Source organism: Hipposideros armiger, unplaced genomic scaffold, assembly GCF_001890085.2.
Source record: "Hipposideros armiger isolate ML-2016 unplaced genomic scaffold, ASM189008v1 scaffold_568, whole genome shotgun sequence".
Taxonomy (NCBI): Eukaryota; Metazoa; Chordata; class Mammalia; order Chiroptera; family Hipposideridae; genus Hipposideros; species Hipposideros armiger.
In genome coordinates this window covers 1,167,653-1,232,070 of record NW_017731918.1, presented here as the reverse complement: position 1 = coordinate 1,232,070, position 64,418 = coordinate 1,167,653, and the positions used below count along the sequence as shown (strand labels likewise).

The 64,418-nt window shown below is 35.3% G+C and overlaps 1 long non-coding RNA gene and 1 pseudogene across 1 annotated transcript; one reads left to right on the top strand and one right to left on the bottom strand.

Annotated features, from left to right (window-relative positions):
* The first annotated feature begins 12,138 nt into the window (after positions 1–12,138).
* On the top strand, positions 12,139–50,913 carry LOC109371389 (uncharacterized). The gene is made up of 3 exons (XR_002121866.1): positions 12,139–12,255; positions 14,665–14,725; positions 46,597–50,913. It is a non-coding gene; the product is annotated as an uncharacterized LOC109371389 (long non-coding RNA).
* LOC109371388 (60S ribosomal protein L32 pseudogene) lies at positions 26,720–27,167 on the bottom strand (annotated as a pseudogene).
* Positions 50,914–64,418: the final 13,505 nt, after the last annotated feature.

Genomic DNA, 64,418 nt, shown 5'->3' with positions numbered 1-64,418 from the left:
AATGGAGACTGTTTAACTCTATGAATGGTGGTTGGGAGTGGGGAATGTTGAGATGGGAGAAGTTTAGGGAAAGTCTTTCTGTAACTGATGATATTATATTAGCATTAATTAAACTATATTACTTTTTTTTTAACCTGTCAGTTCTCTTAAGAATACTAACCTCTTTGAAGTTAGAAACTGTAACTCCATTCATTTCCTCTCACTCACCTTCCACAGTACCTGACATATATAGTTGGCCCTCTATATCTGAGGGCTTCATATCCATGGATTCAACCAACCATTAATCAGAAATATTCAAAAAATAAAATTCCAGAAAAATGATCCCTAAGCAATACAGTATAGCAACTATGTACATAGCATTTACATCGTATTAGGTATTATAAGTAATCTAGAGGTGATTTAAAGTATACAGGAGTATATGTGCAGGTTATATGCAAATACTATGCCATTTTATACAAGGAACTTGGGTGTATATAAATTTTGTTATCCAAGGGGGTCCTGGAACTAGTGCCCAGTGGATACTGAGGGACCACTGAATTGGTCTACTGAGCATCTGGATAAATGAACAAATGAATGTTAAGTACTATCCTGAAACAATATGTATGACATAGCAAGATAAATACAGAGATCAAATTTAAACTAGGAAAATAGAAATTCTAGCCAAATTCCTAATCAAGATCGAACAAAATGAGATAATCAGAACTTCATAATAGGCATGTCAAAACTGGGACTACTTTTGTCAGTAATGTAGGGGACAAATCAGAGTTGGACTAAAATGTTGATCATAATTATACTCAACAGTAAAGAGCCCTCAGATGGCCCATTAGGCAATGAGATAACCAAAGTACAAAGAGTTATGTGTCATTTTTTAACTGCTGGGTTTAGCATTCTGGGGACCATGCTATGTGAATCTTTGATTCTGTGACTGTCGCCTCATAGGGTAGGTTCAGGGCCAAAGGAGTCATAAAGATACTGTGTTTTTATAAGCTAACGTTTATTAGAAAGCATTACAGAAGAGATGTTATTAAACTAAGCCTGAAAGGACTAACAGAGTTTACATAGGAAAAGAGGGAAAAGCTTTCAAATTATCGGTGAGCATAGTGGTGGCAATGAGGCCGAATTAGGGAATGAAAAATAGTAGTTTAGGCAAAATGTAAAAATTTACATAGAGGAATATTGGAAATAGAATTAAGATTATAGATAGCTGAATGTCAAGGTTCTTACTCATTAAGAATGCAAATCAGTTAAAGATGTCAGGGAAGGGGAATGACACCACCAAAGCATAATGAGCACGATGCAGGAAGAACCAGAAGTCATGCCACTCGGGGTGTCATTTATTTATGAGTGAAAGAAACCCATTCAACTGGCTAAACAAACTAGGCCATTTTTTATTTTTCATATTTAAATTTTAAATGATTTTAAAAGATCCAAAACAGATGTATTTGCTTATATATCTGAAAAACCCATGACTAGTTTCTGGAATAGCTGAATCCAAGTGCTCAAACCATTCAGTGACCAAAATGGCTGCTCCCGAGCAATGGCAAAATGCCCTCCAGTAGCTCAATTTATGTCCAGTTCTGAACCTAATATAATCTTAGTGATTTGTTAAGTGACTGTTTATGTGTTGCTGACCATTATATACTCAGCACCTAGCCTGACAACTGATACATGTGATATTAATATTTTGCTTTGATTTTTGTTTTGACACTTTTTTTGTAATTTCTGAGATTATAATGAGCATATGGTAAATAACACATATCTTGTTTTGTAATACTGCTATCCAGAAATCTAAGAAATTGTACATTTTGCCATCACTATTACTTTTATATCCAAAATCATTAAGTAATAATAGTAAACTAATTGTACTAATTTAACAACCTAGTAAATATTGTCATTACAGTGGGCTGCCACCAGCCCTCTTATTGTTTTGTTCTATTTACCAATTCAATCACTGAACTTTTGGTTCCTCTGTGCCTTGTGCCGAGAACACCTGGGCATCGTATCTTCATCCTTATTCCTGGTGGAAATAAGACCATTCTGGGTCTTATTTCTGTCTCTAGGTTCACAGTGCTGTCCCAAGAAGTCTGCAGAATGCTGCCCTAGTTACTCTATCTCCCTTTTATTTCACTGTGGAAATGCTCTTTGCTTCACTCTATGGAAATTGAGGCTTGGTGGACTGACATAATTGCTGCAGGTAATAAAATCTTGGATCTCTGACTCCAGAGACTCCTGTCTTCTGCTAACCTCCCCAAAACTGTGGAAGGCTAACATGGTAGCTTTCAAAAAAGGTAAAATCTCAGATGCCTCACTTCTTGACAATGATATACATTTCCATAATCTCTTCTCACCTAGGTTCTCCCAAAACCCCCGCTTTCTGATTCATTCTCACTACTCTCATTCTCTGGCTTCAAAATTATTTTTTTCCTTTAATTAATAATCCATGCAGAACAGATTTTTTTTTTTAACTTGCAACTCAAATTAGCATTCCTTTATAAATCTGTTTGGTCCCAGTCATTTTAATCAGTTGTTGAGGAAAAAGGAAAGCACTGAATGGATGTGGGATACAACTCTAAAACTCTGCAGAATAACTCAGCTCTTTGGCCTATCACCACACACTTCAAACTCAAAGGTATGAATTTATCAGTGTGTTTCTCAAGTAGCAGTTGCATAGCTGAGATGCACATTTCAAAGGATATGTAGGGACCAAAATGAGTCCCTGGACTCATTTTCTTTGGGCACATCAGTCTATTTCACACCTGATAACCTTAGTTATGTGGCCTACATCAGAGAGAAGCAGTTTCATTTGCAGCATTTGTTCAATAATCCCCCCTTTTCACTGGATGATATGTACCTGTGAACATGTCAAACAAACCACTGGTAGGTACTCTTTGAAATGCTTTATCTCAGTTATACAAATGCTATTGAAGAAATAGACCTCTCTAATAATATTTTTCTAATGAAATTGATATTCTGCATTTTTACCTACGAGAGAAAAAAAATAATAGAAAGGCTCTGCTCGGGAGCTTTAAACTATCTGGTAACAGTGGCGATCAGTCCAAACACATTAAAATTCTATTTTCCTTTACAAGTGTTTGCTGCAGATGACCCCCACTGATCTTAAATATATTTCTGTATCTGTAACTGAATAGAGGTTTTCCGTACAGCGTGTTCTAATGGCACTCTGGCCTTTAGCCAACAAGGCACTGAATAAGGCTATTTTTAAAATACAGAAACTGGGAACAGCTGCAGCAATCAAATTTGATAAAAACAGAGAGGAACTTTGCTTTTTTTTACGGTTTGTCCAAGTTTAGACTTCTTTCATAGAACTGCTTTTGTTCTGTTGTATGAAGGGCTACAAGAGCAATACAGTGAAGCCCTTTTAAACAAATAAGTTTTAAAAGAATACGACTAAATAGAATAATTTTTCTTTGTACCAAGAGTATCAATACAGAAGTATTTTAAACTGTTTTAAAAAGTAGTTTATCTCTTATAAACAGAGGTAGGAGGAGAATGAGTTATATTAGTAAAATGTATGCTATAAACGAGGTTTTGCCTTCCCCCACCCCCAAAGCAACTTCTTGAAAGGGGAGGTAAGGTCCTTAGTTTCTCAGTGTTGGAAATCTGAAAGTTTGCATTCGAACATCTCTTATGTTCTCAAATGTTGCTAAGGATGATGGTACTTTCAATGTTCCATTTCTACTTTCACATTATTATTAGTTGTGAATGTTTCTGCATTTTCTAAAAGCTGGATTAATATCACTGCAGTTCTTTTATAAAGATTAAATGACATGCTTTTTTAAAATGTAAAGGAAAACTTTTTCACAGAGATCTTTTGTATTTATCTGAATCCCTCATCATGTCTATATACAAGGGCTTATTCTTTATTTTTTTAAAATTCAAGCTCTTTGGAAACTTGTCACTACATGATTAATGTGTCGTGAGGTGAATAGACACTGAAAATCTCCTATACTTAGTAGGTTGCAAGTTCTCTCTTCTAAGTGATTTCATGTGTTGAATGGATTTCTCTGCTAACTTTGTAATTGACCTGACAAAGAATATTGTATTTCTTATATTTACAAATGGGATTAATTTAAAATCCCATCCAAATAAAACCACTTATGTCAACATTAATTCAATTTAGTAATCCAAAATGTAATATAATCCTTTTTCTGTAGCCATAAAGTCATACAATTATCTTACTACAGAAGAAAAAAAACAGGGAGGATATATATATATATATATATATATATATATATATATATATATATATATANATAGAAAGAATATATATATATACAAAATAGAAGAATATATACAATATATATATATATATATATATATATATATATATATACACAAAATAGAAGAATTCAAGTGTATCCCAAGCTGTACTAACTTGTTAGCAGGTAGCCTATTCTGTATGATGGTCCATCTGTCTACAATGTATAATAAGCTGAAGAAAAAGAAAAAAAAAACAAATTAAGCGAAGTCATCTTTGCCTCAAGTAATTTTTTTTTCCTAAAGTCATTGATGATTCAAGAACCACTCATCTTTAAACAGTGAGGCAATGATGATATTAAGTATGTTGTTAGTGCTTGAGACAATAACAGTTCCTGTCTCAGTTCTGTTCTCATATCCTGTCTCCATTGACATGGGGGTCCTTGGTCCTACATTACAGCAAAACTACTTAAATGCACACACTGTTCTAACCAGAAACATCGGTGTTCCTGTTGTACAGAGCCTTGAACTCAGCAGGTTTTCAAGGGTTATCTGGCAGGATGCCAGATTTTAGGATATAATCTTATACCGATATCAAAAAATGTCTAAATGAAGTTACCAGGATTTCATTCTATTTAGGCATGTAACCTCTTTTTCTGAAGACATATTGCCAGGACAGTAAGATGGACTTCTGACCAGCAGAGCTTTTATGCAAATGATCTGTGAAAGCACAATAACCCCAGTATAACAGAATCTTCTAGTCTCTTGGTAGGAGTACAATATTTATATGTTACCAGGATAAACTGGATGTAAAAACTAGATCTGTTATACAGGAAAATTTCATCACTATTCTTCATCATTTATGTTGTCCTTATTTTAATTTTCAGCATTAAGTTTATAAGTGAGTTTAAATGCATTACCGTGTGTGGTTTTTTTTAATTTTGTTGTTTTCACAAGTGTTTTTCATATTTCATTGAAATTAAAATAAGGGGATGATAAAACATGCCTTTATATTCTATATATTATATTTCAAGAAGATAATTTTCACAGTGCTTCTAGAAATTAAATGTAAAGACTACATAGCCATATGTAAAGTAATGTGACATTGCCCGGTAATAAACTGGATTTTAGTTTTTATTTTATTTTATTTTTTACTTGCCAGGACTTCTCTTTTTCGTTTGTTTGGTTTTTTTTTTTTTCAGCTAAGCCATCCTGCCACCTGTTAGCAGCTCAGCAGCAGCTCAGCTCTGACCAGGACTCAAACCGCTGTTGCTCAGAGCTTGCACTCTTGATCGAGCTCTTAACCAACTGTGCCACTCAGCCAGCCCTAGAACTTCTTAACTCTTTGGAGAATAAGGGCAGGTGATCTTCACCCCCTTAGCAAGTATCAGCGTTAGAGTGCAGGACGCCCCTCTAGAAGCTATTCAGGATTTGCTACCATCAGCCATCATTCACGAACACTTGCTTTGTTTAATGATGGAGCTGATATGAGGAGACAAGTGAAGTAGCTCGCTTTATGGAAGAGGGCAGGAGAGGCATGGTGGTGTGGAAACATTTCTACACACACTAATGGCTCTTTCACACAGAAAAGGAGACACAGCCTATAGTCCCTCCACAAAGCTTTATAAGAACAAACGAACTTAAGAATCCAGAAGCAGCAGTGTTGAGATTCGCTGAGAGCCTGGGCTTGTATGCTCTCTACTTTCATCTGCTTAATATGCATTGTCAGTTTCAGGAATACATTGCTGTGGGAATTCCTTAAGCTGGTTTTCAATGAGCCTTGTGAATGAAGCGCTTATGATTTCTTGTGTGTCCTGGGATGAAGATCACTTTTCAAATACACCTTCTAATCACAAAGTGATTTGAAGGCCCTGAACCACTTTGGTCACAATAAGGGTGGGTGCTGACAATATGCCACACTGTGATTTCTGGTCTTTCTTTTTTTGGATTCATTTAGGGAAGTTCAGAATTTTAGAATGAAAATACAGTTATAGTCAGCTTTAGCTGCTTGTTTTCAAAAAACAGATGGCTTTAAAGGAGATGATCAAATCCATTCTTTAAAAGTCATTTTTAAAGGCAGGCTTGTGATTCCACTTTATATATCTGTATCTATATCTATATCTATATCTATATATCGATATATATATATATATATACACATATATATATTTTTTTCTGTATGTGTACCTTAACCCCTTGTTTTTTTTTAAATTTTATTTCAGCAGAAAATGGGATGTTTTCACACTGCTAGATTTTTCCAAATAACTCTAGTTAATCCATTTACATATGAGACTAGCCTTTCTAGTTTTTACATTTTAATCATTTTGGATGGAAATCATTCCAAAAAGTATTCGACATTTCTTAGCCTTCTTATAGAGATTCTTCAGTCTAACTCATGTGACCCTAGTATTTATTGTAAATGAGAGTTTTATACTGTATTTTTATTTGGTGATAATATCTGAAACTATTTAGTGGTAGGATTACTAGTGGTACTGTTTCAAGATCTTATATATCTATATTTCTTTGTAGATTTTTTTTCTCTTCCATTACTGATAACATTTAATTGATTAGTTCTTACTGTTGTCCATATATACCATTGCATGTAATTTGGAGTCAAGCCTACCTAGTTGGGAAACCAGATTTTTCAACTATATATGAAAACTTGGACAAGCAACATAGTTTTTCATCAATAAAATGAGGAGAATAATACAAGCCTCAAGTGACTTTTATGAGTCTTAAATGGAAAAATACCTGTAAGTCTCTGAACAGAGAGCTGCCTGTAGAAGACATTCATTTTCTTGATAGACCTATAATTAGGTACTATGTTCCCTGAGATGCTAAAAGTCTGCTTTAATGTGTACATACTTATACTGTGAAACACAGAGTCCATATTAATAATTTTTTGCTTCAGCTCTCTTCACACACCCCCTTTTCTAACTTGCATTTTTTAATTTATAGTGGTCCAGAAAAACAGCTCTTTATGCTTGTGAAAAGTCATCCAAGTTAAGAATCAATGGACAATAGAGGGACATGTGGAGGAAGAATCCTCAAAGCATTTTCTTTTGCAGATGAATTTCATATATACCTTGGCTTTTAAAAAATTTATCTGGGTCCTTAGGCATGTTTCCAATAGTTGCTAGATAAATGAACCATCACTGGTAGACATAGAATCTACCCACACTCACAAGGTGAGTAGCTAGCCTCCACTCCATAGCTAGCCTGGCCTCACCCTAGCCTTATAAGGACTTACTTGATAGTGATATAATTAGCAATTTACGGTGATCTGATTACAAAATGTCTATGCTGAGTCAATGAATGTACCGCAGGACATGGCCTCCCGCTGTGTTGCAGCATGTTTGTGGGCACCATGCGTAAAGAGCATGCCCTGCCCTGCCCGCTTCATCTCACTTCAGTTCACACTATATTCTATGAAGCCCTGAAATGCTGCAGCCCACATTCAGTCTGTGTTTGTAATGCATCCTCTTCTGTTCCCTCACATATGGCAGTCTGAAACAATTACATAATGAGACACATTAACAGGGCATAACTGTCAAAAATGATGAAACTATGCTATGAATAAATATTACCCACTTATTAGCTGTGCTGTTTCTGTGCTCTCGAATCTGTACTTTACCCCTGACTTTCAGATTTTACATTCACATCCCCTGATTACCTGTGTAACAAAGTAATGCAGCACCAGCAGCACTCAGGAAAAGATGTACAAAGTCAAAGGCAAACTAAACTCTAAAGTAGGGTTTCTTACCATTGTTGTGCTACAGTCATTTTTGCAAGTCTAGCGAAATCCTCAGACTCCTCTCAGAGCAATGTTTTAAAATTTATAAAAAATATGTATACAGGCTAACAATGGAAACCAATTATATTGAAATACTGTTAAAATTTTGATTTAGTAATATATGTGCTCCTTTATTAATAAATTCACTTTAAAATCTAACAGGATCAATAAGTGTTAAGATTTTAAAGTAATAATTAGTACAAATAGCATTATGAAACACTGCAACAATATAGTCATAAGGAAATATGTGATAGTTGTCAGTGACAAATCATAGGTATTTTTACACAACTATGGCTTCTTAACTAAATTTATACTTGAAAAAAGTACTTAAATTCAATTACATGTTAGTTAAATAAAGTTGGATCTTTTCACATTCAGAATCACTGACCCTGTGTTGAGAATCTTGCTCTAATATGACCCAATTTGGGTTATTTAATTGTTTCTTCCTTTGGAAGCACCTCTTCTAGACTTTTTTATTTTAAATATGAAAATATTAAATTTGCCCAATTCTCTTGCCTCTGTTACCACCATGGAGCCATTTGGAAAGACATATTCTCTCTCTCAGAAATGTACTGTTATCCCCCTGAATAAATGCAACATCTTCCTCAGCATAGACAAACACTTCCAAATATCAGGATGTCAAGATTCCTCAATAGTCGGAAGGTGACTCTCACAGGTGGAACTGACTCTCACCTGGGTCTCCAGGTCTGGATGCAACTTCCGCCTTCCTATCTGTGACTCGACTTACTTTCCTCAATCTCAAGAAAATCAAATGGCATGCAGTGACCAAATATAATGTTGGACGTTAAACTGCTCTAGTTTCTTTTGCAGTAAAGTTATTTGGAAAGTTGGGTATTTCGTGATAAATAACAAATTATGAGGAAACTCACAGTACAGTGTGGTGAGACTCCATGGTTGAGAACAGCCTTTCTGCACAGAGGTGCACACGCTTAGGAATGAGTGTTCGGACATTATGTCTTCCGGGCTCTGTGATGCCATTTCGCAGTTATAGTGGCAGTGCTAACGTGAAAACCACAGTGACCTGAAAGAGTTCATGGTTTCTTAAGGAGAGATTGGCACTTTTTCTCTAAAGGTCCAAATAGTCAGTGTTTTAGGCTTTATGGGCCACATGGTCTCTGTTTCAGCTACTCTGCTCTTATAATATGAAAGCAGACATAGACAAAACCTAAACGGATGAACAGTGAAATTTGAATTTTATATAATCTTAAAATGTCACAATGTATTATTCTTTTTTATTTATTTTTTCCATTTTGTAAACATATAAAACCCATTTTTAACTCACAAGCCACAGAAAAACAAGCAGTGGGCCAGATTTAGCCTATTGGCTATAGTTCACTACTCCTACTCTTAAGTATGAAATCAATAGCCGGGTAGCAAACCAATTAAGTAGGTTCATCTGGTTGGTTATGACATCCCAAGGGGGCCTGCACTTAAAATAAATTTTAGCTAGAATGTGAAGGAGAAAGTCTTTGATATTTTTAGGTGATACCACATATAGAAACAGAGTTCAAAGTTTTATAGATAGAAACTATCTTTGTCTGAAATCAATCAGGACCTTGATCTCAAAGACAATATGAAAGAAGCATCCGTTGTACACAGACATCGCAGATTGTTGTATCAAAAATGTGCAAGTTTTATGGGAGCAAAAAACTATAGCACAAATTTAGAGTTTTGTTTTTTTATTTTTCTTTTCTAAACACCTAATTAGAAGGAATATGGCATTTTTGTACTTTTATCATAGTTAGTAAATAGTCCACTCTTTCTATATAGTTCTTTGTATTAGCAAGAACATGAAAGTTTGAAAGCCTGGGTGTTCTAAATCCATAAGAAATATCTTCATTACTGATTATTAATGATAGACTTGAGTTTCAGGGCATTTTTGCCAGGAAGAAAACAAAAACAAATGAAAAGACAGAAAAAAGAAAAAAAATGGAGGGTGATAGACAGTAGCAATATGGTGTGGATGTAGACAATCCCTGTGATTCATGGAAAAGTTAGGGCTCACAGATTAACTCTGTTGTGAGAAAGTGTTTAATTTCTTGTGGAATAGTTCCTATCAACTGGATCATTGCAAAAATTAGTATAAAATTTCACCTATTTAAGAATCAGACAATGCAAAATATATAATACTACATATGAACTTCAACCTTGTTGTTTAATGAACACCACCAGACACACATCTGGGGTTTTAGTGCTTGCCACAGTATAGTTTTCTGGTTGACATATATCTAAGAAATGCGTATATTAACACCCAGGCTAGCGAGCCAAGCAAATTTTAGTGCTGGCTACAGCTGAAAGAATATGTTTCCACTCCTTGTCCATCTGTTCTTGGCAACATGAATTTAAACTAGAAACACAGAGTAAGTTTCATGAGAAATAAGTCTAAATAGGGTTTAGAACAGCAAGGTGAATGCCCTAACTTATTATGACTTGTTAACAATTGATTTTCTAGCTAGAAGATAATGTTTACTTGGAAAAATTTCATGCTGCCACTATAGCTTAAAGTTTAAAAAATAATTTCTTTTTAATCAGTTTACTTAAAAAAATACAGTGGCTTGGTCACACTTTCTATTAAAGGACTTTCTAAGGGTTTTTTATTAAATTTGCTAGTGATCATGAGCCTAACAAACTTTGGGATTTCCAAGTGCTATTTGCCACACACTTGAACTACACAGAAACTGTATCATTTACATCTCTGAACTCCATGCTAAGATGGATTTATTAGCGGGGAGTGAAGGATTTCTGTACAAAATGGAGACCATGCAAAACATACAAGTAGAACCTCAGCTATGACCAGCAATTACATGATTACCTCCCACTCTGTGCCACAACCTCCAGCTTTTTCTGCTACTAAAACAATGTTAAACTACTTATTTACATTTGACAATTCACGAGAATATTAAAATAGAAAAGGACCATATGTGTGCGGCTAGAGTTTTGTCTCCAAATCAAGGATCCAGGCACTCTTAGCTCAATAGGTAAGTGGATGGGCTATGTGTCAGGGCTAGGCTGTATGGGATTCGACTGACGTGCGTGCAACCTTTGCTTTCTGGCTGTGTGAAAATCTTCAGGTTGGCAAGGGACCTTGAAGCTTACACAGTGCAACCACTCCTCCTCTGTAAGAAATGTTTCTATCATTTTTTAAAGTCTCTCTTTTTGATATGGCTGATGTATCAAATATTGCATAGTAGTTGTGCATCAAAGTGGTTGCGTTTACATGTTGTCACTGTCACTACCTAACTATGAAAGTATAAATAAATTAGTTAACTTCTTTGATTTTCAACTTTTCTATCTACAAGTGGGAATCATTATATTTTTCTTAATATGGTTCTTAGGGGGAGCAAATGTGATGATGGAAGCAAATGAGGGGAAGTGATTAGTCCATTGACAAGCACTTAGTAAACACTCAACAAACAATGCCTATTACTAGTAGCCTCTTTCTACTGTCCTCTGTTAAAAAATAAGTAATGATTGTACTGTGGTAATTATCTAGTCTATTCCAAATAGCATTTTGATGGTAGGTTCCTTATCATCAGAAAAACATTTCAATAAATTAATATTGTTTCTTTAACTTTTGCATGAAGTTACTCTGGACAAGCCACTCACTCAGTGATTTAGAGACTCTGTCTTCTTATCTCCAAAATGAGAAACTTTAATTCATTATCTCTTAGGTCTTTTATTTGAGTAATGTAATAAAATCATGTTTGACAGCATATCCTCATACTTTATTTATAGTGCTGAAATGTCTATTTGCTGCCAAATGTCTGATGTGGGATGTATAAATGTTCCATATATACATGTGGAATAACATTAAGTTTGTTGATGTTAAAAACTACTGGTATATTTTTTTGGCATTATTTGGCTCAGAATCTTTTGTTTTAGAATAAGCTGACAGCAAATCTTTTCCCACAGCACCTCAAGGTTTAGTTAAACTGAGAGTTTCATAAGTAGGCCATCTTTTCATTACTTTCTGTATCCAAGACGGAGAAGCTTTCTTCATGAAGTAGCCTTCATTTGTCATCTCCATAATATCTAAAGACACTAAATTGTACACATATGCGTATGTACTATAACTTACAATGCTTTTTTTTTTTTCTTTCAGATCTGAGTGATCAGCTGCTAGAGGTGGTTGGATTAGAAGGAGCCATGGAGATGGGGCAAATATACACAGGACTGAAAAGTGCTGGGAGGCGGCTAGCTCAATGCTCCTCGGTGGTCATCAGGTAACTCGTTCTCTATAATGGACAAAGGGGGTTGACATGGCATCACTACACACTAATTAAAAGTATGCATGACCTTGATAACATGTGTCTTATTTGTGTGTCAATTTATCAATGATTAATACTGACATATCTCAAAATAATGAAGATTTTACGAAGTTTTGGTTAACTAGTACCTATCAGGTTCATTAGAATTAGATTCTCTCCAACTGTACATAAGCCCAAGCCAGGAACCAGGCAATTCCTGCATATTCCTCTAGCCCCCGTCAGAGAGCCAGCCATGGGCCCTGGTAAGCCTGGTCCTCCTTGGCCCCAGGGAGGTGGATTTCACTTTCTAACCAGGGCCTCCAGGATACCCAGCCAACAAACCCATAAAACACCATCTCTGAGATGTTTGGGCCACCAAGATCCTCCCTCAACCTTTAGTCAGGGCACATTTATTTCGACTTGGTTTTCCCAGGAAGGTTTAGCCCTTTGAGAACCTATATACGCATATAGGGGATAGATATACATTGATGCTCATTGTTATTGGTGAGCTTCAGGAGGGTATTGTCCCAAGAGGTGTAAATAGTTCATAGTAGTAATTATATTGGGCATTCTATAACCCATATGACATTTTACGTGAGTCTCAGAACCACTTTGTGGATTAATAGTTACTTTATTTTTAAACAGGCAGAAACTGTGCCTAAGAAAGGCCATGTAATTTGTCCACATTCATCATGCCAACATGGAATACTACTCTTAGATAGAACTGGATGGTTCAAACTCCCACTTCAGTGCTTTTCCAACCCACGTCTATCACCTTGACATCTCATACACTATGAGATGGCAGAGCTGTGGGAGCTAATGGTTAATGAGGAGTGTACATTTAACCAGCAAGGAGTCTCAGGGGAAGACAGAGTGTGAGGGCTCTGCTATACTGAAGTGTTTTTAGGATCCTTTGCTAGGCCAGCTGGATGCACATTGGCTTTTCCTAAGGGAAAGACACTCATTTGGATGAATTATTACCCCTGTTGAACAAGTAGTTCTAAGCTGTGTCTCATGCCAAGGAGGACAGGCTCTGCAGTGTCTCTTATGTGCCCTCTGATGGCCACAGAAAAGGTGACTCTCTGCGGGAAGACCAGTGCATTTCCAGACCTAGGGCATTCACCAGAAAAGGCTCCTTCCTGCAGCTTCATGTCTGTGTCTCCCACTATCTCCTCCATGTTTTCCACCTACATTCAGTTTTCCACCATTAAATTTGATGATCACTGCAGGATTTTGTAGAGGCCCCTTTATCAGATTGAGGAAGTTCCCTTCATCTGCTAGTGAGCTTGGGCTTTTACTGGATTTTGCCGAATACTTTTTCTGTATCTAGTGATAGGATCATGTGGTTTTAGTTCTTTGGACTGTCAATATGGTTGTTTGGTTTTGGAATGTCAAACCAGCCTTGCATTCCTGGGATAAGACCCACTTGGTTGTGGTGTTGTATTTAAAAAATACACTAGTGACTTTGTTTTGCTAATATTCTGTTGTAGATGTCTATGTCTATATTCAGGAGGGATTCTGGCCTGCAATTGTTTGTTTTGCTCTGTGTTTTTGTTGTGGTTGATGTTTTTCTGACTTTGTTTACTTTTAGTATTAGAGTTTGTCTGGACTCATTAATAACAAGCATTGCCTTCTCAAACAAAAAAAAAGATTAGATTCTCTCTTATTGAGACCAATGATACAATTCTAACATATAGATTTTATCCTCTCTCATCGGCTTCACACTCAATTTAGTTTACTGAAGCCTTGAGGTATCTACTGGGCAAATTACCCAATGAAAACACCATTGAAACATTATTAATTTTTTTCATGGACTAAAGTGCATCAGTGTTTCTATAAAATTAAATAATGAATTACTGTGAATTAAGTTTTTATATGTATTAAACTTGAACCTTGTCAAGAAACATTTTCCAAAAAATTTACCTGTTAAAAAGAAAAGGTGTATTTGACCCTAATGTGCAAACATGGATTATAGCATGCATATAATTGCTTTTATTTATATGAAAGTGTTGATACTGGAATGTCTGAGACACCAAACACATTTTTTTCCAGGTTTGTGGTTTACAACATGGGTTTGTATGAAAACAAGGCATCTCTTTTGGCTGTAAGAAAATTGATTTTTATCATTAAACATGAACCCTACATTTTTCATTTGGCATCACAAGTTTTGTTTATATCACCACATTTATCAGGGAGCTCTTAACATTCCTGTGACCAAGGTACCTTTTAGGGTATTTATTTATTAATAATCAAGAGTTGAAGTCCTTCTCAGGAAAGATAACTTCTAAGCCCAGCTATTACCATATTTGCATTCCCTGTACCCATCATCTTATACTTTACATATAGTCTGTTGTGTTATATTTAAAATGAAATATTTTCTTCCAGGACTAGCAAGTCTCTACCAATGCAGATTGATGGGGAACCATGGATGCAGACCCCATGTACAGTGAGTACAGAGTAGTTGATATGCTATATCAGTTTCATTTTTTCTTTCCGGATATTATATGTTCCTATAACTAACCAATCACATATTTCTATAACTATGCACCATTTTTTGCTTTGTTTCATTTTGTTTTTGTTTTTGTTTTGTTTTGCTTTTTCTTATTTTTGTGGCATAGACTTTGTATTCAGGATTTAGGCATTATATGCCCTGGCCAATGATTTAGCTTTGGAATGTTTGTGTTAGCCTAAATGTAACCTTTAAATACCATAGATTGCTTATAAACTCTGAAACTGAACAAACTTGATAAAGTTTCTCTTAACCTTTCCTGTACTTATTTCAGAACCGCTTATGAGAAAATTATTTAGGGGACCTTCAGAAAAAAGTCTCCCTGAATTTATTACCCATCTATTATTTTACCTCCATTTGGAGCTTTAAGGGCTTCTTTCTCTATAGAAAAGCTCCTCCTATAATTGTTTTCTCCATAATGAGGTATTATTTGTGTCAAACATTTATACCTCCAAAATTTCTTTTTCCATTTGTATAGTGAATATTTTATTACATTTCAAAAATATGCTATGCTCTGCTCTTGGCACTAAGAATAGAAATATAGTTCTTAATGTAGCTCGTGATCAATAATAGAACATTGAAATAACAGAATACAGAATACACCATGGTCAATAATGTAACTGTCTTCAAGGAACTTACATCCTGATAATAGGAGTTTTAATTAATTAATTAAATAATTAATTAAATAGTAAATATAACTGCAGGTTACAAGAGTCATGAAAAAATAAGGCAAAACAATGAAGAGGAACTAGGTAGTGTATGGAGGATACTACTTTAGATAAGTGAATCTGCGAGACTGCTTTGAAAGAAGAGTAAAAACCTCAGTGTGTTAAAAAAAACTGTAAGGAGAATAGTGTAACCACAGTTTCTAGAGGTGGGGTGGGGGGAGGTAAAAGATAAAACAGGAAAAATGAACAGGGATCAGATCATGTATTTAAAATGATGGTAAAGACTTAGCATCTGATTCTAAGTATAATAGGAAGCTACTGAAGGCTTTAAGCATCATCTGATTTACATGTTTAAAGTTCACCTTGGCTGCTATAGGGAGAATGGATTGTACTGACTGGCAGCTGGGAGACAGGATCTATCAGAGTAGGCTGGGCCTGGGCAAGGAGAGTGACAGGGAAATGGATGGATCTGAGCTATATTCTGGAGCTCGAACAGAAAGAATTTGTTAATGAGTTCCCTTGGGGTGGGGGGTGCGGGGGTGAGAGAAAGAGAGGAATCAATGTTAGCTCTTACCTATGACTGATGGTGCCATTTACTGTGTAGTTAAGATTGGGTGGGAAACTGGTTAGGGGGTGACAAGGAGGTCTTAATCTTAAATTAAGTATAAGCATTGTGCTAATTATTACATGTATTTTTTAAATTGGGGTATAATTGACATGGTGTATCATATTAGTATTTATAAAATATTCACACAAACTCTAAATAATGGTTATCACCAGTTTTCAGGTGAAGAAAACTAAGGCTTTGGAAGGTTAAATAACTTACTCAAGGTTAGATATGGAACTCAAACCCAGGACTTTTGATTAAAGCCTATTCTCTTAACTATTAGTTTAAACAACTTTAGCTACAGATTCCAGACAGCACAGCTGAGCCTATAAGAAGGAGCTTTAATTATGCCTTTCCAGTGATTTTATGTTGAAGCTATTGGCTCAGTCTTTGTATATAGCACATACATATGACTTTTGGTTCATTCCTGATATCCATTAATTCTATAATAATAATGTAAAACAAATTGGTCTAAAAATTACTTTAGACTGGCTACTTCTTTTGCTTTTTGTTATTTCTATACATGCTTCAAAATACCCTTTAAAATTTTTCCTGTTCCTCTTTTTACCAGACACATCTTATCTGTTATCAGTCACTCTCCCAATGACACCTCAAAGTTCACATTTATGTTCTTATGGAGGTTCAAGGTGTTGTTGCTATTGTGAGTGGTGGTGGTGGTGATGATGGTGGTGTTTAAGATTATGGTGCTGAGAGCAACAGTGGTTATGATCATTAAGGTAAAAATAGTGGTGAATTGTGTTTATGGTGATGATGGTGGTTGTGATGATGATGGTGGCGGTGGTGATGGGCGTAATGGTGGTCATGATGAACTGGTGGAGGTGCTATCAGTGATGATATAATAGTTATGGTAGTTGCAATGCTGGTGGTGGTGGTGGTTGTGATGGTTGTGATGGTGGTGGTAGTAGCATTATTCTTGTCTTTTATAAAGGTCACGTTTCATCAGCAAGGGTCACAAGAAAATACATTAAAGACAATGAAACTAAGCACCTTCCATTAATACTTTATATTCTTTTGCATTCTTCTCAGGGAAAAGGCAAATTTAGTTTCTGTGCCATGGTTTAAATCAAGAAGGATCAATGGCAATAATAATATCTAACATTTATTAAGCTTTTAGTCTGTGCCACGTACAGTTTGAGACACTTGACCTATACTGACACAATTCTCACTGAAAAACCCTATAATTACTTTTATTTTACAGATAAAACAACTGAGGCAGACAAAGATTAAATAATTTGCCTGATTCCACACAGATAATAAGTGACAGGGTAGAAACAAATCAGGTGTCTTGACTCCACTGTTTGCAGTCTTCATGGCTACTCCCTACTGTAGATCTCAACATGAAAAGGCCCCAGGCCATCCTTGTAACACAATGTGTGTGGCCTTTGATAAATTGCATATTGCCTTTCTCCAGCATTTAAAAGTATACATCTATTAAAATCTCATGCTTTAGAGTAATTTTAACTTATTTCATACAGGACTTGTAATGATACATTTATTGTTTTCTTTCAATTAGTAATTGGACATTCATTTCACCTATTAATTATCATGATCTATACAATTGTTAAATTAATAATACATTTTATATCTCATATTTAATTTTCTATCCTTGTAAACTCTCTTATTCATTTAAAACATTTATTACTGTCTACTGTGGGCCAAGAACTGTACTAGACTATAGCTCATTATTGTTATTTCACATTTGGCATGCTCCACTTTTCCTAGAACCACATGGAGTTATGAACTTTAAATTTCACTTCAACTGAAGAGAATGTTTAGTATTCATAGCATTGGTATGGTTTTACTAAAAAGTGCTCTTTGCTTCAATTGAATAACAAAATGTTTTTTCTTACAGAACATAAGAATTGGTAGAATGTTAAAATTCTTTGCTGGATTTAAATATCCATAAGCTGATCTTCAATTTATGCAGGAATTGCTCTAGATATAATTTTAGAGCACAGCAGAAGTTCTGTTTTTCTCTAAGTGGAATATATAAAATGGGAAGGCAGGTAATAAGTGGGTCTTGATTCTTACATCAATTAGTACTTTAAAAAAATCAAAGCAATATAAGTTTTGGAAATATTAATAGATGGTAGTGATGTTTGCACAACAGTGTGAATGTACTTAATGCTGTTGAACTGCATACTTAAAAATAAATAAAATGATAAATTTTGATACATATATTTTACCGTAATAAAAAAATAGGATAATATTTATTTATAAATTTCAGCAATCCTGAGTTCAAATATAATGAAAAGCAAAAACCAAACAGTTTAAAATTAACTTGTCAGATATATACTTTGTAATTAGTTTTATGACCTTTTAAATGATCTCACACTAAAGTAGTTAACAGACATTTATTAAGTACACTTGTGTTTACAGTTTTGTAATAGTCACTGAGTTAACAGATAATGGATTATTTAGCTATTAGCCATCTTAATAAACATATCAAACTAAAAAGACAATTCTAGAAGACTTCATATTGAAATAGTTCACAAACAGCCTTTCTTTAGGCCGGACTTCAGAGCCTGCTTTCCCCTCTCTATCTTTTTTCTCCTCAATCCTTCCTCTGAGCATGTCAAGCATACTGACTCTCTTGTCAATATGTTCCTATCACAGAGAGAAAAAAAAGAGCAACGTTGAGAGGAGAAAGGGAAAACAGTAAGACACAGCAGATCATAGACTAGGTCAGATTTTATTTTGTATCTGCACATGCACCCCTCCCACACCTAATTATTACAAGCAATGGGTGCCCAGTAAAGTTTTGTTAAGTGAGGAGTGACCATACTGAACCTGAAATTTAATATAACCAAAATGAACTCATCATCTGCCTCCCTCCTTCTCCTTCCCACCCACCAAATACTGACTTCTTGTTATATTCCAAAACTCCTGCTCCTCCCTTTACAATATTGAGTTAGTTACCGTTATGCATCCAGTGTTTTCTAAGCTAGACATCTGAGAGCCATCTTATACATCTCCATATCTTCACATTCAATTACCATGCCCATCTAATGATATGACATATTTCTGAAATATTTTCTTTTCTTTCCATCCCTACTACCAGTGTCCTAGATTTGGCCATTTTCTTTTTCTCCCATTCCCAGCAATAACCACATCAATCTATCCCAATGACCATTTTTTCTATTTAAATCCATTCTTCACTTATCTACTAGAATGACCACTATAAAGCATTAATCTCATCATGCCACTCTTCTACTTACAATGATTTAATTACATTCTATCTGATAAAAATACAATGAGGTCTGTTTGAAAAATACGATGAATGTTTAAATTTAAAAAAATCATTACAGTAAAAGACACATTGCCATTAATCCCCCTCAAAAAACTCCATCTCACTTCAAACACTTATCTCATCGTTCTTGCCACTTTCTGAAGCCGTTATGGAAGTTCTCTTCCATGAGTATCTTTATTTCATCCTCCATCATGACAATGCTCCATGTCACACATCATTTCCAATATGGCAATTTCTGTCAAATAAAAACGTTATGGTGTGTCCTCATTCACCTTATTCAACGGATCTGGCACCATGTGACTTCTGGCTCTTCCCCAAAGTCAAAATGACCATGAAAGGTAAACGTTTTGAATCAATTCAGGACATTGAGGCAGCCACAACAGCACAACTAAAGACACTCATGAAAGAGGACTTCCAGAACTGCTTTAGAAAGTGGCAAGAACAATGGGATAAGTGTGTTCAAAGTGATGGGGAATATTTTGAGGGATTAATGGCAATCTGTCTTTTACTATAATATTTTTTTATTCAAACATTCACCATATGTGTTGATCACACTACATATAATTCTAATCAAGCTTCCTGTATCACCAATATCATCTCTTCTTTTTTCATCACTTCATACACTTCCCTCTTGTCCAAATAAACTTTTCTTTTTCTTTAGATGAGTAACATAACTGATCTTTTGAGACTCGTTTCATACTGCCCTTTCTCCATAAAGCCTTTTCGGAATGGCACCGTTTTCTCCACTCCTCCACACTATCCCTGATCTCAACTAATCCAATAGTTCAGCCTCAGTGCTTCATAGCTTTATATAATATATTACATTGAAATTAACAGCTTATTGGGGCCCAACATGGTGGAATGGGAAGACCTTGAACTCACCTCCTCCCATAGACACACGAAATATATACCTAAATATAGAGCAATTCCTCCTGAAGAATCACTGAGGACAGAATGAACAACTGCTGCAAAAAAAATGAGAGAGAGGCCACATAGAGAAGGATAGGAAGCGTGGTAATCAAGGGAACATTACTCTGAAAAGGTAACCTGCAGTAGGGAGGAATATCACTGAGGGGCCTGTGCACACTCACCTGCCATGGGACAAAGCGATAAAATAGCAATCTAAAGGCCACTTAGGGCTGGCCGAGTGGAGCATTGGTTAAGAGTTGGCTTGGGATGCCAGCTCTGAGCAGCAGGGCCCCGGTTTGGATCCCACATGAGGGCCAGTGATGCCGCACCCTCTACCACTAAGATGGTGAATAACAGCTCAACCTGGAGCTGGGCTTCTGTGAGTTGCAGGCGATGGCGTAGGCTGCAGTGAAGCTGCAGTGGGATGCCATAAGCTACCGTGAGTGGCTGACAGCCAGCGTGAGCTGCCAAGAGCTACCATGAGAGACTGTCCAGTGGCCAGCAACCGATCTGCCTCACCCGGTAAAAGCACAATGATAATACCAACATGGGCCAGTGAAATGACGTCCTCCACAACTAGACTGAAGAACAAAAGGACAGCAGCTTGTCTGTTCCCCTTCCCCAATTCCCCAATGCTGCTGCCCTCCCCCAATTCCCCAATAAAATATTTTAAAAGAAAAATAAAAAATAAAAAATAAAGACTACCTAGACTATAAATGAAAAAAATCAATTACTAACCACAAGTCACTGCCAAACAGGTGGGCAACTGCAGGAACTCTCCAAGATCTGAGGTGCCAAGTAGTACCATTGTTAACATCCCCCCTCCATCTAGGTAGCACAGGTGGGAGCTCAATCCAGACACTCTAGGCACCCTGCAAAGCTGCCACAGCAAGCTCCTGGACACCTCACCCTGAACCTGCTCCAGACATGGCAAGCCAGTCTGCCAGGGTGTTCGCCCACTAGGATCACATGAGCTCACTTCAGCTCTAGCCAGCTTTCCAAAGCTGTTAGCACACACATCTATACAGAAGTTTCTCCAAAACCAGTCCACTACTTCAAGATTGGGGAAGGTAGGGGATTTATCTAATTCACTAAAAGTCAAACAGTATGAGGAGGTGGAGAAATATGTTCCAAATAAAAGAGAAAAAGAAGAAAAAAAGGTAATGAATCAGAGATAAATAATTTACCTGCATAAGAATTCAAAGTAATGGTTGTAAGTAAGCTCACCAAACTTGGGAGAAGAATAGAAAACACAGTGAGAACATTAACTAACAGTTAGAAAATATAAAAAAAGATCTTACCAAAGCTGAAGAATACAATAACTGAAATGAAAATTACACTAGAAGGAATCAATAATAGATTAGGTAATACAGAAGAACAGATTAGTGACCTGGAAAACAGAACAGTGGAAATCACCCAATCAGAACAGCAAAAAGAAAGAAAAAATAATAATTTTAAAAAATGATAGTTTAGGGGTCCATGAGACAACATCATGCATCCTAACATTTGCATTATATAGATTTTAGAAGGAGAAGAAAGAGAAAGGAGCAGAAAACTCATTTGAAGAAATAATGGCTGAAAAGTTTTCTAACCTAGGGAAGGAAGGAAACAGACATCCAGGTCCAGGAAGCACAGAAATTCCCAAACAAGATGAACCCAAAGAGATCCACACCAAGACATATTATAATTAAAATGACAAAATTTAAAAATAAAGAGAATCTTGAAGGCATCAAGAGGAAAATACATAGTCATATATAAGGGAAACCCTATAAGTCTATCAGCAGATTTCTCAGCAGAAACTTTGCAGGCAAGATAGGAGTGGCAGGATATATTTAAAGTGCTGAAAGGAAAGAATCTAAAGCCTAGAACACTCTACCCAATAAAGTTACTCAGAATTGAAGGAATGATAGTTGCCTAGAGAAGCAAAAACTAGAGAAGTTCATTACCACTAAACCAGCTTTAATTGATATGTTAAAGAGTTTTCTTTAAGCCAAAGAAAACACCATAACCATAAGTAAGAAAACATGTGGAAGAAAAAAAGCCTCACTGGTAAAAGCAAATATATAATAAAGGCAGTGTGGATCAGCCAATTAAAAAGCTCGCATGAAGGTTAAAAGACAAAAATAGCAAAATCAACTATAACTACAATAAGTAATTAGGGGGTACATAAAACAAAAAGATCTAAAATATGGCATCAAAACATAAGTCTTGGGGGAGGCAGTAAAAATAACACTTTTAGAATGCTAGAACTTAAACACCTATGTCTTAAATATATATATATATATATATATATATATATATATATATATATATAGAGAGAGAGAGAGAGAGAGAGAGAGAGAGATGATATAGATATAGATATAGATATATAGTAAAACCTTGGATTGCAAGTAACATGGTTTGTGAGTGTTCCTCAAGATGAACAAACATTTCTAATACATTTTAATGTGGTAAATGAACAATGTCTTGCAATACAAGTAGTTGTTTGTTTCTGGAACAAATTATGCTTGCAAACCAAGGTATAATGTGAACCTCATGGTAACCAAAAACCTAGGAAAGATACATAAGAAATAGAGAAATGAACCTAAATATAACATTAAAGAAAAACAGCAAACCACAAGGAAAGAGAACAAGAGAAGATGAAACAGAGAACTAAAAAAACAACCAAAAAACATTAACAAAATGGCAATAAGTACATACCTGTTTATAATGACGTTAAATGTAAATGTACCAAATATTCCAATCAAAAGCATAGGGTGGCTGAATGAATAAAAATGCAAGACCTATCTACATACTGCCTACAAGAGACTCACTTCAGATCAAAAGACTCACAAAGGCTGAACGTGAAGGGATGGGAAAATAATTTTGGGCAAATAGAAATGAAAAAGTAATCTACAGATTCAATGCAATTCCTATCAAAATACTAATGGCATGTTTTACCAAGCTAGAACAAATAATCCTAAAATATATATGGAACCACAAAAGACTCTGAGTAGCCAAAGCAATCTTGAGAAAGATCAAAGTTGAAGACATTGTGCTGCCTGATTTTAACTCTACTCTAACACAAGAGTTATCATGGTGATTACATCATAAGGTATATAAATGTCAAATTACTATATTTTGCACCTGAAACTAATATAATATTGTGTGTCAACTATACTTTAATAAAAATAAATTTAAAGAAAATAAATGATCAACTTATCTGCCTAGCTTCTTGGTAGACATAAAGTCATTGAGGTCTGCCACCATGATTTCGTTACCTTTCTGTGAGTTTCTTAAATATTGGGCTGTTGGAAAAGTCATGATGTATTTTTTCTATGTTTTTTGTTGCAAAAATGTATCATGACTTTTCCGACAACCCAATATTTTTGAGATAGTGTAACAATTTTAAGAAATGCTTTCTACTAATTCTCCTTTTTCTGAACATAATGTACGTTGGCTAGCAATTCGTTCTCTTATTTTTATATATATAAATACATGTAAAAGTTATTTTCAGTTATCTTATTACATTCTCAAAGCAAGGAATCTGAATGTATCAGAGAAGAAATACTTTCTCAACCTTAAAAGATTTAATCTGTATGTTTCCTGATATAATAGGATTAAACTTCTTCAGGCCACTTTCCTCTGCCTTAGCGATTATGTGTTCATTTTACACATTATACAGGCTACATTCTATTAGTACTTTGAAGTATTAATAGTCATATATTAGTTATTACTTGTGATTGTTTTATGAAAAGCGATGCCAAAGAGATTGTAATGCAATATCACTCTGGGTGCTTCATCTACAATTAAGACAGATAATTCCTGAACTTCCTTTTGTGGGGTAGATAATGGGAAGGAAGTCATGAACAGATCATAAGCTAAATGGTGAAATGACTACTGATAAAGTAGGAAAACTCATCGAAGGTATAGCTGAAGTCAAGGCAACTTCTGGGAAGCATTTACATGTGTTTTGCCTTTTTTATACCTCTGTTGGTATAATACCTGTCAAGATCCTGAACCTACTTACCCTATCTTAACTTCCAGTGTTAAATACCTTCAACATGCAACTCAGGCCTGACCTGGTACTAAGCTAATCCTTGCCAAGCCTGGTTGTCTTGTTGCCTTAGGCTTGATCCCTGGAATTCCTGGAGCAGACACTTGGTCATTTCAGTCATAAGAGGACCTGCTTCCTGCTATACCCATTTCCATGGTGTAGGACATTCTATGTTATTTTCTGACTTCAATGCCAGTTTCCTTCCTTGGCACTATCATCTACTTGACTCAGACACTGACTACGTGCTTAGCTTCTGCTTCTTAGGAAGACTAGATCTTTTTCCCTTTGTCCTAAAATGCCGTTATCTGAAGTTAATCTTCATTTTGACACTTGTTTTCACAGAGAGAATATTTCCCACGCAGTACAAAAATGCAAACATCAAAAAGAGGAATAGTGTTCTGGGACCTATTAAAATTTTTATTTCTGCATTTGTTGTAAATATTGGGGAAAAAACATAATTTTAAAGTGTTAATCTTGAATAATTGGCTAAGTACAAATTAATCCCAGGTCATTAAGATAGAAAATGAAAAAAAATATATATATATATACACATTTTTCTAGTCTCAGAAATATAGTGTTATCTAGATGAAGACTGAGTGAATTTTCAAGACATTTGTATATGCTGGAGATTTTTGGAGGAAACCATGGTAACAAGGTCTAATATTTATTGAGCGTTTCCCACGTACCAGTCTCTGTTGTGTGTGTTCATGTTCATTATTTATTATCCTCACAACAACCCTAAGAGATCAGTCAAGTTATTATGGTTTCCACATCATAAATTAAAAAATAAATAAACAGATAAAGTTTGAAGCCAGGTAAGTCAAGCAACCTCCCCGCGGCCACTCAGTAAGAGGTGGAGTAGGCAGCGGCTCCAATTTCTTTCATCTTAATTACGACGTTTTGCTGCCAGTCACTTCTCGGGGCCTTAATGTAGCTCTAATATTATCAATCAATTATAACTCTTTTATTTATAGCAGAATTCTTTTTCGGCTTATTTACGTATTTTTCCCTTTAATACAGTATTGTTTGCATGCAAATATACCCACAGCCGTCCATAGCGTCACTGCCAGAATCACGACTGAACGACACAACTGTAATCATCACTCCCTGATCTCAAAATTCAGCATCTCATTTCACACAGAATAAAGCTCAGAATCTTTGTCATGGCATGGCAGTATTCTCCCGAGGCACACGTCAGCCTGCCATGGTATAGAGTGACCACGTTCCAGAGGCGTTCTCTCACGCTGCTTAACCTGGTGCCTAAAATGCCCATTCCCTATTTTGTGTTTTAGAGATAGACTCGCTCTTTTGGCCTCCAAGCAGGCTCCCAACAAATCTCTAGCTCCTTCCAGCATTTCTCCAGTAACCATGGCTTTCATTTCTTTCATCTAGTCTTACCTGTAGTTTATTTATTTATTTTTTTCCTGTTACTTCGATTGCCTGAATTAATTATCATATCCTGTTGGGATATATGTATTTTTATAAGTTACATCAAAATCTTTCTGAAAGGCGATGGGATATAAATACATGTACACTAAAAATAAAATTAAATCCCTCTTTCAATGCCAAGCTTAGCAGCAATTTCCTCCTGAAGCCTTTTTAACTCCCCATCTGTCTGAAATATTTGCCTGATCCTTTGTACTCCTGTGACTGTCTGTTGATATCTTTCTAATGGCATCCCAATGCGAGGTCCTGTATTTTGACTATGCATGTATGCGTCCGGCTCTTCTGACTTAATTGTAAGCATTTTAAGATCCATCCTTAATTCCACTTCATACCTTGCCTAGTGGCCTTTACATAATATGGTTTCTGGTGAGAAGTCCAGTCATTTGAATCATTGCTCCATAATGTGTAATGCATCATTTTTCTCAGGCTGCTTTCGAGATTTTTATATTTGTCTTTAATTTTCAGTCATTTGGTTTTGATGAGCCTGGGCATGGATTTCTTTGAGCTTATTCTGTTTTAGTTTCTCTGAGCTTCATGAATCTGTTGGTTTGTCTTTTGCCAAATTGTGAAAATTCCAGCCATTATGTCTTCAAATATTTATTTAAGCACCACACTCTTTTTCCTTTCCTTCTGTAACTCCTGTAATACCTTTTGGATTCTTTGTGTATTATCTCATCAATCTCTGAGTCTGTTAATGTAATTTTTTTTTGGAGGGGGGAGTTGTTTTTCATTTTTTATTTTTTATTTTTGTTCTTTCTTTTTTCCTCGTATTAGATAATATCTTCATCTATATTCAAGCTCACTGGCTTTTTCCTCTCTTATCTACATTCTGTTCTTGAACCCATTCAGTCATTTTTTTTTATTTCAGTCATTGTATTTTTTCAGCTGTAAAATTTCCAATTGATTCCATTTAAAAAAATATCCTCTGTTTCTCAGCCCATAGTCTCTATCTTTCCTTTTATTTCAAGGCCTGCCATTACTTTTTTTTGAAGAGTTTTATGGTTTTATTAAAACACAATTTGCACACAAGCTGTCTATTCATTTTCTTCACTGCGCAGCCTGGCATTGGGATTGGTGACTCTGACGGCCAGCTGGGCAGCTCTTTCCACAATGGCTTTGCGGTTCTTGGAGGAGACGTTGTGAGCAATCTCAGCACAGTAAGATGTGTTGCACATCAGCAGCACTTCAAGCTCCTTGATGCTGTAGACCAGGAACTTCCGAAAGCCACTGGGCAGCATGTGCTTTGTTTTCTTGTTACTCCCATAACCAATGCTGGGCATCAAGATCTGGCCCTTGAATCTCCTGCGCACCCTATGGTCAATGCCTCTGGGTTTCCGCCAGTTACGCTTAATTTTGACATATCGGTCTGACTGGTGCTGGATAAACTTCTTGGTCCTCTTTTTGACGATCTTGGGCTTCACGAATGGTCTGAAGGCAGCCATGATACTGAGTAAAAGATGAGCGCCACCTCCGTAGGCAGCTCAGAGGAAGAGACCTGCCATTACTTCTTGAAACATGGTTATAGTAGCTGCTGTAAAGTTCTTGTCTGATAATTTCAACACTTGTATTATTTCAGGGGTTACATCATTGGCTATCCTTCTCCTTAGGAGCTTTTGAGATTTTTCTGGATCGCCATTTGTTGAGAAATTTTTGTTGTATCCTGAACATTTTAAGTATCATGTTAACTCTGGGTGCTGTTCAATTCTTGTTGGGAATGTTGATTTGTTGTTGTTATTTCAGTCAGTACCTGACTCAGTTAGGCTCGGATCACAAATTTTTACCTGCTTCCTGAGAGTTGTGGTTCCCATGTCAGTTCAATTTTCAAAATCTTTGTAATTTTATTCTGATTTATCCTACATTTACAAGATCCATAGGCCTGTCTGGAACCTGGGTGGTGGGCTACCCCATAATTCAGTTCTCTAAATTGTCAGTATGGTTCTCAAGGTCAAATCTATGCATAAATAGCTTAGGGGTATAATGAGGCCATATACAATTTCAAGGAATAGCTTTCTTGTGCCCACATCTATTCCAGGATCTCCCTGAAGTTTTTTGCCTCCCAGGGCTCTCATATTGTTCTTCTGCTAGAAATCTATAAAGGCTTAGTTTCCCTGCTCTGCCATGTACTTCCTGATATAGCATCTGCCTCCAGGACCATCTAGTAAGGGGGATAGAGAGAAAAAAAATCAGGTGTTCACCCACACTTTTAGGTCCATGGTCAGAGAAGGGCTTTCTTCATTGAGGTTGTTGATACTGATCACTGCTATGGAATTGCCAGGGGACTAGAATGGGAGAGACTGAGGGGTTAAATAGGACAAAACATTTTCCCCACTCTCTCTGGCCTGTGGGGCCCTAATTTTGTACCTCTTGAAACAGAAAGACAGGGCTTTTGTTAGTGCTTTCTATCTGTACTTGGAGTACATTTTGAGGTTTGGGGCTGTTTAAGCCCAGGCTTGGAAATGCGAGAAGGGAAGAAAACCAGGAAACTCGTCACTGGTTCAGTGGCAATTCCTGCTCTGGTTTTGTTCCCCAGTCATCCGCTATCATTTGCTTTTCGGCATCCTCAGGTAGCTGTTCCATGTGTTCTGTGCAGGGTTTGGAGTTGTCTTCAGTGGGGAAGACAAGGTGGAAAAGGTAGAGCTGAAAACGCCGCCACTTTCCTTAGATTTTATTGTGTATGGTCATTTTGATATCTGCCAAATTGTCCCCATTGGTTTGGCATATTATTTAGCCAGAATTGCTTGTCTGCCAACTTTGAGATTTCTTGGTATAATCCCCATTTTCATATATCTTACAAAAATGCTAAATAAGACTGAGAAATGCCCTAACCCTTGAGTCTTCAATCTTCTCCATTTTGAGAAAACGTCATTGTTTTCCATTCTTTCGTCCTGCATTTAATCAGCTGAATCAGCATTTACCTTTTTTGTTTGAGTGAAAATAATTGACCAGAAAGACATAGCTTTTCTACTTACCTGTAAGGATAAAGTTAAGTTTTAGTTACTTCTTTAAACCAGTAATGGTATGGATTACCACATGAGTCTATGTTTTTTAGGTTAATTTGTCTGTAGACAAACATGTTTTCAGACTTTGCAAATAAGTTCTGCGATCATATGGGAGGCTTTTAGACTGTGGAAATGAGATTAAATGAATGTCCAAGGCCATGAAGCAAAGAGTTACACGACTGGGACTGTTCCTAACTTGTTTTTCTACGCCCAAACATGCCATCACTTCATTAAGCTTATTTGCCTAAGGATAAAAAAGTTTAGAGAAGGAAATACAAAGACTCTAAAGTTTTCTGTAATGCATAGTAAAGGAACACAAGGGTAAAACGGGCGTTCAGAGCAGTGAGACTCCTTGACACTCTAACCACAGCACACCTAACAAAGGATAAGACACTCACAGTTGAGAAGAAAAATAAACCAAGATTGTTTAAATGGCCCTTTCAAACTACTTGTAAAGTTGAATACCATGAATTTTTTTTCTATTTGGGAATACCGTTTAAACGAGCATTTTATGTAACTTTAGAAAATATAATAGTATTGGATGGATAGCTCTTTTTTTTTCAGTTTATGTGCTTATATCTCTTGATTGCTAAAGATACAATAAGTATTTTTTTTAAGGGCAAGTTGTGCATAGAACTGTTTACTGACAAGAAGCCGCTAAAGCCTAAATACATACAGTGCATGGGAATATTTATGGGGAGAATGGGGTGAATTTGAGAAGTAGGAAAATAGCTGGAATGTGCTTATCTTTATGGTAAGTGTGTCTCCTACCTACTACCTAAATGAACAGATCACAGACCTAAGAACTAAAACAGATTAGAAATTTTACAGCCTTACCACTGTTTTATTATAGAATCTCAACCAATTTATTAAAACTTCTGTATATCAGCTTTTTTATTTGAAATCCATTCTAGGTTTTAATATTTTAAATGTTATTTTAAGCAAGCTGACATCTACAACTTGAAATAGTCAACTTTCCTAGCACTTTCACAGAAATTCAATATAGTCTGAAGTTAAAAATATGTTTCACTCCTTGAAAACAATGTTTTATGGGATGTTCATAAGGAGGGAGAGAAAAATACTTCTTAGGAAAATTGCTATGCAAACTAAGTATATCTCAATAGGTAGAAAACAGAAGTAAAGGCCAGGGACCAGGGTTTCATATTCATGTCAGTGACCTGTGGTCTTCAGAGAATTACTGAATCTTTTTGAAACTATTTCTTTATTCCTAAAACTGGCTATCTAAAAATCACAAAGGAGCTTTGAAGGGTTGTTGAAAATTACTATACATCACATTATAACAGCACTAAGAAAATATCAATTATTTTATGGTGTATAGTAAGTATTGTTCTATTTATTAATGCACTTGAATTTTCTCTTTTTCCATTGTTTAGATTAACTTCCATGTTATCCTGAATCATAAAGAAAAAAAAAGTTAAATCCATGTTATTTTATTGTGGGACAAAAACTGACATCTTTTTGAGATTTAGCCCAAGTGCTACAGAAAACGTAGCAATGACTTGTATTGTTTTCCCATGATGGTTTACAGATAAGCTCATATTGAAGAAGGGCATCATTATACCATTATATTTATTAATTATCTAAATAGAAAATTATATTAAAACTCATCCAGAATAGTATAGTGCTGTGAAAGTTATCTAAGGTTTACCTAACTCTTGAATCTCCCAGGACACTTTCATTAAATTGATTAACTTTAAATAGCATGAAATAATATTAAATGAACCAGATTGATATCCTGGAAATTAGCCTTGTTTTGAAAGTATGATAAGAATATTATTTTCTCATTAAAAGTTACACAGCTGTTGTAACTTGACACTTGCTGACTTTTAGACACACCATTATCAAGGAATCTTAAGCTGCTCTAATCACTTACTTTAGGAGAGGGGAAAAAAAACAACCAGTACGGAACATTTGTATTTTTAGTGATGAAAGAAAAAGAATAACCCATAAACTAACAGTTGGAAAATGTTTAACATAGGTAAAGGTAATATTTTTCTGATGTGCATAGAAATTATATTTTGTCTAATATTTAAATACAGAATAAACATAAGTCCTAAAGAAGGAAATACCACTATTTTTTATTTAATGATTCTAAATCTTGATATTTAGAGGAATAGAAATTAACTAACAGACTTCTGCCATCTTGACATATAGTTGAATAAACTAACTGCTGTTCTGATGGGTGTGTTTTTTTAAGGTGTGAGTGGTAGTGAGACTCCAAAAACAGTTTAAATAAAACATAAACTAAAAGCATCCTTTTACTTAAGACTTCATTGGTAAATGCTTTTGAATAAATTTGCATTTCTAAAGACTTTATTTTCTTTCAAAGACTGGCACTTTAGTGTTTAGTTGGGTGTTATTTTGTGTGTTCCCTTGTTACTTACGCATTAATTAGTTTTGTTTACCTGTGCATAATTTTTCCTAATTTCACAACAGTTGTTGTTTTTGTAATTGACAATGCAATTTACTGCATGTGTGCTTTCTGGCCTCCAAACAAGAATGCTAAGTTGTAAAGCACCAATCTCTTCATTTCAGATTGTTAAAAAAGGGATTGGTTGTGACTAATTTCCAATTAATTTGCTGTGGTTACGGGGAACCAAACAATTGCACCTACTAATTAAAATTTAAAATATTCCAAAGTGTCATCTTTAGGCGTCTGTGGAATATATAATTTCCATTTTGGTTCATGGCTGGATCTGTAATACCCGTGAGCTTGACAGCTCTATTAATTTAAAGGCTCAGTAATACCTATTAGTACAAAACATGAAAAAAAATACCATTAATCATTTATTTTAATTTTGCAGCTCTGTCATTTTCTCAGTATGTTTTAAAATTATGATGACACCATAATGTGCACAAATCGACCTAGATGAAGGGGAAACAGATCACACTACTTAGGAGAGATACTGAACTACATTATTAGAGCTTAATTAATGCCAAACTGATTAGATTTGATTGCATGTTGCACAAAAATATTTTAAAGATTTTTTTTTACCATATTATATTTTAAAACTTATTTCAAACATGTTATGTTTATAATTAGACCTCCTTTTTATAGTTTTTCTCTTTAATGGAGACTATTGTAATATTGTGGAATTAACCTAAATTGTTCTTTTATTCTTCATTTTTAAACCTGAATTAATTTAGTCATTAGTTTCAATTTAGGAAAGTTCATTTCATTTAAGATATCATAGGGTCTCTCATCTTCATATTCTTTGATAAGAATTTCTAACCCAAATTGGATGCAATGTCCAAAAACACAAAAGGGCAAAAATTGAAATGAGATGTATACCAAGTATGTAACACTTTATGCATTTATGTTAATCTGACCCAGGCCTGTTAAACATTTTAATAGCGGTAAAATTGTATGCACTTAACAGAATTTTGTCATTAGCTTTCAAGAGGACAATTTCTTTTTTTCTATCTACATCTAGTTTATAAATGAATGTATTCTTCTAGAATAAGTAGTCCCCTAGCCAATGAGCATCATCAGACTAATAATGATAGAATTTATTCCTTTCCTTTCAGAGCAGTTATAGGTCCCTCTTCTGAGGATACAAACTGTAGAGTCACAAGTCTTGAGCCTGACATTCCTTCCACATTTGCCCTGTGGTCATAACATGTCTAGCTCTTCATTTCCTATGATTTTGTGTATTCAGATTAAAAAATTTGGCTATCACATTCTAAGCTTTTCCTCAAAGAGCAGCAAGCTGTATTGTTGGAAGTTTTAAAGAATAAGCCATCTTATGCACTAACAGGGAACTGGGTCCAGTGTTTCACAGTGATATATTCCCGGGGTGAGTTACAATTTTCAAATACAAACTCAAATTTAAAAAGTGTTAATAAAAATACACTGAATAGAATTTAATACTTTATTGTTTTCATTTTTATTTTTTGTTGTTATTATAATTAGTTTCAGGTGTACAGAACAATGTAATAGTTATCTTTGTCACCCCTCACAAAGTGACATACACCCTCCCCCATCCGCTGTCCCAAACCCCGACATCATACATATCTATTAGAATTCCATTTACTCCATTCCCACATTATGTTCCACATCCCATGACTATATATGTATTAAATTATAGTTGACATATAATATTATTCAACAGCAGCTTCAGATGTGCAATGCGGTGGTCAGGCCTCTACATCGTCCATGCAGTGTTCTCCCTAACAAGACATGAGTCCATCTGCCCCCCTAAAAAATACTTACAACATTATTGATTATATTCCCCAAACTGTCTTTTATATCCCTGAGGCCATATTGTAGTTACCAATTTACCCCCATCCCATCTAGCAATCATCAGATTTTCCTCTGTGTCTCTGAAACGATTTCTGTTAATACTTTATTGTTTTTATTTCATTGAATAGTCAGAACATGGTTGCACATGTTTTATTTGAGGAGACACATTTTTTTAATTTACATATTGCATTGTTTTATTCACATGATTCTGTGGGATGAACAAATTGATATTATTAGATATGATTTTCAAATCAATCAATAAAAATTAAGACAGGAATACAGCTATTTCATCGAAGCTAAGTCAAGAATGCCAATGATTCATCTTTTTAATTCCTTCAACAAATGTTTATGGAATTCCTTCTTGATAAAGGTCTCTGACAGTGACCTTTATCAAGAAGGAATTCCATAAACATTTGTCCTAGAGTGTTATAAAGAAGGTAAAACAAAACAAAACAAAAACAAAAAAAAAAGACATTACATGGAATATCTTTCTATTTCTTTATGTCTTCAATTCATTTTAATAATGTCATAGTTTTCAATGTATAAGTTTTTCACATCTTTTGTTATGTTTATCTCTAGGTATTTTATTCTTTTTGTTGCACTTGCAAAAGACATTTTTTTTTTCATTTCTTTTTCTAAAATTTCATTTTTAGTATATAGGAATGCATTGGATTTTTGTACATAGGTTTTGTGTCCTGAAACTTTAGTATATTTGTTTATTGTTGCTAATAGCTTTTTTGGTGGAGTCTTTAGGGTTTTCTATTGGGTCATCGGAAAAGTCATGACTCATCTTTGCAACAGATGGCACTAGTTCATTTTTGGAAGTACTAGAGTCATTTGCATCTATATTATTGCTATGTCATTTGACAACTGGCAGTTCTAGCTTCATCCTAAAAAAAAACAAAAACGAGCGATTTGGTTGAGGTTTGGAGAGTTTACAACAGGTTGAAGATGAAAGACCAAACTGTGTATTTTTGCCATATTTTACTGTTTTACTTCCATAAAGGGAAGAACACGCGTCAAACTTGTGAAAAGTTGAATAAAGTTTACGGTGACAATGTTTTACAAGAACATCAGTGCAAAAAATGGTTCACAAAATTCCGTGCTGGTGATTTTGATCTTAAAGATGCTCCTCGGTCAGGGAGGCCCACTGAGGTTGATGATGACAAAATAAAGGCATTGATCAAGTCAAACCCACATTACACGGCACGAGAGATTGCAGAAACATTGAACACCCATCATTCAAGCATTCACGACCACCTGAAGAAGCTGGGATACGTAAGCAAGCTCTATATTTGGTTTCCACATGAACTCAAAGAAGCTCATTTGACGGCACGTATAAACATCTGCAATATGCTCGTTAAACATGAGGAAAACAATCCTTTTTTAAAGCGACTGATAAGTGGCAATGAGAAGTGGGTTCTTTACAACAATGTGGTGCGCAAACGGTCTTGGTCCTAATGTGATGATTCACCTCAAACGACATTGAAAGCAGACATTCATCAGAGGAAGGTTATGCTCTCAGTGTGGTGGGATTATAAAGGTATCGTGTTTTTCAAGCTCCTACCAAGGAACCAAGCAATCAATTTGAATATGTACTGTCAGCAATTGGACAGTTTGAATGAATTCATCATCCAGAAACGTCCAGAGCTTGTTAATTGTAAAGGAGTTGTGTTCTGTCATAACAACGCAAGACCACACACAAGTTTGATCACCCGTCAAAGATTATTGGAGCTTGGATGGGGTGTGTTGCCACACCCACCATACTCGCCTGACCTTGTGCCATCAGACTTCCACTTGTTTCACTCTCTTCAAAACTCCTTGTGTGGTATAATGTTCAATTCAGATGAGGATGTAAATCAGCACCTTGTTCAGTTTTTCCCCAATAAAGACAGGTCCTTCTATGAATGAGGAAGTATGAAGCTCACTGAAAGATGGCAAAAGGTTATCAAACAAAATGGGCAATATATCATTGATTGATCTTTGTTCTTTAAATAAATAAATGACCTTTGAAAAACATAGACAAAATACATCATGACTTTTCCGATGATCCAATATATAAAGAATGATACACTGCTGATGGGAATGTAAACTGGTACATCCACTATGAAAAATAGCATGGAGCTTCCTCACAAAGTTAAGAATAGAATTACCATATGACCCAGCAACCCCTCTTCTGGGTATCTACCCAAAAATATCTGAAAACATTTATCCATAAATATAGATGCACCCCTATGTTCATTGCAGCATTACTTATGGTGGCCAAGACATGGAAACAACCAAAGTGTCCCCTGATAGATGATTGGATAAAGATGTGGTACATATACAATGGAATATTACTCATCCATAAGAAAAGGTGAAATACTGCCATTTGCAACAACATAAAAATATCTTGAGATTTTCATTCTAAGTTAAATAAGTCAGACAGAAAAAGTTGAGAACCATATGACTTCACTGATATGTGGGACATAAAACTGAAAGCAACAAAGGAACAAGACAATCAAGCAAGCAAAACATATAGACACAGACAATAGTTTAGTTGTTACCAGTGGGAAAGAGGAGGAAGTGAAGTAGGAAATGGTAAAAGGGGTCAAATAAATGGTGATGGAAAGAAATTTGACTTTGAGTGGTGAACACAAATACATCAAATAGATGATGTATTATAGAATTGTACACTTAAAAACCTATATAATTTTATTAACCAATGTCACCCCAATAAATTTAATAAAAAAGGGACATGACTTCTGAACTCAGTGCAGGTATACATTAGTCAGAGTCAAAAATATAAAATTTTAGTAATGATATAAAGACAGAACAAAAAGTTCATGGTATTGTGATGTTGTGGTACTGTGATGCTGTGGTACTATGACAGGGTGTAATAAAATAATCTGACCTTCTCAGAGGGGGTCTAAGAAGATTTTCCAGGGAACTCAAAATAGTCCTGAGAACTAAAGGATGAGGAGCACATAACTAGGCATAATGGTAGGGAAGAGTGTCCTATGCAGAGGGAACAGCATGGGGTGGAAAGGGGCATGGTGTGTACAAGGATCTGAAAGGTGACATGATAGATGTGGAACAGAAGGAAGAGAGGTGTGGGGTAAGGGAGGTGACTTAGTGTGAATCGCAGATGCAGGGCCTTGAAGCCCACAGGAAATATTTTCAGCTTTAGTGTAAGAGGCGTGAGGAACTAAACAAATTTGAAGCAAGAGAGTGCTGTGATCAGGTAGTAAGATCATTTCTGGGTGGGGAATGGTGTGCAAGGGAAGGCGATAACCAATTACAAAACCTCTGCATTTGTTCAGGACTTAGAGTGATGGTAGCAGAAGTACAAAAGAATTATCAAGAGATACAAAAAATATGTGAGGGATAAACTTGATAGATGGGTTATGAGACCTAAGGAAAAGGTGCCAAGGATGACCCAGATTTCTGACTTGAACAACTGAATCAATGATGGAACAATTCCTTGAAAGAGGAGAATCTGGAAAATATGTAGGTTATTTTCACTCTACAATTTAATTCAACTACATTATGCTCCCCAATCAATGTCCTAGACACATTGTTGAGAATATCAGTTATCATTACACCATGTAATGGCAATTTTTTTATGATTAGCATGTCAAAATGTTTACTAGATTGCCATGAAATAGTTTAACATTGGTAGAAGTTCTTTAAGATCAGTGCTGTGATGCCCCGAATAGCCAAGGGTATAACTGAGTCTAGGAATTTGGGTCATTAAAGAAGTTATTTTCATAATATGTCAATCAGTGTATGCTTATTCATAATATGTCAGTCAGAAAGAATTAAAAATACATTCTATCTGTGCATTAGTAAATGTCCCACATATATTTTTTTTCTAGTCATTCCTTTGGGTAGAAGTGGAACTTGGCATGTGGCTAGAATGATACCAGGTGCTCCTAGCCATCTCAGGGAAGGCAGATGGCCATAATATGCCATTTCTCAATGTCACCCAAGGAATCTTGAAAGCCTTGTTGTCTCAAATAGGAGAGGGATTAGCAAAATGTGTTCTCCACTGGACTAAACATAATTATACTAAAAATAGTAGGTAAGATTAATAAGCACATATGTGACATGCATAGACTCATTTGTTACTTTCAGTCCTCCTATAAAATAGGTGTATCATTATCCTCCTTTAGGAAATAGAGACTGAGGCTCAAAATGTGAGATACTTTGACCAGTGCAGTGGCCCAGCTGGCATTCAAGCCAATGCCTCGCATCCCGAGTCTATGATCTTAACCCCTATGCTATATGATAAGGTCACATAAGGAAAAATATATGAAATATTATTTATTAAGGAAAGTAGAATCACAAGTAGAGAATATTGTGAATATTCTAAGGTTATAGTCAGGATGAGTATTTTTTATTATTATTATTTTGTTTTGTTCTGTTTTTTTTGTTTTATTTTGTTTTGTTTTGTTTTTTCCCATATAACCAAGGATCTGGAGAGGCCTAGGAAAAGAAAAACAATTACTGGGTTAAAGTTGTGGATTAAATTTCTATGTATAGACATGGAAATTATAACAAGGCTTTTTTTAAATGTTGGCCTTCCCTGGCAACCAACTTACAACCATAAAATACTTTGGAAGGAAGAACCAAATTTATATCTTTAAAAAGATTTCAAATCCAGGTATGAATATTTCCCCTGCAATGTGGCCAAACAGCCCATTACTTTTAGGAAAAAGTTTCTCTATTCTCATTATCATACATGTTTAAAATTCCTATGAATTTCATCAGCAAGTAAATCTCTCAACCCCATTTTTTAAAGCTTTATTGTAAATTCTTCTCAATGATTTCTCTGGATTTGATGTTAAATCAAACACTTTAACATTAAACTTGGAAATTACTATCATTCCAGAAAATAATGGTTGGAATCATAAAGATGCTGGCACAGAGATTTCAGAAAATTGTTATGTTTCATTGCTTTGCTTTTTGGCAGTTATGGACCTGAAAAATTTAGCGTGTTCTTTATTCCCACTGTCATATGGCTCAGCTACACACAGGAATTCAAAACGGTTTCCATTATTGGAAGGAGACAATCTTATTCTAGAATCAAGCTAGGTAACTTTTAATGTTCCAGATAATTGCTAAATTAAGCTCTCCCCATGGATATTTTATGGCATTTATTTTGCTCTGAAAACCCCATTCATGTTTTAAGGGAGCTGAATAAATCCAGTGATAATAAACTCTTAAAGAGATGAAGTAGAGACAGAAAATAATGGCTAGCTACAGGGAGACTATTTCAAGAGGAAAATGCTACCTGCCAAGGTACTTTCTAAGAACTACAATATTATTAAGCCCACCCTGGTGCAAAGCAGTAAAGAGATTATACATTTAAGCCAAATTTGATCAGTTGACATGTTATCAAATTTGGGAGAGCTAGTATTTGTTCTAATTCAGAATTTTCACAGAATGAATTCTGAATGGTGGCACTCAGTATAGCAAAAATATGCCGTGTGAAATTATTTGCACTTTCACCCATTTTTGAGCTATTGACCCATTAAATCATAGTTTTAAATAAAAATTTGTTTCTTCTACCATATGCTTCATAATTCTAGATTTAATTTTCAGTACATGACTGTAATTACATCAAGAATCAGTAAGATATGCCCTTTGGGCCAAATCTGGACTGGTACCTGTTTTGTATTACCAAAAAGTTAAGGGTTTTGGGTGTTTTTTTTTTTTTTTACTTTTTAACATGGTTGAAAAAAATCAAAATCAGAATAATATTTCATAATGTTAAAATTATATGAAATTCAAATTTTAGTTTCCATGCATAAGTTTTACTAGAACACAGCCACACCCATTTATTTACACATAGTCTATGGATACTTTTGTGCCACCATGGCAATGTTGAGTAGTTACAGAGACCTGATAGCTCATAGAGACTAAATATTTACTACTTAGCCCTTTATAGAAAATGTGTGCCAAACTGTAAGTAATATGAACATCCTGCAATATATAACTCTCAGATATAGTGATTTCTAGATTTAGAATTAGTGTAAGCATTTCAGTAATTTATACCATTTATATGCAAACCATAGTAACAAAATACCTAGCCTAGACACTTGCAATTTGAGGGTTTCACTCTCATTAATAGAAAAGAAATAGGCCACACTAAAGATTGATTAGAAATGTTTATATGATGATTTTCTTTTTGTTTGCTTTTTCTCCTCCCGCTCTGGCTACTTGTACTTGGATTCGTTCATAGAATATCATTCTTGTGTTTCACCTTTTAATGTCAGTGTTCCCCAGTCACATAGTCCAACCTCTGCGAGTCAGACTTGTCACACTGTCCTTAAGTCATCTCTTCTCAATGGATATTATTATCAGTTCATCACACCCAAATCTGTCTTGAGACTTATTCTCCTTTCTGAACACCAGACCTACCTACCTACCTATCTAAATGACACTGAACATCTTCAGAATGTCACACCTAATATTGAGTGAACCAACTTCCCAGTTCCTACGCCTGCCGAATATACATCATTCAATAAGAATTATCAGTGCACACATAACGAGGAAAGCTAAAAGCATAGAAGTCCCACACAGCAAATCAACTAGTACCACGTCTTGTACATTGTGCCTCCCTGATGCCTCTCTAATCTGCCATATCTCTCTAACCTTCCACTGCCATAACTAAAATCCATTTTGCGTCTTTTCTGGATTATGATATTAACCTCCCATCTGATCTCCCTGCCTCTTGTATGGCACCCAGTCCCTAATCTATGCTTCCAGAGTAATGTTGCTACAACTCAAGTTTAATTATGTCCTGTCCATCCACCATGACTGAAATGGCGTTGCTCTGTGCTCCCACTGAGCCCTATGACTATCTCTGTAGCACAGCGCATGTCGCATTCTACTACTGCCTGTGTTATCAGCATTAGACTATTAGTACTTCAATCATGTTTTTTTTAAAAAAACTACATTCCACTTGGCATCCCCAGCACTAAGCTGAAGTAAGCTGGTATCTAGTAGATTGACACGAAAGCTAATTACAGCTGAGTAAATTAGGTTATTTGTTTCCATTAATATTAGCTCTCAGTCATATGTGTTGGGAGTGAGCATAAGAAGGGCTGGTCGTTCAGTCAGTCAGTCAGTCAGTCAACAGATTCTTATGGTCTTGGGCCTTACGAAGAGAAGTAAATGGCAAATAGATCAGGGTTCTCAAATTTAAACATACATATTGATCACCTGAGATTCTTGTTATAAAGCAGGATCTGATTCAGGTCTGGGTGGGACCGAGGAATCTGCATTTCTAACAGGGATGTAGTGCTCCTAGTCTGTGGACCACCTTTAGGAAACCAAAACACTAGAAGACAAGACAATTATGTGCAGAGGGATTTTTGTAATTAATTTTTTTAACATTTATACCATAATAATATATGCATATTGGAAAACACAACAAAACAAAGCAAAATGTATAGAATCACAAGAAAAATAGCCAGCCTTTGGCTGTTTCTGCTAATCATTTTCTCCTTAATTGTAAACATACACTTTGCTGTTCTTTTTTTTTTTTTCCCCATTTGTTTTAGGTGTGTTCTACTTAATGCTATAGAAATGTGGTTTTTAACACTCTTATGTTACTCCATTTAACTCCCTTACTAATAGCTAATATGTAATAAATGATTTTATGTACCAGGTAATATTCTAAGCATTTTGTGTACATTGATTTATTAGTCTTTATAAGAAAATAATGAAATAGACCTATATTAAAGCCTCTACAGTACTGAGGAGAGAAATGAACCACAGTCACTTGCTCAAAGTCTCCAGATAGGAAGTGGTGGACACAGGCAGTCTGATTTTTAACTATTATGCCATTCTACTTCTAAAAAAAATGATATAATAATTTAATTTAAATTAATATAATACAATCATTGAGATTATGAAAATGAACCAACTGAAGAGCCAAGCACTGACACCAATCACATTTTCTCTCCACTAAAGCTTTTAGATCTTTTGTTTTTTTCCTTTGAAAAGTTATCATAATACTCACTTTTTAAAGATATCAATGTATCTATTATCCCCACTCCCCACTTTATGTAGCAGAAGCCCTTCCCTGCAGGTTTATTGCAAATCTATATTTTGGAGTCTGGTTGTAGCCTCTGCTTGTTGTTTTGTTTTTTAATAGACAATTTTTTTACAGCACTGTTAGGTTCAGAGTAAAATTGAAGGGAATGTACAGAGATTTCCCACATACCCCCTACCCCCACAAATGCAGAGCTTCCCACTATCAATATCCCCTACCAGAGTGGCACAGTTGATACAATCAGCGAACTTACATTGGTATATCATAATCACCCAAAGTCCATATTTTACATCATGGTTCACTCTTGGTGCTGTATTTTCTATGTCTTTGGTTTGGACAAATGTATAATGACATAGCCAGTAGTATAATATTATACAGAATATTTCCACTGCCTTAAAAATCCTCTGTGCTCTACTTATTCATTGTTTCTTTTCCCCATAACCTCTGGTAACTACTGATCTTTCTGTTTACATAGTTTTGCCTTTTCCAGAATGTAATATGTTGAAATCATACAGTGTTAGCCTTTCCAGATTTTTCACTTACTAGTATGCATTTAAGTTTCTTCCATGTCTTGTCATGGCTTAACAGCTGATTTTTTTTTTTTTAGCACCAAATAATGTTTCATTGCCTGGATCTACCACAGTTGATTTATCCATTCACCTACAGAAGAACATCTTGGTGGCTTCCAGTGTTGGGCAATTTTGAGTAAAACTGCTACACACATCCATGGGCAGGTTTTTGTACAGATATAAGTTTTCAACTTTGGATAAATGCTAAGGAGTATGATCATATGATAAGAGTATGATTGATTTGTGTAAGAAGTTGCCAAACTGTTTTCGAATGGCTGTACCAGTTTGCATTCCCACAGCAATTTAGAAGCATTCTTGTTGCTCCACATCCTCACCAGGCTTTGGTTTCGGTGGTGGGATCCTGTGTGTTTTGAATCTCTTCCTTAGCTGAGTTATTTGTTTTGCTAGAGAACACCCTCAGATATGTTTTAAAGGGCATATAAAAGGTAAACTCTAGATCCTTTTTATGACTAAAGATGTCTTCATTGTACTCTTGCATTTAATCAATACATTGACTAAGTATAGAATTCTAGGGTAAAATTAACTTTTCCTCTGGGATTTCAAGGTGTTTCTCTATTTTATTTCAGCACTAATGTTTTTGAGAAGCCTGATAACAGGCTGATTTTTGTTTTTCTGTAAGTGGTCTGTTTTTCTTCTTAGAGGGCATTTAGAATCTTCTTTTTATCCTTGTGCTTTGAAATTTCACAATAATGTGTGATTTGAGATGGACAGGACAGAGATCGGAGTTTGATTGGCAGAAAAAAAGGGGAAAGGTTCTCCAGGGCAATAACTGGCGCAAAGATACAGAGGTGGGAATTAGCAAGCAGTGCTCGGGAGGTTTGATTCGGCTCTTAAACCCAGTTCTTGCACTTACCAACTTGAGTTGTATAATGCAGGTTATAGACCCTCTCTAAATTTTTGTCCTATATTATAAATTAAGGATATTGAGACCTACCTCCCAATATTGTTGAGAGGATAAAATTAGGTAATATAAAAATAGAATTATGAAAAAAAAAATGTATCCTTTAGGGAGCAGGTATGAGAACTCCTTGAAGGGAGGATAAATCCACCTCTGTTTTAATCAGAGTGCTTTAATAAGCCCTTAGGTGGGTAGAGGTGGATGTTGAGCAAGGTGTTCAGATAACCTGATGAGGAGAAACACTATCCTCTTTAATAAAGGGTGGTGAGAATATTCAATGCTGGGAAACAGGGAACTAGGAAATTAAATACCAATGAGTTGGGCCACATCTGCCTGGAGAATGAGTCAGGAAAGACCCTCCTCTCTTCTCTTCATTTTAGTTGGGCTTCAGAAGGTCGTTGGAGATAACATAAATGTCTGATGGGAATAGACACTGTTCACTGTCTGCTGTGAGACATAAACCTTGTCTTCTACCCCGTTTATGAAATTATACTTCCATTCTACACTCTTCAGTAATAATAATTTTATGGGAATAGGATTTTGTTGAGGGCAACTCAAAGAGATGGATGAAACAGGTAGCATCTGAATAGTGTGTAAAACACGTAGAATAATGATCATCGTAGAGTAGGAGCCAAATCTTGTTACAATGCAGGCATCTGAGTCATTACGCAGGGCTCTTAACAAGGTTTTCCCAACACCGACAACCTGAACCTGAAGTTCCACTTGCTCTATAGCTTTCTGAAGCCCACACCTGGACTCTGTGATTGCCACAGCATTGCTTCATCAGTACTGGAAATATTCTCTTCCTTGATGGAGTAGCTTTTGCTTCTCCAATAAAAAAAAAAAAACATGTAATTTTACAATGAAATAATGTACGCAAGAGCCTGGACACCTAACAGATGTTTCATGAATGGTTGTTTCCCCCATGCTGTCTCCCGTAAAATGAAAACACAGGCAATTGTTTCTCATTTCCATAAACAACAGACCAAAAAAGATGTAGATTTATTTTATTTTTTTTACAGAAATAATGTTAGGTTAAAGAAAGAATTGTGTACTTTGACCAAGGACTGATAAAACAACTAAGAGGACAGATTATAGATAATTTTAAAAATAGAACTGGCTGTTGTCCTGCTTAGAAACTGAAAACTAGAACTCAGTAACATGGATTAAGTGTCCCATTGTGTCAAGAGCACAGCATGAGATACTGTGCTATTTTCGAAGGCATACCAACATGTGATTTCTTTCAAAAAAAAAAAAAAGAATTACCAACATAAAGATAGCCATGACCAAAATTCAATTACCTAAAAAACACAAAGAGCAAACAAAATCTCATACACAGTAATTTGTGGCATTTTGACTATGCTTTGCCATAAATTGATGCTAACCTTATATATTGGGTTGTGGGAAAAGTCATGACGTATTTTTTCTGTGTTTTTCGTTGCAAAAATACATCATGACTTTTCTGACAACCCAATAAATGACTACAATGATATATTTCTTCCAAAGTCTTAACGTCAATAATTTGGCATTAATGATCTTATTTTCCAACATGTCCAAATACTCTTGTACCCTGTAAAGGATTTAATCCAGCAACTGTAAATCAGAAATGTATACCTTCTTACTTCAGCTGCTAATGTTCTGTTTGAATCTAAGGTTATCATATAAGTGATATGTTGTAACTACTTCCCCAGGTACTCACTTAAAAAATATATTTTTGTGTGAAGAGATTTATTTTCATGTTCAACATTAAACAGCAGTGCCTTGGGCCGGCCGAGTGGCACGATGGTTAAGAACTCGCTTGGGATGCCAGAGGGCCCCGGTTCGGATCCCACATATGAGGGCCAGTGACACTGCCCTCCACAGCTAAGATGCTGAACAACAGCTCAACCTGGAGCTGGGCTGCCCTGAGTCACCAGCAACGGCGTAGGCTGCAGTCCCTGTGGCAGTGGGTTGCCATGGGCTACCGTGTGTAGCCAGCAGCCAGCGTGAGCGGCCAGCAGCCGCAGTGAGCGGCCGTCCAGAAGCCAGCGACTGATCTGCCTCGCCAGGGAAGAACGCAATGATGGTGCCAACTTGGGCCAGTGAAGCAGTGTCCTCCACAACTAGATTGAAGAACAAAACGACAGCAACTTGTCTGTTCCCCTTCCCCTAATTCCCCAGTACTGTTCCCATCCCCCCAATTACCCAATAAAAATCTAAAAAAAAAAAAACAAAAAAAAACAGCAATGCCTTTTTGCTTAGCCTCCTATTTCAGCATCAGTATCATATTTCAGCATCAATATCATTATTGTATGTGCCTGTTAAATTTCTCTTTCCTACTTGACTATAATTTCCTGAGGACAGAGATTGTGCATTGTTTTTTGATTTTTGTTTTTATTTTTAAAGTTCCTAGTACAGTGTCTAAAGCTTTGTAGGGGCTCAATCAATTTTGTGAAATGAACAAGTGAATGAATGATGCCTTATTAGATACTGTACAAAGCTAGCATTCAGAGGAGCTTAAAATCAATGGCATGTGGAACAGTGTCATCTAAAACTGAATTATTAAGAGAGAAAACCTGGTAAAGATCTTTCTCTGTGTGTGTGTGTGTGTGTGTGTGTGTGTGTGCGCGCGCGCGCATTCTGGAATCTTAACAATCCGGCTATCAATTCCCAGTTCATAAGATAATAAAAATAAAATAATAAAATAAAATACTATATTCAGAGAGTTAGGGGCTGGTTTAGCCTACTGGCCTTTTACAGGTGCAATTTCTTTTTACAGTAAAGAGAAGAACATGGAGCCTTTCCTGAATAACCTGATTCCAACAGAGTTAAATAAAGTTGTTCGTTTTCCCAGGTTTTGACATACTTCTGTCTTTCTAGACTGTGAAGTAAATCTTTATTTCCCAAAAGCCCCAGTGCCAATTTTAATGATCCCGTCCACGTGATGTACATTTTTTTTTGTTTCATTTCTATTAGTGAATGACAAGTGAAGGATATTCATTTTAACTTGAAAATGTCAGGTATGCACTTTAAGAGATATATTTTAGCAGCTTTTAATGAGATGGTGTTTCTTTTTGAAAGACACACTCATCTCTGATGCGGGGCTGTGCAGGTGACAACTGATATTTAATAAGCGATGGTTCTTGTATTAGTCGCAGTTCTCTAAAGAAAATGTCTCAGATTGCTTTTGAAAAACTCTTAGCGTCACTAGCCCAAAGGCAAGATGTGACCTTTTTATTACATAATGAGAACCATTTATTATCTTACAATGTATCTTAAAGTCACAGACAAAATGCCACTTTGATAATTGCTTTCAATTAGCTTTGAGCATAGCATATATTCACAAAATGTCTTCTCTAATTTAGACTTGAATTAGAGAAAATTGCAGACATAATCTACTTTAAGCTTGTCTCATTTAAGGTGATTCGTGGTTTTATATCAAAGAAATCAAAACGAGTAGCTTTAGAACAGTCTCTCAAAGTGTTTTAAGCAGGCTTTTCAATATTTGATTCTATTCTATTACCAATTAATTAACAAATTAGAAATCTAGTTCATCATTCCTGACCTTTTATGCACGTTAACTTGTGACTTTCAATCCTAATGGTTGTTTTGAAATTAAGCCTTTGCAGTTCATGTTGAAAGAGAGAAACAATCTGATTAGCAAGATAAATAAGGCTTGCCTTAATACCAAGTGCATCTTCATGTTTGGCTATCACTGGTATTCTGAATACTATAACGATGAATCCTTTCCTGCCTTAAATAAATGATACATAACTAATGGTCGATGTATTACACAAGATAATCATGTAACCTAAACAAGGAGTTTGGGAGTATTACTACAAGTGAGGTTAGAGGTAAGATGATGATTAAAATGTGATGTCAGTTAATTTTTATGTTTCGTTTATATTCTGAGCATTTGGGATATTGTTCAAATGCATACCTTTATCGCTCTTAAAAATATTTTTGAAATAATAGACAGTATGCAACTACATTTTATACTTGTGGCGTTTCTTATGGAATATTAATTAACCTAGCAGAGATTCTCAGAAATTGGTATTATACCTGGAGATTACTCTCATTCTCTTTTTTTTTCCTAGATAAAAATTACACACAAGAACCAAGCCCCAATGCTGATGGGCCCTCCTCCAAAAACTGGGTTGTTCTGCTCCCTCGTCAAAAGAACAAGAAACCGAAGCAAGGAATAATCCTGTATCATTTCATTCTTAGAGATCTAATTAGCATAATTGGGCCATGGAACACTTATGCTGGAAATCTTTGAATCATTTCAAGTCTCCTGCTCATGCAAAATTATGGAATTGGTTTAACAGTTTTTGTTACTGAGTTAATGTAAAATTCATCTATTAGCAAATTTATTGTCTCAGTTTTTATAGGCATCTTTGCATGAAGAAAGCAGAAGTTTACATGAAGTGATACTGCATATTTTTGTTGCATGCATTCCCATAGATTTTTATGTCTCCCACCCATTCCTCTCCCAATTTCCATTTCTCACTTGTGAAAAAAAAACCTATGAAACATAAAAAAAGGAAATATCATGGGAAATGTGATTCTCAGTGTGATGCCATTATCGATAAGCACTAATCAGTAATGCTGCAATGATCATAATCGCAGATTGCTATGCTTTTCCCTTAGAATCAGTGTATCAATAGTCTTTGACTTATGACTTGCGGAGAAGCTTTTAATTGAAAGAATTTATTAGATAGTTGTATATGATACCTTACTGTATCTAAATAGTTTTTATTGGACACCTTAGTGCTTCTGAGTGGAATTTAAATATCAGGTATAAAATTTTCTTGTGCTGAAAAATAGAAAGTGGTTTTTGTTTTGTTTAGTTTTGTTTTAATTTCAGAAATAAGTGAAAACATGTTACTTGGCAGTAAAGTGTGGTCATATGACAAGCCTTATTCCTTTCTGCACGTGAATCTAGAAAAATATTCATAACCACACCAGTAACCAAATAGATGTTTTAAACTATGTGCCTAATAAACTGTGTTTCCCACCAAAGATTCAGAAAAAAAGACACCTGAGAGAAATGTTTTAATGCATAGTTAATTGTGGAGAAAATGTATGGCTCTTCTGATTAATTTTGTGATTACTAAAACTCTGGATAGAGTGAATTACCCATTAATTATAATTAAAAGTCTCACTTTTCATAGACAATAGGCCATACACATTTAAAGTTCAATATTACTAACCTAACAGAGGTTGTATATAAAAAGCTGATTTCTTGCTTTTTTGGGTCATTTTTAAAATAAGTATCTGTAATTTTTAATGGACCAGTTAAGTACACTTGAGAAAGTAAATGACTGTATCTGTTCCTTTCCAATATGAATTGATACCTGTAATAATATTGAGCTCATTGAAAGCAAAGCATGCATGTAATTAGTCCCATCACCTACTCCACTCCCATGTCTATGACATTTCAAATATTTATTTGGATATAATTCCCTAGATCATTGTGTAAGGTGCTCATGGCATGGTTGGACTCTGTTTAAAGAAATTACGGAATAGTACTTTTCTTAGTGTTTCACTTAACTTATGACATAAAATGAAATGCTATTTTGAGCAGTTTTGGTATTGTTCGTTCATATTGACCTGCATCTCATCATTGCATGTTTTATGTTTTCAAACATGCCATAAGGAAAACAAGTGCTTGAAATGCATGATTTATTAGTTTCTCTCTCCACGCTGCATTAAAGTACTAATGATTTATCAGTTCTTTTTTTTATTGATTCATTCATCTTTGAATAACAAATAGCATTTAGTGATTCTGTTGAACACAATCCTGTGCATGGATTTATGGGTTTCAAGTGAAATTGCTGTAATTTTTGTTCTTTGGTTTGAAAACTCAACTGAATGCTGTTACATCAAATAGCTACTCTCAAGCAATGTGCTATAATGGAAGATTATGTGTAAAGCTTATTCCTTTAGTGTTCCAGGAATATTGGATGGTAAAAATTAATCAACAATAAGCTTAATTGCTTTGAAAATAAAAGCTTTTGAATAAAACTAAGACGTAATTTAACATTCCCAGGAAAATTATTATTACAACTGCAAATGTACCACAGCATTCACTTGCCTGAGTATAATTTTTAAAAAATGGTATTTGGCAGAACTGTAATCTAGACCAAAAGAAATCTCAAAACAATAACAAATGCATTACTGATAGAAAGTTACATAACACACTTTTATTTTGTGTATCTGTGGTTATAGGTAATATTATCCTCACATAAACTGACAAAATTTTATACAATGGGCAGGCAGGCATTGTGTCAAAAACATATTCTGAATTCCACAAATTATTTTATGTTCGGTACAACATACAGTTAGTTCTTGGCTACCTTTTAGAGTATATAGTCTGAAGGCAGCAACAGTTTGTGAATCATTCTTAACAATCTGTGCAGTGGAAAGCTGTTGAATAGACGGTGGGATGAAACAAATTAAACAACCTGCCTATAAGACTTCAATAATTGAAATAATGGGATGCAGCTTTACTTCAATGTAGCTTTGTAACTATAATTATATAAGTAGTTACGTTTTCAGTCCATTGGAGTTATTGATGCCAATAATAAATGTTCAAATATGGATCAAATTTTAGTTTTCCCATCTCATTTCCTGAAGATACTGATGGACTTGCCCTTCAGGTACACTTCTCCTGGGGTTTGAAAAATCGTCTATAAAAACTGATGGTTTTGAAATCAGAGAAGATATTCTTCCCATTTTTATGACAGCTTCAAATAAAGATTATTTATTTTAAGAAAATTTCTAAACTGAAAGAAAGTTCTATGGCATATTGCAGTATTGAATAAAAATGTTATCATTACAAGACAGAATTTTTTTCTTATATGTATGTGGGTGACTTTGAGTTATTGAGTCAACCTCTTTTAGATGTAGTGGCCTCAAGTTTTAAGTGGATGAAGCTCGTAAGTAAAACTTAACACTGAGTTTACAGGGGTCAGAGGAAAAGGAAAAAGAAGATACACACTGTGCTAAATATTGTTATACACTTAGTTGACGAATGAACACAGAAAGAGATTCCAGAATAAACCTGGATATCCATGCTTCTAATAGGAATGGAGGTATCTATGTAGAACCACAAATTTTAAAGGATATATTTTTCCACTTACATGTATATACCAGGTGTATTTGATTCAAAAAGTGCATGGAAGAAGAAGAGGAAAAAATAACATTTTAAAACAGGTTTTATTTTTAAATAGGTTATGTGATTATAGCCAGAATAAAATAAAAGGCTCCGATGTTTAGTGTAGTCTACTATAGGCAGAAATTTAAATCCAATGAGAATTAATGAATCATGTATATGTTTCTGCATTTTGTTCTTTTTTTTTTTTAGGGGGATGGGAAGCAATTGCAATTTTCAAAGAAGAATCTGTTTGAATCTCAGATTGTATTCTACTTGAATGAGACAAAACTTTTAAATGGCTCCATTCATTTTTCTGTCAAAGTTAATTTACTATTTATTAGTTATGGACTGGAAAATGTATTTTTCATGGGTCATATCACCCCAAATAATTATTCAAATATAGTACATAGATCTTAAATTAAATGATTAAGCCCTTGTAATATATGTTGAGGATGTAAAATTTAATTAAATAAAACAAACAGAAACCTGCAAAAGAGCTTTTATTTTGTGAAAGGAAAAATTACTCCCAATTAAATTGCATTCTATGTTTAAATAAAGTTTGGATAAAATCACATTGGAAGGATTCTATACATCCTTATTGTGTTTAAAACCATGGAGTTCATTTAATTACAGTATCATATTTTCTCAGAAAGTGTTATATACAGTATTCTGTGTGTTTTTTGAAATAAAAATCTTAATAACTCAGATAAGTGTCATTTTTACTGCCATTTTGCCCAGATTTTGTTCATAAATGAACTCTTCAAGCAGTTGACAGTCAATCTACTATGGTGAAATTCACTAGAAGTACCAGGCCAGCAACTCTGGCTTTTGTTGGGGAGGAAGGATTCTGAATATTGGGGACTGAATTCTGTGTTTTTAGGAAGCAGGCCATTCTACTTTGTGGTGCTTTGGCCTCACGCTGCTGTGAACATCATTCCAGCAATTACAGAGATTCCAGGAGCACCAGTAAACCAGATAAAATAGTGGGGATTAAAAAGCTAAAGGCAGTGGTTCTGCAAAAACGTTTGTTGAATTTTCTGGATGAAACCGATTCCTAATTTTATTTTGTGTAACAGACTTCAAGAAATATCTCATGGACACTGACTAGGTGGTACAAGATATTTTACAAAGGGGCTGCAGCAATTACAGAATTGTTTTAAATGGCATATCTCTTCTCTAAATGTTTTTCTCCTGGGACAGCTGAGTGGCGCGTCGGTTAAGAGCTGGCTTGGAATGCCAGAGGGCCCGGTTTGGATCCCACATATGAGGACCAGTGACACTGCCCTCCACAGCTAAGATGCTGAACAACAGCTCAACCTGGAGCTGGGCTGCTGTGAGTTGTCAGGGACAGCGTAGGCTGCAGCCCCTGTGGCTGTGGCAGTGGGTTGCCATGGGCTACCGTGTGTAGCCAGCAGCCAGCGTGAGTGGACGTCCAGAAGCCAGCGACTGATCTGCCTCGCCCAGGAAGAGCGTTATGATGGTGCCAACTTGGGCCAGTGAAGCAACGTCCTCCACAACTAGACTGAAGAACAAAAGGACAGCAACTTGTCTGTTTCCCTTCCCCCAATTCCCCAATAAAAATCTTTTAAAAATAAATAAATAAAATAAAAAATAAATAAATCTCTTCTATTGGAAGAATTAAGTAAATGAATGACCATATTACATGATGGAGTAAGGTTAGAACCAAAGTAAGCAAAATGTGATAAATATTCAAGTGAGGAAAGACAATTTGGTTGGAGAAATTAATAAATACCTCTAGAGAATATAAATCTGCCTTTTCAGGGTAACTGGAATTTTACATGGGGAGAGAAGTAGAAAGAAGGAACTCCTGAATAAGAGAAGGTGAGTGAGGACGTGGGGATGGAAATCAAGTCCTGGATGCTTCATCGCCTTATTGCACCAAAAGGTTAGGGGATTTATAAACTAAGCATTTGGATGGTAGTTCTACTTAAAATTATTAGGAAAAGAAGGAGCAAGAGAAGAGGAAGGAAGAGAGGCAGGGGGAAAAGTAAAGAACGGATGTAATGAGAAAGTAAGAGAGAATAAAGGCATATCTCAAAATTAGGATTAAGTGGCTGTAAGAATTAATTTTGCATTCTGCAAAAGAAAAAAAAAACAAAAACAATACTCAGGTATTCTGACATATAAAGCCTCAAAGCAGTATCTGGCCATCGTACTATTTCAGGGAGTTTTGATTACCAAAATATTTTAATAATATAGGTAACTTTAGACACTCTAATAGAGAATGCTAACTGTAAAATGTGTTGATGCTCAATGTACAAATAATAAAAATTAAATATTAAAATACATACAAAATAACACAAGTTTAGAATTCGTAATAGAACAATTACTAGAATAATAGAAAAATTCCTAATGGAAACATAGAATAGTCTAACATCTTATAAATGGAGTCAGAGTCACTAACAGGTACAAAAGGCTCACTCCCTTAGATCTTCCAACCAAACATTCATTCTTTGAATTCAGTTGATATAAAAAAAAAACCACTGGTGATCAAAATTGTGTTCATATTAATACTCATGGTTTTAAGCACTTTATGGCATATTGTTGAAAAAATATTGAAAAGTAGAAAACCTATTTGTGCTAAAAGGAGACTACTCAGGGTGTATGTCTACATTTTGTTTTCCTACTGTAGCCCCATTGTTAGAATCTTGTATGTTGAAGTGGTACCCAGCAGTCAGAAAGAATGCTTCTATGTCCTTTTTGCATTTCAAATATTTGAAAGTGGTAGAAAATTGAACACTACACAGCCCCACAAAATGTTCTTTCAATATTGTGTTAAATATTGAAGACCGTCCATTGTTAAGCTCCCAATGCATTTCCAACTTTACAGTGGAGGGTAATATGTTGAAGCATGAGAGCTCCAAGACCAGACCTCAGTACAACTCAGATTTGCCAACTACTTGCTATGAAACCTGAGCCAAATTACTCAACGTCTCTGAGCCTAAGTTTTCTCAACTGAAGAAAAGCAGAATATGTATTAAAAATTAAATTAATATATTAAAGAATTCAGAGCAGTGTCTGGCCATTACACATTAACAAACGACAAGGAAATTCCATGGTGCAGCAGACCTTATTATGTTCTGCAAAAGATGGTTGACAAATGGCTGCTTCATCTATTAGAAAAATAGTCAACTTTGGGTTTAAAATAACTTGTCAGTGTATGTCCAGTGTATTGATATAGTATTACCCTTCTCCCAATGTAATTCTCCCACAAACTTATCTGGATATTTGCACATGTGCCAGAATAACACGCAAACTGTAAATTCAAGCAAATGTCATTAGACCACCAAGAGAAGCCTACAGTTGGACAACGCCATATCATTTTTAGGACCAAAGGAGTATAATATGAGATACATCACCAGAATCGTTGGCCACTGTCTGAAGACATAGGTACTTCACATGGAATTCCATTAACTTCTTAATTATATTCTTCTCTGTGTTCCTCCTCCCACCACACCTACCACACCTCAAACTCAAATCAACTTGATCCAAATTGAATTGCCAACTCAAACGCTGCACTGAATGCACATCTTACCTCTTGCATCCCCTCTGACCTATCTCTCTTCAGAGAACCTCAGGACCTATAACAGTTGGTGGGTGCCCACGGCTGTCAGATCTTAAAGCCTCTCATAAGAAGCACTACTTTTGACAGTCCCCCTGCTGCAGTCAACCAGCCACAGGGACTCCAGAGAACTCTCCTCATTTCTACTATACCATCCAGGTCTGGCAGGCCCTAGGGGAGAACTGTGAGTAGAGCTAGTATCTACCAGCCTTTTACACCTCCATGTCCCTCATGCACTGATCCCTACCCTTCTTGCTTCCGGCCAGACTCCAGTGGAGGGAGCTGTAGACCTCACTCTGCCAGCCGAGACTTGCCTCCGAGTCATCCTCTCAAGGACCATGGCCGAAACTGCAGAATCTATGGACTTCATGGATCTTTATCTGAGAAAGAAGGAGGAGCTGGAAAAGCCGGAGTGTAGACAATAACGGGAAGCATTTCATAGCTTGTTGCCTGTGGTGTAAGCGCAGGTCTTGTAAACATAGGCAAAAAGCGATGGAAAGGAAGCCGCAGGGGTAGAGAAGGCCCATGGAGCGCAGTGGAATGAGGGGGATCCTGTATATCCTATTTTTTACTCTCCCTGGGAATTACCATCCCACCTAAGTGGATGAGTTTGTTAAAACCCAGCAAAACCTTACCCATCACTCATTAACAATGCTAGTTTTATTAATAAAAGTAGGAATCAATGCTTACATAGTGCTTACTGTGTTTCATGCACAATTCTACACATAAATGAACTCACTTGAGCTCTAGAGTTGTAAACACCATTCCCAATTCACTCATTACAAAATTGAGGCACAGAGGTGTTCTTTAAAATGTAATGCTATCGTTGGGCCAGGGCATATTCAGTGTGACTGGAAGTAGTGGACAGTTAATTTTTTTTCTTCTCTAAGGAATACTGGTAAGATGGAAGGCAGAATAATAGCCCTCAAAAGCTGTCTACATTAATTCTTTGGCACCTGTAAATATGTCACATGGCAACAGGGAATTAAGATTGCAGATAGACTTAATGATGCTAATCAGCTGAAGTTTTTTTTCTTTTTAAAATATTGGTTTTTATTATTAAATACCAAGAATATAAAAAAAAATGTGTGACTGACCATCACTCAGCTTTAATAAACCCAAACCTTTATCACATTTGATACTTTTTAATGAAGTAACACATAGCAGACACAATGGAAGCCTCCCCCTGTGCACACATCGATCCCGTTTTCTTCCTACCTCTCCAGAGGGAAATAAAGCCAGATTTTGTTGTTTATCATTCTCATACATGCTCTTACACTTTTAATATATATCTATACATCTGTCTTTATTTTGCATGTGATAAAACTACCAAATTTTATCACATAGCACATATCATTTGGCCATTTTAACTTATCATTGTTTTTGAGATGTAGTCAAGTTAATACACATACTTTGTATTAATTCATTTTAATAGACAAATACTGCAAATATATCACACTTCATTTGTTTTCTAATGGACATCGCTTCCTGGTTTTCACAATTAAAACCAATACTGCAGTGAACTTTCTGCACGTCTTCTTGAGTACGCGTGCCAAGAATTCCTGTACAATGTGATACCAAGAGACTGGATTAGCATATACGCATTTTCAGGTAAACTAGTTGTTGCCAAACCACTCTCCAAATTATAACTTAAATTTTACTACCACCAGCAAAGAGAGCCCTGAGATGAAGTCAGCTGACTTTAAAGTAGAGTAACCTGGATTATCAGGTGGGCCCAATATAATCTCAAGGGTACTTTAAAAGGGGAGAGGGAGGCAAATGAGGAAGTGAACGTCAGCAAGAGGTGTGAAAATGTTACACTGCTGCCGTTGAAGATGGTGGACAGGAGACCACACGCCACCGAATGCAAGGGCCTCTAGATACTGCAAAAGGTAAGGAAACAGATTTTCTCTAGAGCTTCTAGAAGGAATACAACATATTAGCCCAGGGAGACCCATTGTGAACTTACAACCTGAGGCACTATGAGATAAATTTACATTGTTTTAAGCCACTAAATGAGCAGTAATTTGTTACAGCAGCAACAAGGAACTACTATAGGGAGGTGGGAAAATAGAATATCCCCTTTCAGAGCTGTGGCTACACATCAATGCCTTTTAAAATAGAGTAAAAGTTCTCTCACTTCAACCTTAATGTATTGCAATTGCTTAATCCTCGTTAAAACGCATATGGATTGCTGGACTCCAGTGTACATGTTCTCACCTTGGACCCTAATGTAGAAAAATTGATGGGGGGTGGAGGCAGGGAGAAAGGGGGAGACAGGAGTTATTTCCTAGTTCATTTGTTTTTTATTGATATCACTTTAAGAAGGAAGAAATGAAAAAAATATGTTAGCATCTTGTGATAAGACCTATTTCACTGCAGACAATGATCACAGTAATTTTTTCTAGGGTGATATATTTAATCCTTGCCTTAGTAATTTGGATGTTTGAAATATAACAATGCTTGTTTTCCCTTCTCGAGACACTTAAAACACTCCACGTTTGTCTGTAGGGATAAAAAAATAATAATAAAAGGTGACTGTACATGAGAGGTTGAGAGTACTCCTTTTAAGTTCAATTAGTTATGTTATGTCTGCCCCACATTTTCCTGCACATTCATTTCGCAAGTTCAGCTTGAACGGGAGCAATAGCTGAATCGAGCCGGCTAATGAAGACACCCCTACCTGCTGGGTCAGAGCCCTGCTTTTCCATTTGCGTTGCTATCCCAGTTTGAAGCTCTTGAAGAGGAGTGTGCTTGGCAAATGCTAATGAATTTAAACTGGTTTATGTTTAAATTACTAGGTGTTTAGAAAGGAAAATAAAAGTACTTTGCAGGTATTTTACCTTGTAAAAGACCTTCTGGACCTCTTATCTTGTGCCCAGATCCGAATTTCCTGAGTCAAAGGAAGGTTGCCAGCCAGACAAAAACTTAACGTGTCTTTAACTCGAGTCCTTTTTGTATTCCAGAGCTTTCACTATTGAAACTGAGTTTTGCGTCTCTACCAGAGACTCTTTTGTCTTCTGCACACATGGGAGAAATTAATCAGTTCAGTGGTCTGCTTGGTACAATTTAGTGACAAAGTTTCTCTCCTTGACTAACTCTACTCAGGCTCCTCTGAACTCTTTTTCAACTAGGCCTCAATGTTTGGACTTCCATGTGTATCTCTGCATTGTTGGATTTTTGCAAGAATCCTTCTAAGTCAGTTTAGCCAGAATCCCCCATCCTCCATATCTGATGACTCGTTATCTAATCAGGCTCTCCCACCATCTCCCAGATGGTGTCTGATCACCAGGGCGTACCTTCAGAAAGACCCCTCCTTTGCCCTTGATATTTCCTTTCAGTAATTTTGCATCCACTGACCCCTACCCTGCTCCTTAGCTATAAATTTCCAGTGCTCCATTCTATATTTGAAGGTGAGCTGTTCAAATCTCTCTCCCCCACTGCAAAATACCATTGCAGGGCTCCCTATAATCTATCACAATAGTCCCTCCTTAAATAAAGTCTTCCTTATGGTGCCATTGATTTTTTTTTTTCTTTAACATTAGTTTTCGGTGTTAAGTTTTGTTTTGTTTTGTTTTGTTTTGTTTTGTTTTGTTTTAAACATGGATAATACAAGGAGAGAAGCCCACTGGGTAGGCCTGATAAGTGGGCATTGGATAATGGTGAGAACTGTGTTCAGTTAGCAAACTCACACTGGTTATAAACTGGTTTATAAGGGTCTGTGATCACTCGGCAAACAAATTGTTGCTAAATGAGAAAGTTGCCCTGACATTGCCATTTCTTCCCTTTTTCAAGAGAAGTGGCAAACTGAGATTTTTATATGAAGTCTATTAATTTTAAAATGCTATGTCTAACAAACAAGCAAAAACACTTCTGTATATTTCATTCATCCCATGAGCTCTAAATTCTCCCCATCTTTCTTTTAAGGACTTGTTTCCTATGTGAAATATCAGTTCTGTAGCCAGAAGGAGAACTGTTTGTCTATCGGATAATGATAAGACTCAATACTCCTTACCTTAAATTTCTCTGCTGAGAACTCTGAATTATAGTTAATATGAAGTGTTTCAACTGAGATAAAATGTACCAAAATGCTGATGAGACAAAAATGTTGCTTATCTCTTATGGATACCTTTACAAAATTTAGTATATGTTATTTGAATGTCTACAAGCCCAGGAAACATCCATGAATAAAACAAGTCCATTTCCCTCTCATGGGTTATATTCTAGCTGATATAATAATTACACCATCTCTGTAAGCCATTTAAAATGGCAATATGTAAAAGTTACAATTAAAAACTTCTGTGAGTCTATTTTATACTTGGAAAGCTTACAGGAAAGTCTTTTTATAGCAGAAGTAATCACTTTCCTATTATAGTATTAGGTTTGGGATTTTTGTTTTCATTCTTTGTTCTTTACTTATTCAATTTTCCTCATCAAATTTCATTGACTCTTACTTTTACTTAGGACTTTTACTACTGCATCCTAAAAGAAAAGGAATAAAAAGTCAATGTGGTAGGTGAATTATTTACATTATGTAATGATGCTATTCTTTATTATTGGCGCTGGTAGTAATCTCATGGTTACACAGCTAAATACTAGGAATTGAGTATTTCACTACTCACTGCATGTGTGTCTCTTGAGGTTGGGTTGGTAAAACTCTGAGTGTCTTCTTGGATCCCCACATTTACCTTAGATTTGGAAAAAAATAAATAAATTTCATGCAAAAGCCAACACAAATCCACATATATGTTTAAAATGGAACAAATATTAAAGTGCAACTTCAGGTCTGCAATAGGTTAACTTACAGTATTCCCCCAAGCTCCCTGGTTTATGCAGCCAGAAGGTTGGGAGATGCTTTAGGAAAAGCACTGCCCTACACTCAAATAAATCTTCACCAACAGCCTGGGTCTGATTTCTAAGCTGCACACCTGTGTCTAACTGCCTACTGGTATCTCTGCTTGGATGTTCCACAGGCATCAGACTTAACTTTCCTAAAACTTGACTCATCCACATTCTCACATGACAAACTGTATCCCTGTCTGTCATTGGCTTTTCATGTAGTAGAAGCATGACCCGCTCTTTCATAGCTAATCAGTCACCAAGACTTTTCTAGTCAATGTATTTCACATCTTTTCGTTTATCTACTTCTACCCCATTGCTATTGTCTAATTTTTGGTTATTATCTCTCATTTATATGTTTTAAACAGTACTCTCATTTAAACAGTACTAACCTAACTGATATATCTGATTTCAATTTGTTCTGTTTTCAATTGATTCTATCACAAGATGTAAGAATTTTTTCTAAAACACAAATATATTACTAATACACTACTAATACACACTGGGAAATGCCTGTATACTGAATAAGGTGAATGATTACTTTTTCATATAATTGGTAATAGCTTCAAACTTTTTATGATAAGTTCCTTACTCTCCTGCATTAAAATGAGCTATTTTGAGTGAGGGAAGAAAAGACAAGGACAATAGAAATACATAAACAATATCTTATCAAAACCAATGTCCAATTAGATGTGTGGTAGTGATGCTTGGACTTTAACCACATCAGTAGATAAAGATATTGAATAATAGTCACCTAGAAGGCTTCCAGAACAACTCAGAGCTCTCCAAGGAATCCCAAGGCCTATGCTCTCATATTTCCTTAACTCTCTAATATACTTGCAACCTTAGTAAAGATGGCTTATAATATCTCATTATTTAATAGAGAACTTGTTCATCGAAAGCTTGTTTCACTGCCTCCAGCCATTAAAACAAAGTGTGACTTTTAATGGATTGGTGTAAAAATGATGGATAAAATTGGAGTTAAAGCACTTAGTATCTATAAAGATTTGTAGTTGGCTAAATAATATTTTCAAAATATTTATACATGTTTTTAGCTTTTTCAGTGCTCTCTGCTGTGAGCTCTATTTTCACATCTGTGAAGAATTAGTTGGATTTTGGCTTGTAATAGTTTAGATTACCTTAACATATGTACTTCTAAATATCTGGCATTTCTTTTAAAGTTGTTATATTGTAGATATGTTTGTTTTTTTCTTGTTCTCAATAGGTGTATTCTACCTTTTAGACACGTTTTGGAGAAAGACACAATTTTTGTCTACTTTTTTTATTCACACACATACACATGCCATAACACACACAATTTGGCAAAATAAACTTAATTTAAGAAGAGTCATATATAGCCTATATTAATTTCAAGGCATTAAATTTGTATTATGGAAAGGAATTTAAAATATTTTTGGAAAATACTTATTCAGTTGTTTATACACACATATATATATATATATATATATATATATATATATATATATATATACATACATACATATATTGTTGTTGTTTTTTTTAATTTTCATATAAGAAAACACATAGACAAAATAGATGTTCCCTTTCAGTCACGTAGCTGAAAAACCAGTGGTAACCCTCAGGTAAAAATGTTGTGCTGCTTAATAAATGCATACATTAAGGTTTCTAAATGATCCTTTGATTTCAAATAACTTTTATATTTTCTCCCAAACACATACTATTAACACTGAAGAACAATGACATTTGTATATTCAAGGAAAAACTCTTAAGTCTTTGATCTTATATTGATTTTATTTATTCTCCTAATTTATAACTGCTCCTAACCCAAAACGCCCTGTCAATGTTAGAGAAGAGACAGTGGCATTTGAACATAGAAAACAATAGCAATCAACATTCCTTCCTAGAACTCAATCTTTCATTGGTTTCTAGGCCATGTGTTTTCTTGAAAAGCTTAATAACCCCTGATTTTGTAACTATTTTTAAATTACTGGAATTCCCCTTTCAATTTTAGAGCTATTTTAAATTTGACTTTTTCAAATTAAAAAAATACATATATATATACATATCATCTCATTTTAATTTTTAAATTATGCATTCCTTTTCTGTGTTTGGAGACATGTATTTCAAATATCTAAATGTGATACTTATTCTCTGGTATCTTTATCTGGATAAAAGTATAATTTATTTTCTCACATTTTTAATGTCTCTAAATTAGTCCTAGTAACACTTTGTACATTTTAGAATAAAAATATTTAGAACTATAAGAACCCCTCATTTAAAAAAATATATATATATAATATAAAATATTATATAAAATATTATATAAAATATATAAAATAAATATTAAAAATATATATATATATATATATTTAATTGCACCTGCTTAGCTTCAGTTCTTTGGCCACATTCTCACAGTTAACTAGAAATAGAAACCCACATACTCCAGAACTTCTTCTGCTCCATAAACGGTAGTTCAAATTGGCAAAAAAAAAAAAAATCACCTGAGACTTTTAAAATAAAAGAAATATAATCAAATCTGAATTATCCAATAAAATAAAAGCATATGTATAATAGAATGGTTGTTTCCAAAATATTTGGTTTCAGAAAACATTGTTTAATTTTAGAGGCAATTTGCATAATTATGTTTTATTAGGCAAATATTAAAACTACTTTGCTTCTCCTGAATAAACAATGCCTGATGATAATAAGGACAATTGAGAGGTGGGGTTGACAGGAATTGGCAAGGTTTTTCAGAATTTTAATACATATCTTGGATAAAATGCAAAACCCCAAATTGTGCACGTAATTGAAAGTGATAATTGAAATAACTAAAAGTAACAATAATAACAACCAAATCATGCACATACTCATGTTAATTATTGAGATATTCTTTGCTATTTTAAAAGTTTAGGCTCCTAGGCTCTTTGGATACTTTTTTTTTTTTTTTTGGTTTAGAAAGCTTGGTTAAGAAACACTACAGCCAGTTATAGTGTTATCTAGCCACAGTGGTCTGAAAAAGTAAGACTAAAGTTGTAATATTTGATTCTAGATATAGAAAAGCATACTTTTCTTCTTTTAACAAGAAAAACACTTTATTTAAAAACTGATTTGAAGCAATTTTTACCAATAATAGAGAGTGTCTTAGTTCAACACTTTCAAGAGTAAATACCTCATATACCAGGGGTGCCAAAAAAATGTATACAAGTGGACACTTTGGTCAGCGTTGCTCAAGCAGTAGTTCGCCATCTTCAGCAGTGTCTGGACGCTGATGGGAACCACTCTGAGCACCTCTTGTAATTGTAGAAGTCACATGTGACTTGATTCATCTTTTGTTATCGGTATATATTGAGTAGTACAATTTTAATACAGTTTTCCTTTCTTAAAATGTGTATACACTTTTTTTTTGCTACCCTCTGTATATTTTAAATACACTCACTCACACTCACTATTAGCTTTTCTCTACCAGCTTAACCCAGATCTTAAATTACGGTCAAAAGCCATCTATCTACAAGGTTTGCCTTCAACCTTTGGTTTTGCATGGAAATGACAGGAAAAAATGTCTTCCTGTTACACCATTGCCTGTGCTTTGTATGGTCACTCCCCTCCTACTCTATTTCCCTGCTGCTGATGTCATCTGGACCATTGCTAGTGGACCATTACAGTGAATTCACAGAGTTTTATTCTGGCAGATAGAGCACAAGATGGGTATGTGTTTAATCTTTGACCTTCTCCATCAACTCAGGATTTAAATATAGTCACATATTTATTTTTACAATTGATTGCTCGTGATGGCACATTTCCTGTTAGCACAGAAACCCATTGATAATCGTCCTCTGATGCAGGTATCACTCCCAGGACCCTGAGGTATGAGGAGAAGGGCCATGATAGGGGAAGTCACAGTGCGGGGCCAAAATTAATTTTGACACCTACCGTTGTGCCGTTGTCTTTTACAGCCATGAGGCGACATCACTGAAAGTCGTCGACAAGCTGGTGGGGATGCCTCAGCTGGCATGGGTCCTTGAGAATGCTAAAGGAGTGACCACCCCCCAAGCTTAGCTTCTGAAGTTACATTTCTCTTTCTTCACTTACGATGTTTGACATTTTCCGCCAAAATATAACACCATGCTGTGTTTGCTCTGTGGGGAGGGCAAAAGTTGTGCTCAAAGCAACTCTCCTTCATTGGAGCTTATCTTAAATCTAAACACCAGTTTAGACTCTACCTTTTCTTAAAAATATTCTTATTTTAGGAGTCAGGTTTCCTCTTCCTGCTAATCTTTTTGAAAACATCCTGTTCTACTCTGGTATTTTACCTTTAAATTTCAAGGGTTTGATATTTCTCTGTAATTTCCCACACTTAGGCCAGTTATATCATTCTTACTACCTGTGACAAGTGAGAAAGAACAAAAGCCTCAGGAAATCAGTCATGAGAAAGTCACAAGAGGTTCTGTCATACATACCCTTTTGCAGGTTTCCTGCTCTTCTCAGCCTCTCCCCTCCACATTTCATAATGTATGTGCACACTTACCTGCAACTGCTCTTTGAGGATACGTGCATACGGTACATAAACATCCTGTGTGATGAAGTACCTTTTGTACCAGTATGTGTATACTGCTCTGGCCTTGGTCAAAACTGAAAATTCAACAAAGCTTGTGCCAACTGCAAATGGTTGCATTCTATCAGAAATATTTTCCACTGAATTTAATGTTTTCCACTGAAACAGATCTTATTGTCTCAGGGATCAAGAAACTGATAATGCAACTTATGATTGCAGAGAATATTTATAACCAGATCTTTTATAGTTAGAGATCTAGTTTTTACAAAATGTTTCTTTTGAGAAACAGACTACAGTAGCAGAAAGCTCCCTAGATTTCCAATCAGCCTGACTCAGTTCCAAAATCCTGAGAAAAGGAAAATAGCGAGAGAAGGAAAAGAAGGAACAGAATCAGTGTGTGATGATGAATAAGAAGTAAAAGCTGCACTCGTGCTCTAGTTATTACTGCACGTGGACTTTACCACTTTAAAACTGAAATGAATAATGTGATATTTATATTTAAAGGGAGTTTTCCATGAACTTGAGATGTATAAATAACACACACTGAATTTTTAAAAAAATTATGCGTAGTGAAACTTTAAGGAAAATTCCAGGAAAAATGTATTGTGATTTCAAACTTTTTATAAAGTAAGTCTGTGTATTATATAAAAAAATAAACCAAATGAAGCGGATGCCAATAAAAGGGTCCACTTTTGAATTCAATAGAAGGAAGCATCATGTATGACTACTTCCTTGCATGAAAAAGGAGGCCGACCAGATCCTTGGGATTCAAGCCCATGGTGTCTGACGTGCAATCCAGGAGTAGAAACCAAAACTATTTTCATATCATAAAGGAGACTAAAATGTATTTAATAAGATAATTCAAAGTTCAATTTTTCTTTAACTCCAGTTTGGTTTGGATTAGGTGGACTCTAATTCATGGTTGTTTACATAAACTGTGCTGGGTTTTCCCTTTTTTTTTTAATTCTTTTTTTATTTATGACTCAGTAGCTTTCTGAAATTATACATATATGTATATTTACTTACATATGTAACAATTCTTATACATACATAGATTTCCAACTTTCCTGTGAGTATCTATGTATTTACTGCCCTGGTAACATATTACATTTCACAGATACATGTCATATTAATTTACACTGACATAAGGCTGGCTATTTATCAAACATTCATCAGTTCTAAGAAAAATGTTTTCAGATTCCTGGTGGCTTTATACAATTTGCTTTAAAGTTAGATCAGAAGGATTATATTTTCCTTGTGAGGTTTTTTTTAGTCATTTGCTAATGGCCTAAAAAAAAATTATTTTTTTTCCATCAGAAATGTAGCTATTCTTTGGGAACTAATTCAGAATAAATAAATTATAACCAAGTGTGGCTTTTGGTAACCCAAGTGTTAAAGTTAGCAAATACCACAATCTGCATTTGATTTCTATGTCTTTCCTGTTATTTACCAAGTATCTCCTTTTATGCCATAAATAATTTAGAGTTCAAAATTAATTATGCCACTAAGTGCTAGAAAGCTCCAAATCACGTTTATTTCATTTGCTAATGTTTCCCTCATATAACCAAAATCTGAAACCATTCCACTTGCCCTCTAATTTTAAACAAAAGCTTTCTTATAATGCCAAGCATAAGCTCTTTTCTGGGAAGAGGTAGAAGAATAAATTAAATATCCAACATGAATTGATTATATAACACATTTTATATGTATTGTTACTAGTGACAAAATAATTTTCTTACTAGATGCAATCCATATAGGAAAATCTACATTTAACATGACCAAAACAAAGCAGAATATGAAAATT